A 72,089-nucleotide genomic window follows, 5' to 3' on the forward strand; every position below is an offset into this window, starting at 1 on the left:
TTTTTTCTAAAATGTAATATGCCTTTGTGGGTTAACAGGTTTCTTTAACTATTTAAATAAGCTGAATTTCATGTCAAGCCAAGATCATGATAATTTATTGTAAAACGGATTTCACACGTTGGTAAAATTCAAGGTACGATTTGGTAAAGCATATTAGTGTAAAATGGAAATGAGCTAAAGTGGATTTGCAAGGTTTGTCCTTAACTAATTCAGAGAAGCACAATTATGCGTGTACCTACCTACAATATATACTGTAAGGGTGGTAAATTGGGCGGAATAGAAATATACCCGGATACGGAATAATCTACCACCTTACAAAGATTAGAGGAAAAAAAAATAATTTTAATTTACTTTACTTGATCTATCTACCTAGTAAAGAATAGAAGCTAGCCGTCGACTCCCTTGTAATGCATATGAGGTGTTATAAATGAAATTTGCTAGATGTTAGGCAAAATTGTTTTTAATGTAACTTTTACCGGGGTCGCTTAATACAGAATGATGGCTAATAATGCTTAGTTATTCTAGCTTAATGCCAAGACTTAATTTAGATACATTAGAATGACTTAGGTAGATAGTACATAAGATCTATGTTTTAAATTTAAGATGCCATTGGCATGGAATAGACAATGACACAGTAAAATTCATAAAATTGTTTCAAAATAAAAGCTCAGTAGTAAAGACAGGGTTCTTACTGTACACATACACTAAGAAGGTTCACTAAACTGTTCCAGGATACAAACATTTGCTTACTTGTAGGTGCGAAGACTGCAAGGTAGCTGGACGGCATCGGCCAAGCTCCCAAAACTCGATTTAACTTGATTCTTCACAACCGAAATGTTTCATTACAAAGATTTTCACCAAGTCTTATCCATAGAAATTAAGTTGCCAACGTGAATGTGCAAAAGAAATAAATACGAAAACCGAAAACTAAAAACGGAAACGCAAACGGAAAACGGAACCCCTGTAACAAAGAAAAACAAGATTATAATTTGTGCTGTGTGAAAATTTCGACACGTGGAATTTTCCCGATCAAACACAACTCACCTATTGAACTCCTGGCCACCAATGGTTTTCAGGAGTCCCCCACAACCCATTATCCTCATTTATTTGGGAAGGTAAAATAACTGGAACTGAAAGGGAAAATCATGAAATTAGGATTTTCTCTAACCAAACCGCCATTTTGTCGAATCCACATTACTTGATTTTTCACTCACCATAATTGATGAAACATTGAAATACGTTAGGATGATTAAATTTATAACTATTGTATTTTCCCAGGCGAAGCCATGGGCGAAAAAGAGTGAGATTTTCCTGGAACGAAAAAAATTCGTCTTCACATGTTGACTCCAGAAAAATTCTAAATCTCACCAATCGGTGTTGCCTGACGCAACCCGAGTGTGGCCGCTCTCATTTAGTTTGATCATGAAGCCAATTCATTTTTGAATATTTGCGGAACCTAAGGATATATTATAAGAACCGTTTTGTTAATGACTTAACAATAAACAAATGATATTATGGTTTTATTTAATTATTTTGTTTTATTTTTACGACAATTGACAACGAAGCAAACGCCATCTATTGTGGCTCGAATGAACTCTGAACATCGACCCACGCGTAGTTCTGCACCTTGATGCTAGGTGGCACCAACATACTTTGAACAAAATAGATTTTAATTAAAAGCGAAACGCTAATTAGTAGTTCAAAATTTACAACGTCACAATACCTGCTAATGTTGTAGAGGTTCTGAAACATTTAGATCTCAGCACATTATTCGTTTCTTTTTAAATGAAAATATAACAATAAAACTTAAAGCTAGCTTTATCTAATTACTATACAAATCATGCTCGCGAGGAATGGTGCCAAGAATACTGGCTGCATTTCCTCGCTGGACCGCCAGGCAGATCCGTTGCGCAAAATGAGCTAGCCCTTCTAACACCAGATGAGAAAATTAACCTATTCGCTTAAATTGTACTAGGAACAAAATAAAAATAATACAATAATAAATAAATAATTTATTTAATTTCCTACTAATGATACCCCCTTAAATATAATAAGTGTAGTGAAACCCATGACCCGCGCCGTGACCCCCAAAGGACCAGCCGACCCCATACCCACCCAAGGGGTTCCTATACCTCTCCACATCTTCATTCACACCGTACCCACTTTTCGTTTCTCGCACCCTATGCAACGGTATTACCGTTAAATCCTGTACCGGTACGTAATTATGGAACGGTATTAAAACCGGTATCAATTGTTGGGTGTGCTGGGTGTGTTGGGTGTGCTGGGTGTGCTGGGTAATGTTATGTTGTCCTTGCATATGATTAATATTTTCGGTATGAACTTGATGTGATATCGGTATGACATGGAGATTCTGTACGTAGTAGGTCTGGTACGGTATGTTCGGTCCCTTCTTCTTTCTTGTCACTTGCTGTATAGAATTATGGGTTGATGACATCTCGTGGTGAATGACAACTGGGGATATAGAATTATGGGTTGATGACATCCCGTGGTGAATGACAACTGGGGATGTGTCCTTCGGCTTGAGGAAATGGCTAGGCAAAGTTGCGACTTCATAGATTTTTATGATTATGAACAGTAGCAATAGGTATTTCGGCATCTGTAACAATGGAAAGATAGTAATTAAGGCATTATTAATTAATTATTTTATGAGAAGGGTTTAATGCTATAGTTAAAGTTTCTGAATAAAATAACCGTGGCAGACACAGGGGTGATCCCAAATTATTTTATTTCTTGCTAAAAACCATGCCAATTCGGCTGAACCAAATTGGTAAGACTGACAAGGCTAAATGCAGGTGTTGCGAATTTTGCAACAAATTAAACTTAATTAAATCCATAAACAAAGTCTTTACTGTTAATGCGACGATTGCCTTAAAGTTCTTAACACCATCTTGTCTGTAGTTTGTATTTAGTGGATAATTCCTACATTATCTAACATCTAAATATGCATGCAATCATACACTCCCATTTACACACACACACACATGCACACACGCTCACACATACTCATAAGCACACACTCACACACGCATACACACACACATACAATCATACACACACTGTTGTAATTTTATTTTATTATTGTATATACCTACATTTATTCTAACTCTATTCTGTTAAAATAGTTTAATTATAATTTTAAGTAATCTCTTTTGGCCTTCTGTTATACCTAGATTTAAATTTAAATAATAATTATGTATTTACGCTGTTGATTACTTTCAAATAAACAAAAAAAAAAAAAAAATTATCTAAATGAGTTGCAGACACATCGATTTTTGCCGTACGGGCTGTCAAGGAAATAAATTCGTCTATCTCTTCTAATGAAGGCTCAGAGTCAGTGAGCGATGGAGAGAGCTATGCTTAGAGTTTACTCTATATAAACAAATCAGAAATGAGGAGATCCGTAGGAGGATCGAAGTAACCGACATAGCTCAGCTGGTGGAGAAGCTGAAGTGGCAATGACCGATAGACGTTGATTGGGGTCTCAAGGTGCTAGAATGGCAACCTCATACCGGAAAGCGCTACGTTGGAAGAACCCCCCCCCCCCCCCCCCCCAAGGTAGACGGACGACAGCAGGCGAGTCGCAGGGAGCCGCTGGATACAGGCGGTGCAAGACCGTTGGCATGTGGAAGTCCCTACAAGAGAAGAAGTGTGCGCTTGTGCATTCATTTATTTGTATTTTGACTGATCCGTATAAATACGAATAGTATTTTACAGATCGAATACGAATGACTGCACTGCCTCAATAGCTCAACCGGTATAGGAGTGGACTGAAAACCGAAAGGTCGACGGTTCAAACCCCGCCCGTTGCACTATTGTCGTACCTGCTCCTAGCACAAGCTTGACGCTTAATTGGAGAGGAAAGGGGAATATTAGTCTTTTAAAAAAAAATGGCTAATAATCTATTTAAAAAAAAAAAAAAACGCTCTAAACTTACTTTGGCATTACAACTTCACTTGTCACTAGGTGAGATCAAAGGCTAACTTGTTATCGAAAAAAGTCGTACGATCAAATCGATGTGTATACTCGAGTCATTAAGTACAATGAGCAAATTCCAGCATCAGCGAAGACGTGACACGTATAACGTGACGGCGACAAACGACGTGACAAGTGACAGCTGTTATTTAATTTACCCTTCTTGACTCGCTCGCTCGAGATCACGCCATTAAGCCGGGTTAGTGTTGAAAAGTGTCAATTCTTATCTTCCATAATATAATCTTATTTATTATTTTATGACTTATTTTTTTAACTATAAAATATACTTCAGTGCTTGTAACCCTCAGCCATCAACCTAACTAAAGCTTACGCTAGGTAGGCTATAAAACAACTAGCTTATGCTCGCGACTTCGTCCGCGTGGACAACAAAATTTCAAAACCCTATTTCACCCCCTTAGGAGTTGAATTTTCAAAAATCCTTTCTTAGCGGAAGCCTACGTCATAATAGCTATCTGCATGCCAAATTTCAGCCCGATCCGTCCAGTAGTTTGAGCTGTGCGTTGATAGATCAGTTAGTCAGTCAGTCAGTCAGTCAGTCAGTCAGTCAGTCAGTCAGTCAGTCAGTCAGTCAGTCAGCTTTCCCTTTTATATATATAGAGACTAGGTAAGCTATCATTCATTTCACGTCACCTCTAGCCTTATATTTAGCCTAGTCCTAGCGAGGACGTGACACGTATAACGTGACGGCGACAAACGACGTGAGAAGTGTCAGCTGTTGTTTAATTTACCCTTATCGACTCGCTCCAGATTAGTGTTGGAAGTCACTTCTTATGCTCCATATAATATGTGACTTATTCTTTTACACACAGTAACACAGTTTTTAACTAACACAGCTGTTACTATTTCCAAAAAAAACCATGGACACTTCAGGGCAGGGTTAATCACTTGCTTTAACCTCAGTTCACGACAGGGAACTTCTAACAAAACGTCGACACCTCGAGGTCACTGGCGCACGACAAATGTTAGTACATTTGGAGCCATAAAGTAGCCCTATTCTTCTTTGGTTTTACGTCACCATAGCCTAATATTTGATATAGGTACGTATCGTCGATTCAGGATCAAAACGAGAGTTCCCTCACTCTAGTTAATTCTGCTTTAACGGTGAAGGAAAACATCGTGAGGAAACCTGCATACCATATTGTGTGAAGTCTGCCTATTGGCATAAGGCCAGCGTGGCGGAATAAAGTCAAACCCCTTCTCATTCTGAGAGGCTCTCCTCCAATGAGAAGCTCCGTGCTCAGTAGTGTGGCCCAGCAGTTTGGACTGTACATTGATAATGCTCTCAGTCAGTTTCCCCATTTACGATTTTAATTACAGTAAACCAAAAATAGCACCCATCGAATAATTATGGTACAGTGTTATTTTACACGATATTTCGCTGACAAATGGCGTATGATATGACGTGATATAATTGCTATCACGTGACAGCTCATCACGCTGATACGCGCATCACATCACAGCGAGACAGATTGATGACCCATCGGGGGCGAGTTCGCAGTTTGCACACTGGGGACTTTATGTCGGGGTCGTCGAATGGGGCGCGTTTAGAACCCTAGTAGCTTTAGTTTTGTTAATCAACAATGGTAAACATATTCGCTATCATCGCCATAGAATAATCATAAAATAATCCATACTTATATTGCGAAAGTGTGTCTGTCTGTCTGTCTGTCTGCTAGCCTTTCACGGCCCATCCGTTCAACCTATTTTGACGACTAATATTATAAATGCGAAAGTGTGTCTGTCTATCTGTCTGTCTGTTTGCTAGCCTTTCACGGCCCATCCGTTCAACCTATTTTGACGAAATTGATAGCTTGCATCCCGGGGAAGGACATAGGCTTCATCCGCGTGCATTTAGGTTTTTAAAAACCCGTGGGAACTCTCTGATTTTCCGGAATAAAAAGTAGCCTATGGATGTCCTTCCCCGGGATGCAAGCTATCTCTATACCAAATTTCGACAAAATCGGTTGAACGGATGGACCGTGAAAAGCTAGCAGACAGATCGACAGACAGACACACTTTCGCGTTTATAATAATTAGTATGGATGAATGGATTATACTTAGAATGGATTTTAAAGTTCTGTCATCTCGACATTATGGTGTGGGTGTTTTCATGTTTTCCTTGATGTGGGCTGTAACGACTTTTTGTTGAGCGACATGACGCTTGTGTGTGCTCACACTTTGTGTTTTAATGATACGTATAATATTAATTACTTTTTCATATTTAATTAACTTTGGACGAGCTTTCAGGCGCAATGTTGTGATTTTCGTGAGGGTCTCTTTAGATTTTCACTGAATTGGCTCTGCTCTTTCTATCGATAGGTTTGGGATGGTGGGAGGATTCGGCCAATGACCTTAAGCCCTTTTCATTCTGAGAGGAGACCTGTGCTCAGTAGTGGTACGGCGACGGGATGATCATGATGATGATAAAACTTAATACCTTACCTAATTACTGTACAAACCAGAATATAATTTATCATTGTAGTATTCTACAATCTCTTTGAGAATTTCTTGTGAAAATCCTCTGACTAACCTAGAATACTTGATTACACTGGAGCTTTAGGTATTTAGGGTCCCATTTCGCATTCAAAATTTTAATCAAATCCGAAATCCTGTAAGAAGATTAGTACCTGTAGTGGACAGAGGGAACAAAGACAATACTGTACGTTGGAACTTGGAATTATTCTAAGCTGGGAATCGAATCCTTTGAATTTCGTCACCGAATTAGTATTACTGAGTAAGTACCTACAGTACAGTTCAAACGTCTTTTTTTTTAAATTTATAGACTAGCGCTTGGCTGCAATCAGACCTGGTGGCAAGTGATGATGCAGCCTAAGATGGAGCGCGCTTGTCTAGAAGATGTCTATTCACTCTTGACTTGAAAGTACCCATATTATAATTGCAGGGGAAAACTGATGCTGGAAGGAATTTTCACTAACAAAGGACTTTTTGAGAAATTCCAACGAGATATTTTTATTAGATGATCAACAAATCGCCGACTGGCTGGGGTATGAAATATCTCAGAATGAGAAGGGTTTGGGTCTTAACCACTAGGCTATCACGGTTCATTTTAATTAGAAAAGTTTTAACAATCAGAAGATAGCAATTATCACGTTAAAGTTTAGTAATTTAAATTTTTTTTTTTTTTTTTAATACAATAAAACTTAAAGCTAGCCTTATCTAATTACTATATAAATCATGACCGCGTGGAATGGTGCCAAGAATACTGGCTGCATTTCCGCGCTGGACAGCCAGGCTGATCCGCTGCGCAAAAAATGAGCCAGCCCTTCTGTCACCAGTTGAGGCTATTAATCGCGGTGAAATGTCTCGTAAAAAATTTTTAGCACTAAGACTCCATGGCCCCAGGGTCTCCACGGCAAACGGCACAAAAATGTAACTCTCTATAAGAGAGGCATACTTGCGCCGCTTGCCGTTTTCAGCTGTTTCTGCTGCGGCTCCCGGTCTTGATGCTGTCTTCCTGATATGACACGGGGCCAATGTGTCAACGCAAGTTGCGTCCCACATTAGCGCCCGTCCCCGTTCCCAGGGAACCAGCGTCAATCCATCAGGTCTCTTGCCATCATCCCGACTAATCCCTGCCGGCTCAATGAGCGCAGGAATATTTATGGTGGCAAGAGCTCTTTTAATTGTATACAAAACATTGATAAAACTAATGGTTCGAAATAAAAACCTTTTATAAACTTGATTAGAAAATAAAAACTAACTTTTTTTGTAACAACTAGGTATATAACAACTTAAATGATACAAAAAATTAATGAAATAGTTACCTTATAATTTTTTATATACCCCGCTTCCACATGACCCCAGCACAAAATCCATTCGCTAACTAGCTGAGACACTGAACATTCTTGCCCATTATTCTTATATATTGTACTGTATATTTGTGTAATTTATTATATGTATAAATAAACTTGTGTCACTGTCCGCCTGCGTCTGTGCACTGCAGCGGGTCACACGAGTCGGTATCGAGCTGGTGGTTTGGACAGGAAACTAGCGATTAATTTAATTTAATTTAAGGCAGGTTTGTAGAAAGGTCTGTCCTTATTGTGAAACTCGAATATACATATTTTAGTTCGCGACAGGTCGACACGACATTGAATAAATTGAATAAAAATATTATATTATATTATATTCTATTCTATTCTAATTATTTTCAGTAGATAAGGCTAAGATAAATAATGTAGAAAAAACCGGCCAAGTGCGAGTCAGGCTCGCGCAATGAGGGTTCCGTACTACAGTCGTATTTTTTCGACATTTTGCACGATAATTCAAAAACCATGATGCATAAAAATAAATAAAAATCTGTTTTAGAATGTACAGGTGAAGACCTTTCATATGATACCCCCACTTGATATAGTCACTCACTTCGAAAGTTGAAAATACTAATTATTAGTTCATGACCACAATTTAATTTTTTTTGTGTGATCTAACCCTAAATTCACGGTTTTCAGATTTTTCCCCAAATGTCAGCTATAAGATCTACCTACCTGCCAAATTTCATGATTCTAGGTCAACGGGAAGTACCCTGTAGGTTTCTTGACAGACAGACAACAAAGTGATCCTATAAGGGTTCCGTTTTTCCTTTTGAGGTACGGAACCCTAAAACTCATTATGTATGCAAAGTATTTTCCTTGCAAACCGTATTTAACAGTTGACATGTAGGTAGAGTACGTGACAGGTTGAGATGGCAATCGGGGTGAAGACGCCCCGCACATCCGCACAGCCCCCGCGCAAACCCGGGTTACTCGGGCGTGCCCGCCTCATACCCCGATTGCCATGTCTACCTGTCGCATACAATTTTACTTATTTTTATTTTATTTTATTTATTTCATATCTTATTAGAACGGCAGTGCCACTTACACTAACTAGATGATTAATAATAAATTTAAATACAAATAAAGGTACAAGAAAAAAGACACAAAATACAAAACGATAAAAGATTAAAGGATTTTGAATATGGAATACTTACTAGTTACTATAGTTATAAAAGGGGTGATAGCCTAGTGGTTAAGACGTCTACCTCCTATATGGGGGGGGGGGGGTCTGGGGCTCAACCCCTGGCACGCAACTCTAATTTTTTTTGATGGTGAAGAAAAACCTGAAAAACATCGTAGTTAAACCTACATGCCTGCGAGTTCTCCATAATGCTTTCAAAGGTGTGTGAAGTCTGCCAATCCGCACTTCGCCAGCGTGGCGGACAATGGCCTGAAGTTTGAGAAGGGTATAGGGGGCTTAGGGGCTATACCCCTCTCATTCTGAGAGGAGACTCGTACTCAGTAGTGATAAGATAAGATAAGATAAGATAAGTTTATTAATTGCAAAATTGTATGTACATAGGGTCTTAAAAATATAAAAGTCCAATTACAATCTGCCATCAATGGCGCGCAATTTTATAATAGTGTCAGTTACACATTTAGTTACTATTAACATAGGTACAAAAAAATAAAAAAAAAAATTAAAATAATATGATGTCAGAGAAAACCTAAAATAGTCTTATTTAAGTGCATATTAATATTGATGAAATTAATTACTTAATCAAATCTCGAAATTAAGCCTTAATATGTCGGTACGAAGTCATCCACTGCATAAATTTTTTTTTCTTGCAACCATTTTTTTAATTTATGACAGAATTGTTTAAATGGAAGCATTTTAATATCCATCGGCAATTTGTTAAAATTTTTTATGCACATAGAGTAACAATTTTTTTGGTATAATGATGTTTTGGAGATCCTATCAGACCTTTTCACGGCCCATCCGTTGAAACCATTTTGACAAGGTACAGGGATTGCTTGCATCTCGAGGATGCAAGCATAATGCAATATAAGTCCCGCAAATTGCTATTGCGCGGCTGGAGCCATGCCTCATTAACATCGAAATGACGTCATTTGACATATACATATATACGTAAAAATATACCATCAGCTCGAAACTTCAGTCTCGTGCGACGTCACGCGCATTAGCAATTTGCGGGACTTATAACATATTTTTGTAAATATTGTTTTCTATCAAATAGTGTAAGATCTCGCGTGTTCGCTGGCCCGTCCGAATGAATAATTTAATAAAATCTGTTAAGAAGCAATCTGTCAGCCTAATAAGTCTGGCTCATTAATATTTTATTCTAATGTCTTGTAGAGCTATGGGGTCACATGCAAATGTTGACCGTGTCAGTTTTGATTTATGTCTTTACCACCAAACGTACTACTAACATAAAAATTTTGAAAATTGCATGTCTGTCAATATAGGTTCGAAACCTTATTTTTACCTCACTGTGAAGCCCAAAGAAAATTTGGAATTTAAGTATGATTTCTAGATTATCTGCAGGTCTGGTCTGGTGGGAGGCTACGGCCATGGCTAGTTACCACCCTGCTGGCAAAGCTGTACCGCCAAACGATTTAGCGTTTCGGTAGGATGCCGTGTGGTATGGGTGTAATAAAAACTGCCACATCCCAAGTTAGAGATGATTCCTACAAGATGCTACCGGGCGTCTTAGACTGCATCATCACTTACCACCGAGTGAGATCACAGTCACGGGCTAGCTTGCAAGAAAATAAAAAAATTATGCAGTAACAGTTGCGGTCATCGGCTAGTGTATCCAATAACTATAATGGGCAATAAATGAATAACAAATGGATAAGTCATGGCGCTACATTAAAATATACAAATATGTACATTTTATGTTATTTACATTCTTTTGACATTCACATATTATTTAGTTAGAAAAACTGAGCTCAGAAATAACGGTTTTACAATTGGAGAAATTCTCGGATATCTCAACTTGTAACAGTAGCTTCTGGGTTCAATTCGCGGAACCTACTAAAAGTTTTAGTTAGGACTAAGCTTATAAATAAATAATAAATAATAAATAATTCTTTATTTAATAAGGCAACAGGACCCATATTTTGTTAGTACAGATATAATGCTTAAAAAAAACTATGTTAGTATATTTTGTTAGTATAATGCTTAAAAACTATGTTAGTATAAACATTTTATTTTTATTTTATTTTTACAACAGCTATCATAATAGGGCGCAAACAATTAGATTTTGGGATCACTTTCAAGCCCTCGTCCGGTCAACACTCTGCGTATTTACCGGACGAGAACTTGAATGAAATGCTGGAGAATTGGCGTATCCAGCTTTCCCGCCATCATATTCAGGATACTGTTGCAGCTCGAACGCAGCCTTATGCTCGCGACTTCGTCCGCGTGGACTACACAAATTTCAAACCCCTATTTCACCCCCTTAGAGGTTGAATTTTCAAAAATCTTCTCTTACCAGATGGCTACTCACTGCCTACGTCATAATAGCTATCTGCATGCCAAATTTCAGCCTGATTGGTCCAGTAGTTTGAGCTGTGCGTTTATAGATCAGTCAGTCAGTCAGTCACCTTTTCCTTTTATATATTTTATTTAAATATTAAAAGGGGGGCAACTCGGTCATTCGGGTGAAATTCATTCGGTCGAGAATCGAGATGACTATTAACTCTAGTAACAATTCTTCTCTAATTTGCTGCATTCACCGCTGAGCCAGAGAGGTCTCAAATTAGTTTGATATTGATCATCATCATCATCATCATCGACCAATAGACGTCCACTGCTGGACATAGGTCTCTTGTAGGGACTTCCACACGCCACGGTCTTGCGCCGCCTGGATCCAGCGGCTCCCTGCGACTCGTCTGATGTCGTCCGTCCACCTAGTTGATATTGATAGATTGTCAAAAATAAAAATAATATCCAACGAGAAGTGGAAAGCAGGCCCCATAACCGAAATGGTGTTTATATTCAAATGAGTTGACCTCCGCGTCGCCCTCATATTTCCTCCTGTGTCGATCAGCCTGAGTTCTGCGCGAGGCCGAAGTTTGGCCTGATAGAGCCTGTTTCACAAAGGTTAGCCTGTAAGTGCTGAGTAGGTAACTGTCGCAAGGCCCCTTTCCAAATCTGGCTTGTTATAATACCTGTATTGTTTTATAATTAACTAGATGATGGCCGCGACTTCGTCCGCGTGGATTTAGGTTTTTAAAAATCCTGTGGGAACTCTTCAATTTTCTGGGATAAAAATGGGTCCTTCCCAGGGATGCAAGCTATCTCTGTACAAAATTTCATCAAAATCGGTTGAGCCGTGAAAAGCTAGCAGACAAACAGACAGACAGACGCACTTTCGCATTTATAATATTAGGTAACATGGTTGATTCGCTGTTTACATTTTTTCACAGCCAATCAAAGGGCAGAATTTGTTGACGATTAGGATAACGATGCTTGCACAATTTTTCTTGCACAATTGGGAGGCAGATCTCTTGCTATCATCCCGACTCAATGAGCGCAGGAAAGTCTATGGTGGCAACAGTGATATGATAAGTCTATGGGTGGCAAGAACCCTTTCGATCGTATCAAGAAACTTGGCGTAGTTCAGGTCCACATAATAAATAAATAAATAAATAAAAATATTTTTTATTCGAATAAATTTTTACAAGTAATTACGAATAGTCGGATGCATCTACCACTGGTTCGGAATGCCTTTCCTACCGAGAAGAACCAGCAAGAAACTCGGCGGTAGCTCTTTTCAAATATTTGATACAGGTACAAGATTATGCCATGTATAAAATAGTATTTGCAGTCTTGTGCGTTGCTGGAACGAGCTGCAGGTCAAATCCACGCTCTTTTATCATTTAGATAATCTTCAATTGTGTAATATGCTTTTTTCATGAGCATATTTTTAATAGATTTTTTAAACTTGTAAATAAGCATGGCATAATGTTCTACACGATATGAGATACGAGACAATTTCGTACGGCATTGTTACAAGGAGGGTCGCGCAATTAGCATTCGAATATTTTGAGTTTACCCCTCTCACTGTGCTGCGTTTAGATAATTTTATTATAAGCAACTTGTACAAATTGATAAGGTATTTAAGGCGAAATGGTATCACAAAGGCGAAATGTATGGAAAAGTTTGGGCCGCCCGAGCACGTTACACGCTTTTTATAAATATTTATATTCAAAAATTTGATGTGCTCTGTTACCATAAAATAATACCGTAATCCCTTTAGTGTATTAAACATTAAACGTAAATACGAAATTTTATTGAAATTGTTTTTGTAACAATCCAATAAAACTGGGTTTTCTCCTAATGGTCGTGTAAAAAATGCATATTTTGGGGAAACTTCGCGATTTTTTGTATCGTGCCAAATTATGCCAATCGTGTTTTGGTTCTCGTAATTCACTAAAGAATATCTTTCATTTTTATATAAAAAAATAAATAGACGTAGTTTTTAAGGCCTTTTGGAACACATATCGCCATAAAAATCGGTCAAGTGCGAGTCAGACTCGCACACGAAAGGTTCCGTATGATCGTACAACAGATAACACATTTTAATTTTTTTTCAATTTTCATGGCGGCTATTTTGAAATTTTTAGTATTTGTTGTTATAACCGTAATAGTGCAGTTCACGAGATACAGCCCGCTGACAGACATACGGATGGACAGACGGACGAACAGCGGATCTTTAGTAATAGGGTCCCCTTGGCACCCTTCGGGTACGGGACCCTAAAAATGGACTTTTATAGAGAGTTAAAAGAGGTTTAGTTGTATTCCGGTGTGTCATAGCTTAATGTTTGACATATTGTCAATTTAGGATCAAACTGAGAGTTCCCTCACTCTAGTTCACTCTGCTTTTGGTTCCTTGAATATCATAGGTTTTCGCAAAGTAACGCCTGCTTCTATACCTACAATATTCAATATTAGTGGTTAGGATCAGTGGGAGGTCCCACCAGGTTCGATCCCTGGCAAGGGTTCGAATTTTATAATTTCTTACTGCCTGGTCTGGTCTGGTGGGAGGCTTCGGCCGTGGCTAGTTGCTACCAGTGTAGAAACCAAAGGGGCATGGGTTTAATGAAAACTGCCATGCACTTTCCAGGTTAGCCCGCTTCCATCTTAGACTGCATCATCACTTACCACTAGGTGAGATTGCAGTCAAGGGCTAGCTTGTATCTGAATAAACTCAACTCTAACTCAAACTCAAATTATTTATTCAGAATAGGTAAAACGCTTACTGATTGTCAAAATTGTTAATTTGTATAATGATTTAGCGGGGATAATTACTACGTACCTAAAACTAAAGCTACGAGGGTTCCAAACGCGCCCAGGTATGAGAAGAGCCCACAACAAACTCAGCCGGGTATTCTTTTTACTATCACCACTTTACAAAATCACTTAAACTTACAGAACTAACACAAAGCTGTTGAGCAACTCATTCCCAACCTTTCTTTTTATTCAAATTATGAGACTGCAGTCAAGGGCTAACTTGTATCTGAATAAAAAAAAATAAAAAAAAAATTACCCTTTACATTGTAATAGGATTTTTCAGTAAGTTACATTTTTTTAAATAAAAAAGGATATACCTAAGTGAGGCGAGTAAACTAGCCCGTTCAGTCGGAGCATGAAGAAGCAAAATGAAAAGGCGGATGGGCGAGTTATCTTGTTTTATTTCAGTTCGGGATCGAACAGTATATGTACAAGAATGTGGAAGTGTTCATTTGTACAACTATGTATCTACTTATTTACATTCGCATTCATTTGTTTGATTAAACTTGCGAAAATCCTCTTTCATTTCATTTATTTATTTGCTGGTCTCTACTTACATAATGGTATATGGACTGACATGTATTGTAATTTGATAAGGTTTTATTGTAATACGCGGGCATCAGCTAGATGCCCGCGATTTACGTTTTTAAAATCCCATGGGAACTTTTTGATTTTCCGGGATAAAAAGTAGCCTATGTCTCCGATCCGTTGCTCCGTTGCGGCGTGATTGAAAGACAAACTAATAAAATCTTGTGCTCATCTTATTTTGCCCAAAATTAAATTTCTAATAAAAAAAGAAACACTTGCTATTATTTTTAAATATTTTATAAAAGAAACAGGTAATAAGCATGTAAAGTAGGTACAACATCACAGATCGAAGTATTTGTAAGTATTCTTATTTTATAATGTTTTTATAGTTATTATGATTATAATCGCTAGATATATTTGTAGTTTCTATAACTTCTATGTTTCTTACAGTTACAGATAAGTATATTTTAAGTGCTTGCAAAAGTATACTTTTAATATTTATATTAACAAATAAGTACCATGTTAGGTACAAGTGCTAAAGTATAAAATAGGCGATCTTTTAAATAACTTTTTTGGCACTTCTTATAGTATTTACAAAAAAAATAGAAATGTTAGCATTTTAATAAATAGGTAATTATTTACGTTGTCTTATAAAAATATTTTTCTACAAATTATTAAATTAAGTAGGATTTTGGAGAAGGTACTCAGTCATTGAAGATTTTAATAAATTCTTATCAAACAGCAGAGTTAATGTTGGTAGTCACCGAAGAGCGAATGGGCGAATTTTCCAAAATATTGTATTGGTGGGAAAGTTGGCGAAGCGGCGGGCAAACCTTGGTGACCCAAACTTTGGACTTGAGGTTGGTTTGAGCTCAAGTTGGGTTGAACAATCGACGCTTGTTTGAAGTAACTTTGTCTTTCAGGGATAGATTGCTTCGACAGTATCGATTCGGATTTTTCAACGTTAAATAACTGTGGTTGTTGGTACGGTTGATGTGTTGGTTGGATTTGGTACTGAGACTGAAGTTGATCTTGACTCTGTTGAGGTAGAGACAAGCTTTGCTGTTGCAACGCCTGTTCTTGCAACTGTTGATATACGAACTGCGGTTGTTCTTGGTACTGTACTTGCGATTGTTGAGGTTGATACTGTAATTGCGGTTGTACTTGTTGATGAGCAACTTGTTGTTGACCTTGGTATTGTATTTGAGGTAACTGTTGAGTGGGGTGTTGTAGTTGATAACTAATTTGTAGAGGCTGTGATTGATACTGTTCTTGTTGAGGTTGAATTAACTGTTGAGGTTGTTGATATTGCTGTGGGCGAATCAACTGTTGAGGTTGTTGATATTGTTGGTGAATCAACTGTTGAGGTTGTTGATATTGTTGAGCTTGAAGTTGAGCCTGCGCCAGTGGTTGCTGATGAGTTTGCTGCAACTGATTGTGGTCGTAAGAAGGCGTTGCCGTTGGTTGGTTGACGCTAAATCTGGCATAGCTGAGAGCATTTTGCTGTTTATCATTGATTACCTGTAAGAAGAGGAGAATAATGTGTAAGTATTACATTTCCATCCAGCACAGTTTAAACTTAACAACATAAAATAATCCTGATTGACTGACAAACTCATAAATGCCCAATCCAAACCCAACCTAGAAATTTTGCACAGTGGTTCCCTTCATAATGTAGACAGGCAATAAGGCAAGATTCACCACAATCCCCACGAGATAGGCGATAAAGAGAATTCCTATTACTATTATTGAAACATTATTGGAACTGGCACGGATATGGCTTGCATTACGGAAAACAGGCTACTTTGTACCGCTTTTAATTGTAAAAAAATAAGAGGAAAGGCTTTAAGATATAAGGTAAGTAGCACACCTGCTGAATGACTTGTTTTTCCAAAACCTGCGAAGGTGTCGGATGATTTTTCAAATCTCTTTGCTCCGGCTGTAGGTGATTCCTGCCTTGGAGATGTTCCTGGCGGTATGTGACGGCTTGCAGCTGGTGCGGCTGCTGGACATACTGCAATTGTTGATTGCCATACAATTGAGGAACTTGGTTATATTGGACTTGCTGGAGAGGACTTGCAGTGACTTGTAAAGGAGCCAAGTTTTGTTCGTATGTTTGTTGAACGAGGACTTGAGGTTGGGCGTAGTTTGGTTTAACTAGCTTCTGGGGTTTTGTGTTGTATTGTAGGGCATTTGGTGAAGGTAGTGACAGCCTGTGCTCGGCGTAGGCCAGGTTTGAGGGCACTGGGGCTGATACTTCGTAGGTTGTTGGTTGTCCAAACTGGAAATGAAAAAAATACGATTTAAGTATAATTAAAGAAAAAGCCATGCTGCGTTTGGGCCCTGGGGCTTTAGTTAGATAGTTCTATGGTTAGAAAGGCTATAGTTAGATAATTTGTGTTTTTTTCGGATGAAGAGTTTACGAATGAAATTGTGAACTCTGCATTTTTGAGAATAAATTAACTTCAATAATAATTAAATCTAAATGTAAATCTACTTTTCAGTAAATTAATACTCTATACTATAGTCTTCAGAACCAACAGAATACAATGGAATTTATGAATAATTCCCATATGAAATTGTGTCTACGTACCTACACATGAGTTTGATATCCTAAAGGTTGGTTGGGAAGATTATAGGTTTATCAGATTCCTTACCCTGGACTGGTAGATGGAGACGGGCGAGTACAGGTGGTTGGCGATAGCGGCCTGGTACGAAGGGGCCTGTCCACTCAGCAGATCAGACACCTTCGAGAACTGAGGCTTACCCTGGACTGGTAGATAGAGACGGGCGAGTACAGGTGGTCGGCGATAGCGGCCTGGTACGAAGGGGCCTGTCCACTCAGCAGATCAGACACCTTTGAGAACTGAGGCTTACCCTGGACTGGTAGATAGAGACGGGCCCGTACAGGTGGTCGGCGATAGCGGCCTGGTACGAAGGGGCCTGTCCACTCAGCAGATCAGACACCTTTGAGAACTGAGGCTTACCCTGGACTGGTAGATAGAGACGGGCCCGTACAGGTGGTCGGCGATAGCGGCCTGGTACGAAGGGGCCTGTCCAATCAGCAGATCAGACACCTTTGAGAACTGAGGCTTACCCTGGACTGGTATATAGAGACGGGCCCGTACAGGTGGTCGGCGATAGCGGCCTGGTACGAAGGGGCCTGTCCACTCAGCAGATCAGACACCTTCGAGAACTGAGGCTTACCCTGGACTGGTAGATAGAGACGGGCCAGTACAGGTGGTCGGCGATAGCGGCCTGGTACGAAGGGGCCTGTCCACTCAGCAGATCAGACACCTTTGAGAACTGAGGCTTACCCTGGACTGGTAGATAGAGACGGGCCCGTACAGGTGGTCGGCGATAGCGGCCTGGCACGAAGGGGCCTGTCCACTCAGCAGATCAGACACCTTTGAGAACTGAGGCTTACCCTGGACTGGTAGATAGAGACGGGCCCGTACAGGTGGTCGGCGATAGCGGCCTGGTACGAAGGGGCCTGTCCACTCAGCAGATCAGACACCTTCGAGAACTGAGGCTTACCCTGGACTGGTAGATAGAGACGGGCCAGTACAGGTGGTCGGCGATAGCGGCCTGGTACGAAGGGGCCTGTCCACTCAGCAGATCAGACACCTTCGAGAACTGAGGCTTACCCTGGACTGGTAGATGGAGACGGGCGAGTACAGGTGGTTGGCGATAGCGGCCTGGTACGAAGGGGCCTGTCCACTCAGCAGATCAGACACCTTCGAGAACTGAGGCTTACCCTGGACTGGTAGATGGGGACGGGCGAGTACAGGTGGTTGGCGATAGCGGCCTGGTACGAAGGGGCCTGTCCACTCAGCAGATCAGACACCTTCGAGAACTGAGGCTTACCCTGGACTGGTAGATGGAGACGGGCGAGTACAGGTGGTTGGCGATAGCGGCCTGGTACGAAGAGGCCTGTCCACTCAGCAGATCAGACACCTTCGAGAACTGAGGCTTACCCTGGACTGGTAGATGGAGACGGGCGAGTACAGGTGGTTGGCGATAGCGGCCTGGTACGAAGGGGCCTGTCCACTCAGCAGATCAGACACCTTCGAGAACTGAGGCTTACCCTGGACTGGTAGATGGAGACGGGCGAGTACAGGTGGTTGGCGATAGCGGCCTGGTACGAAGGGGCCTGTCCACTCAGCAGATCAGACACCTTCGAGAACTGAGGCTTACCCTGGACTGGTAGATGGAGACGGGCGAGTACAGGTGGTTGGCGATAGCGGCCTGGTACGAAGGGGCCTGTCCACTCAGCAGATCAGACACCTTCGAGAACTGAGGCTTACCCTGGACTGGTAGATGGAGACGGGCGAGTACAGGTGGTTGGCGATAGCGGCCTGGTACGAAGGGGCCTGTCCACTCAGCAGATCAGACACCTTCGAGAACTGAGGCTTACCCTGGACTGGTAGATGGAGACGGGCGAGTACAGGTGGTTGGCGATAGCGGCCTGGTACGAAGGGGCCTGTCCACTCAGCAGATCAGACACCTTCGAGAACTGAGGCACCGGTGACGCGTAGATTTGCTGAAACGAAAAGATATAACTTTAGAATCTTTTAAATTGCGGAGTAAGTTTTTGACAATTAAATATCACTTGCTTTAACGGTGAAGAACAACATCACGAGGAAACCTGCATGCCTGAGATTTCGCCATAATGTTCTCAAAGGTGTCTTAAGTATTATACACTGGGCCACTGTAGTTAACTATTGCCTAAACCCTTCTCATCCTGAGAGGAGACCCATGCCCAGTAGTGGGATGTTCACGATGATGATAGTCAACTATCACCACCCTAATCACCACCCATATCATAAATGCGAAAGTGTGTTCGTTTGTTAGTTTGTCCTTCAATCGCGTCGCAACGGAGAAACGGATTGACTTGATCTTTTGTATGGGTATAGTTTGAGACCTTGAGAGTGACATAGGCTACTTTTTATCCCGGAAAATCAAAGAGTTCCCACGGGATTTTTAAAAACCTAAATCCACGTGTACGAAGTCGTGGGCATCAGCTTATATAATGAAAAAATAATATTTTCTAATGATACCCCACTCATCCAAGTCTGCTAAGGTATTCAGAAGTTACGTTGGAATAAATAAATGTATATACGTATACCCTAAAAATATTACGCTCCTTTTTTGGGGGTTTTTGGGCCAAGCCTTCCCGCCCGCTCCGTGATTTGTGTGCCAATTGCCTAAAACTGACTTTCTATTTAAGGAAAGTTAAGACAAAAAAGCTTTTTTCTTTCTTTCCAGGATATCAGGCAATGCGAACTGCGCCCCGGATCACGTCTCCCGGCTAACGACATTTTGAAAAACCGGTCAAGTGCGAGTGGACTCGCATTAGAAGGGTTCCGTACCATCATACAAGAAATAATACTTTTTAATAATTTTTTTGTAATTTGCATGGCGGCAATTTTGAGATTTTTATTATTTTTTGTTATAGTGGCAATAGAAATACATTCTCTACCTATACGGTATAAGAGATAGCCCGTCGACAGACAGACAGACGGACAGACGGACGGACAGTAGAGGCTTACACTGGAATTCATTGACAAGATAGGGGCTTCTTTAGAGGATGATACAAACGACATGTGTCATATTCAACATTGTGTGGTTGTTTTAGAGTTTAAACTATTGTGAGTGATTTCCATTATTTCAACGGCTATACTCACGTATCCAGTCGACGTTAGCCCGACTAGTTTCGAACCCATCCGGGGTCCTTTATAAAGGGAGTCAGTTAGCGCACGCGTCGCGTTTAATTTGTGTGGCTGTGTATGTCTTCCAAATCGACCTCTAAAGCCCCTATCTTGACTATGAATTTCGGTGTTAAATAGGGTCCCGTTACCCTTCCCTTTGGGTATGGAACCCTAAAAACCGGCGCTTCTTTCAATGCAAAACTTTGTAAACCTTTTTGCGACGGAACCCGACGCTTAAGTGGAAATATAAACTAAAGTTAGCCAAAGCTATTTAGAGCGTACTGTCAAAGTTTTTACACGAAATAAAATGTAAACAAAGTGCTACTGAGTTAGTTAAGGGTGTTGGTTTTTCTTGAAAATTATAGTTTTGTTTGTACACTGAAGTTGCAAGGAGCAAGCTTACTTAGCTAAAAAATTCTAATGGTAGGGGAGCCCAGGAGGGGATTTAGGGATTAACTCGAAACGTCAGATTAAGACAAGGCAATTTAATTAGATGCAGAAAAGTGCGCATTTCATTGATGTGACAATTTGAGCGTAACATAAGGAAATGGGAGAGTCCATTGATGTTGGAATCCCAGTATTTATTATTCTAGGGGAGAGTCCATCACAAAGTTTCAAAAATCAGCCATGACTTTTGGTTGCGTCCTAATCGTCAGTTTTTTGAATAGGAGCTAGTTGAGTGTTCAATTATAAATATTTCACTTCTTTCGGTTCTATTTTCACTTTTTTTTAAATTTATAGACTCACGCTTGGACCTGGTGGGAAGTTATAATGCAGCCTAAGATGGAGCGCCCCCTTTTAACCCTTCCAGCACCACCAGATACCACACCAGGATATTGTAGAAGATGTAATTAGTTCGAAATGATCGTATAGTAATTATCGCCGGGTAGCTAATCTATCTTCGCACTTATCTTCTATCTTATATTGTAGGATTAGCGATTGTGGTCAGCTCTGAACACCTGTGGGTACCTTCTGGGTATATACAGGGTGTAACCAGAACGCTGGAAAACGAAGGCAGGTGATACTACTGATGATTACTGATATGATAACACCAAAAAAAAACGCGAAAAAATCCGAAAAAAAACCTATATTTTGTAAAAGTTCACGACATTATATTGCAAATAGAACATCTGACTGATGCTAGAGATCAACGAATGTTGCATAAGTAGGCCATTTGGAGTCAATGCCATGTCATAGGCGGGGCATTAACCCGAGTTTTGCACGCTATACATTGCGGGGTTGAAAAATGCGATATCACTAAAACTACGAAATGAGGCAAATGGTTATTGGTATTGGATCGTTTAAGATTTTGCTATCGTTCTGGTTACACCCTGTATCTAGCGATTACACGATTGCAAATTAACCAGGTACAGAGCTATGCTGTGGTTTAAATCTGTGGTTCTGATGTTTGGAAGATTACTAGCTTATTACCGCGACTTCATCATCATGGTAATCAACCTATCGTTGCGCCCCGGTTCACTACTCTCTCTCCTCGCAGAGTGACACATACACACATACATACACCCATCACACACACACACACACACACACACACAGGCACACACACACACACATACACACACACACACCCTAGAGAACATGGGGAACATGCAGCTTTTCTCCCTTCACCGTTTAATTTATTAAAACGCCCATAGCTTAGAAAAATGCGTCGCGAGGAGAGGCCCTTTGAAAAAGGTCTCCGAATGGGTTACAAACTAGTCGTTCTTACTTCAATCACAGTTTTACAAAAAACTGTGCTTCGACCATCGATGGCTTCGACTAATCACGTGAGTCCAGCCAGTTATTATTTGTTAATACAGGGTGTAACCAGAACGCTATCAAAAACTTAGCGTTATTGTTGTACTACCTAAACACAATCCAATACCAATAACCATTTGCCCCATTTTGTAGTTTTAGTGATTTTGTATTTTTCAAATCCGAAATGTATAAAACCGAGTGCGTGCAAAACCGAGTGGCCTACTTAAGCAAAGTTCGTTGACCTCTAGCGTCAGTCAGATGGTTTATTTGCAATATATCGGATTTGTTGTTTTTTTCGCGTTTTATTTGTGGTATCATAATATCTGTAATCAACAATGGCCCTACCGCGGTTGTTTGACAGCTACAATGTCACGATCGCAATCATCTCTGATTGGTTAATGCTCGCTCACTATTGGCCACAATGCATTGTTGCAACAAGAATCGCACAAATTCAGCCAATCAGAACAATTGAGATTGTAATAATGATTGATGCAGGTTTTAGACAATCGCCCTACTGTACTATTTTGTCTTCGTTTTTGCCTACATTCTGGTTACACCCTGTATTTATAATTCAGAAAAGTAAGAGGTCTTCTTAACCACTAGGCCGGCGCGGGGCGATGTGTTGATCATGAAGATGATGATGATTACTAGTTATAATAAGTTCGCAATAATTTTCGATAGTTCAATGCAGGCAATCGGGGTTGAGATTAGGAGCAACAATAGTTATCAGTGCACTAATAAAGCCTCAGCTCCGAGCTCCGAGCGATTTAGTATTTAGCTAGGCTTTGCTCGATTGTATTGGATTGTTTGATTGGATTGTATAGCTAACGGGTATGTTGATCCTATGATGCTATTGGCGTACTGTTATTCCGGAACTATGTTGCCTTTTCAATCACATCCGTTCATTTAAATTCCAGTACCCGTCGTACAAGATTTTACGTCTCACCAAACGAAACCAAATTCGAGAGTCGAAATACTTCCGCGTTACAGTAAAATGGACCTAAACAGCCTTGAATTGAAGTCAAATATTCAATGCCACTGATTTTAATTTCGCAATGTTTTCGCTTGTTGGAGTTGGAGCGCTGGCTGTAGAAGTGTAGACAAACTTGAGCTTTAAAACAAGGCATTTAAGATCCAGTTTACTGTAACGCGGAAGTATTTCGACTCTCGAATTTGGTTTCGTTTGGTGAAACGTAAAATCTTGTACTACGGGTACAGTACGTTTTTAGACGTTCGAACCTGTACGCTTAGTATAAGATTTTACGTCTCACGAACGTTTCTAGAATTCGAGAGTCGAAACACAATAACGTCAATTTTAAAGGAAAACTATCGTGGCTAAGTAGGGTTCACAGGTTAAGGAGTTACATCTGTTATTGTACGTAGATATTATGAGTTGCATATTAATGTATATTATAGTTTTATTGTATCTATTGTATTTGTGATTGATCGTAATCCTATTCGTTTCATTTAGTTAAGAATTTAGATTGATTTATTGTTATACTAGCTGACCCAGCAAACTTTTGAGTACGGAACCCTACACTGCGCGTGGCCCGCCACGCACTTGGCCGGTTTTTTATAGTCAGTTAATAAAATCGTGAGGAATTTCTTTTTTGTGTTTAAAATGTATATCGTTTAACGTAAATCAGATTACGTCTGTGGAAAGCCAAACAACCGAAACGAAAAACCAAAGATAAATCGCGATCTTGGCAACGATATATCACTGTCACATGTGCCACAGGAACTCTTTAATTCTCTTTGATTACAATTACATACGGATTAAAGTATTTTTAATTTTTTGTTAAGTATTTATTTTGGTTTAGTATTTTTTTATTATGTATTTTTCCGGGTTTGTGCCACAGTTTATTCCGGCGCTTCTACTTGAGGTCTTTTGACTTTGACGCTCAAGTATAAGAGGAGCCGGCACAACCTACGTATCTCGCGACAGGCTTGCGACAACAAGGCGTAAATCTTGCGATCATTGCTGTCAAATGTCCGGCTAGAGAGAGACAGCAATAGACACAAAATAAGAAGAAGAAGAGAGACAGCAAATGAACTGGCGGATTGCTACTGCTGTCGCGTTGCTGTTGCTACTGCAAAGTTTTACGTAATCACTCGCCGTACGTATAAATGGTAATGTGTGGCATAGCTTTTAGAAACAAAAGTTTTTTCTTTTTTTCTTTTTTCTTTATTCTATTATATTCTTTCTTTATCTAAACATATAAAAGGATTGACTGTCTGACTGACTGATCTATCAACGCACAGCTCAAACTACTGGACGGATTGGGCTGAAAGGCACGCATATAGCTATTATTACCGTAGGCATCCGCTAAGAAAGGATTTTTGAAAATTCAACCCCTAAGGGGGTGAAATAGGGGTTTGTTATGGGGGGAATAAGCTAGTCTGTTATAATATAATGAGAAGATGTAGTTACTAGTTACTGCCCACTCCTGAAGAAGTCAAATGATATAATTATTTCATGAAAGAAGCACCTCAAATCAACAAAATGTTCTATTGCCAGGATTGAATTTCACAACCTGCTTAGTAAGTTTAAAATACGAACACGAATAATCAGACCCCGATTCCTGGCAGGAACTAGATTCACAGAAAGTTCCCGGGGAGTAGGTACACCATGGTTCCAAAACGATAACCTACTTACTAGGCTTCTAGCAGTGATTTCCAGCGTTTAAGCGAAGACCATAGTTTCGTGTTTGATGAACAAACATAAAGTTCGCTTTGAACCCGATTAAATCCATTGTAGTAACGGTAAATACCTATAGGTAGTTCGTTTACTTAGATAACTCGACCTTTCTACCGACTGCGCCAAATATAAAAAACAAAGATCCCGACGAATTGAAAACCTCCTCCTTTTTTAAGCCGGTTAATAAAAAGAAGATGACTGTTGTGGCCATGTTGCGGCTATGCATAATAAAAACTGACTGAACACTATTGGAATTTGGAACCACTTCAGTCAGTCAGCCAGTCGCGAGACCTATTTAGAATTTACAAAGACCCGTTTAATTTCGCGAGACCCGTCGTTTAGCGCGGCTCGCGTCATTCATCGCGGAGCAACTTGCGAGGCGCGAATGAAAATTACGTCGCAATAAATACGATAATTTTAAGGTAAATTATCCTCCGGGAATTAATTTAAACTAGTTGGGTGAAAAGTTAAAGATGAAGTTATATAAAGTTGAAGATAAAATAAGTAGAGAATAACATACCTATATTAAGTATACTTATTAAAACTCAGTTGAGTATTGTACCTACTAACTATTGAGTTAGTGAATAAGTATGAGAAATATCATGTCGTATCACTCTTAATAAGTAGTAGAAGGTTGCCAACGGGACCCTGTTACTGCCTTCGCTGTCCGTCAGTCCGTCCGTCTGTCTGTCTGTCAGAGGGCACACAGAGTGTATAACTGTATACCTACTCATAAAAACAAATGATAAAAATTTCAAAATAGCTGCCATGTAAATTTAAAAAATATTAAAAAGTACGTAATCTGTGTAGTACGACGGTACGGAACCCTACGCGTGCGTGTCCAACTCTCATTTTTGATCGGCTTTTTTTAGTTTTTGATCGGGAATATATTTTTTTATTTCAGAATATAGCCGGAATTTATTACGGAATCCTAAAAAGGATAGATTTTAGACATTCCCTCTGAACGAAGCCTGGCAATCAGCTAGTCATCAAATAAAAAAACTATGTTCCAAACCAAACCAGACTGAAATTCTCAAACCTATTAGCTTCCCCTTTTATTTAGTCACTTTTATTTCTGCAGTCATTTGTTATTTAAATTCGTGCCTCCAGTCCACTCCACTCCAGTCTAGCTCTAATTGTTCCTTGTTAATTATCTTTTTGTCTGAGTGTGGTGTTTTATTGCGCGCTATGTTTTACAGCTGGCTTCGTCTGCATAATACGGTCATTACGCTCGCGCTTTTTGTGATGGCCTCCAAGTTTTCTTGACAAGTTCTTATGGGTTGGTTTAAATTTTCCAGAGCATTATTATTAGGCGTGAATTTATAAATTACCTACTTGAGAATTGAAATGAGTTTTGATGAAAAAAAATTGGCCAAGTGCGAGTGAGGGCGCACTGAGGGTTCCGTACTACAATCGTATTTTATCGACATTTTGCGCGATAAATCAAAAATTATTATGCCTAAAAATAAATAAAAATCTGTTTTGGAATGTAGTACAAGTAAAGGTCTTTTATATGGTACCCCACTTGGTATAGTAATCTTACTTTGAAAGTAGCAATATTTGTTCATGAACACTTTTTTCTTGTGATGTAATCACAAATTCGCAGTTTTCAATTTTTTTCCCTCATATGTGCTATAAGACCTACCTTTCTGAAAAATTTCATGATTCTGTCTCCGGGATGTACCTATAAGCTAACTCTGTACCAAATTTCATTAAAATCGGTTGAATGGTTGGGCCGTGAAAAGCTGGCGGACAGACAGACAGACATACAGACAAACAGACAGACACACTTTCGCATTTATAATATTAGTATGGAGTATGGATTTAATCAGAGAACCTACTAAGTACCGAGTTAATTGAGCTTTAGTTCGACCGCAATTCACTAATTATAAAATACGGATGTGGTCTAAATTGATAGCTCGCTAGATCTCCCACGTCACCGAGTCATGAGAGACAAGCTATCTGAATGTAATCATCTACCTTATAATAACTACCTATTAGCCAGATACCATCTCATCTATAGACACTTCACTTTCATTTGATGAGCACCTCCACGCTCGAACACTAGCCGTCCAACCCACAGCCAACGGTCAAAACTAACTCCACAGTTCTACGTTCCACGTTCACTTATGCGAAAGTCAAATTCAAATAATTTATTCAAAGTAGGTTTTATTTACATTTTTTGATAGTCAATTGTTGGATTTGTAAGAGGTGATAATTAATTACGTAAACTTAAAACTTTTTAAAGCTATGAGGGTTAAACGCACCCAGATCTGGGAAGAGCTTACAACAAAGTCAGAAAGCTAAGATGTTCTTGTATGTGTGATTTTAGTAACAAAGCAGCCAAGTGCGAGTTGGACTCGCAGACGAAGAGTTACGTACCATACTGCCACTGTCATTTTTTTTAAATTTTCATAGCGGCCATTTTGATTTTTACTTTTTATTTTTAAGAATATTAGCCAATGATGACTAATATTCCCCTTTCTCCTCCTAACTAAGTGTTAAGCTGGTGCGACAGGAGTACGACAATAGTGCAACGGGTGGGGTTTGAACCGTCAACGTTTCGGTTTGAAAGTGAGCATAAGGGACAAGGAGGAGACATGAAATAATTTGTAGGGAGTCAAGAAGGCGCCCCGGGAAAACGTCACGAGCAAGTACCGAACGGGCGCTCTCCCGCGATTGGGCCCATAGATTGGTGGCGGTGCCGAAAAAACCCAGGAAGAACTCTGAGTGAACTCACAAGGACTGCGATGTGGTCTATATGTTATGATAGTAATAAATAATTATATTAGGTTCGTAAGTAATTCTTTTGAATGTTAGTTTAGGTTTATATGTATTAATTTTAAATGTTAGGTCAGTCTTCAGGCTGTGGTAGTAATTAATAATAAGTAGGTATATAGGTATTTTTCAAAATGTTACATTAGATATAATTTTTTTTTTATGAAGTACATATTATGTTACACTAGCGTATTAGGAATAAGCCTGTAAAGCTAGATGTAAGTGTTGCAAAAAAAATAAAAAAAATAAAAAAGAAGAAGAAAGCTACGGAACTCTACCTTATGCATGTTTTGCCACACTTGACCAGTTTTTGGTTGAGCTGTCTGAGCTAGCTCGGCGGCAGTGTGGGTCGCGCCTTACCCAGTTGCATCATGATCACTTACGTAAAGTGCAGCTCGGTTGTCATTAGATCGAACTTGTTTCCCGCCGGAAAAGGGTACATGTTATATATTACATTATCGCCTTTTTAGCCTTCGTGTTAATAACTAATGGGTGATTCAGATTTAATAGTAAGTACAAGAGCTGGCGAACCAATAATATAAAGTATTTGTACAGTTATATTATATTATAGAGTTATCTACTTTTTTTTTTAAATTTTATTTGTCACAGAACCGCCTACAGAATTACACACCTAACTTACATAATATAATGTTTTTGAGTTCTATAGGTCTAGTGTAACTCAATTTGCTGTGTTGTACAGTGTTTCATTTAATCAGATGTTTCAATAGAATTTTTTTTTTTTTTTTTTTTTTTTTTTTTAATACAATAAAACTTAAAGCTAGCCTTATCTAATTACTATATAAATCATGACCGCGTGGAATGGTGCCAAGAATACTGGCTGCATTTCCGCGCTGGACAGCTAGGCTGATCCGCTGCGCAAAAAATGAGCCAGCCCTTCTGTCACCAGTTGAGGCTATTAATCGCGGTGAAATGTCTCGTAAAAAATTTTTAGCACTAAGACTCCATGGCCCCAGGGTCTCCACGGCAAACGGCACAAAAATGTAACTCTCTATAAGAGAGGCATACTTGCGCCGCTTGCCGTTTTCAGCTGTTTCTGCTGCGGCTCCCGGTCTTGATGCTGTCTTCCTGATATGACACGGGGCCAATGTGTCAACGCAAGTTGCGTCCCACATTAGCGCCCGTCCCCGTTCCCAGGGAACCAGCGTCAATCCATCAGGTCTCTTGCCATCATCCCGACTAATCCCTGCCGGCTCAATGAGCGCAGGAATATTTATGGTGGCAAGAGCTCTTTTAATTGTATCGTTAAGAGAGCCATGCCTAAACAGCCTACCGGAGCTCCTTTGGCAAGAGAGTCCGTGGATTCCAAATTTATCAACCTCTTTTCCACACGGACATCTGTGCTGATGGCACAGTGGTGTTCCCAATCTGAGACCTAGAGCCACACGAAAACTTTCGTTATCTAAAAGTGTGCCGAGATTTTTTGATGGCAAGGCATGCAGCCAATACCCAGATTCCTTTTCGGATAATGCTAGAAGCCTGGCACGATCTCTGTCACTTGTAAGATTTTGAACCAAATTCGTATGTGTCAGTTGAACCAATGGCAAATCCCAAAGTTTTTGTGTAGTACGTTCCTTCGGGATGTCGACATTGGGACATCTGACCTTCCAACTCTCTAGGGCCTCTGTGGCATAGGTCAATGATGAATTGGATTTGAGAATTTGAGAGCTAAGCTCTTTTATACTATGCACAGAGGACAGAAAAGCCGGAAGAGCTACACTGGAAATTTTCCTCACGCCGATGCCACCGTACTTGACCGGTAAAGTTGCTTGGTTCCAGGAGTGCTCATCAAAAGTTAAATTTAGAATTTGTTCTAGTGTACTTTTAAGGGTGGCATCCATGTTATCGAGTAGTCCATGAAATTTCCAAAAGAATTATGTTAGCATTAGAAAATTTATGTTTTAAAGGATAGATACTCTTAAGAGTTTTTCAAAGCTTGTAGATACCTAAGGAATTGAAATAAATATACTTTCTCTCTTTGATTTTCCGGCCTATTTCCTTCCCCGGGATGTAAGCTAACTCTGTACCGAATTTCATCAAAATCGGTTAAACTGCTTGGCCGTGAAAAGCTAGCACCCAGACAGACACACTTTCGCATTTATAATATTAGTATGGATTATTAATTCATGTTTATACGTATTTAGTAAAGATGGGCGTTATTGGCTATTTCTGGCAACGGTTAATCAATAGGTATTTAGTTTCAATACCAATATTGATAACCGTTGCCGAATATCGGTATCAGAGTTGTGTTTCAACTAATTTAATATGCGCAAAGCGCAGCGGTTTCCGTAGTAGTAACTAAGCTAGCTGCCGTATCAATACCGTCTGTATAGCTAGCGCGCGCATATTTCACTAAAATAAAACCAATTTTACTTTCATGAATATCGTGAAGTACCTAATCACAACCTTAAGTTCATAGCAGCAAAGTTTAATTATAATGATCATTGACATAGGTCAAACTATGTGGACGCCTGCACGGATAGTTTGCCACAGTCCAGTTAATCAAAAACATTTCACGACGATTGAAAAACCAAAGAGGACCTTATCTCTATTACTCTAAGGCTAACTGTAATAAAATTGATAGATCAAAGTGTAATGGACAAGTACTTGTACAGTTAAGCCTTAGCGTAATAGAGATAAGGTCGGCTTTGGTTTATCAAGTTCTTAGTTACTAAGCCGGTAGCCAATAACCGCTCCTTCTCAGCTTTCAGTGAAAGAAAGAAAGAGAAGGCATAATTATTGCGTTTTTAGTTACCAAAAAACCAAACAATGCATTATCAGTTGCCAGTTGGCAGTGTTGCGTTGTCAGGTGGTTCGTCATAGATGTTAGCTGAAAACCGTTGCTAGCCACGACAATAACGCTACGGTACGCTATAGGCACGGCAGCGGTTTTCAGTTAAGTTAAGCTATAGCGGACACGTCATGTCTAGTATTTAGTATTCTTCACAAAAATCTCTTTGACTATAAAAGCATTAAAAAATCAAACGTCACGACAAAAGCCTGTAAAGCCAAAAAGGTAACATTTCACTGAATAGCCACTGACAATATCAGCGGGTCACAAAACAACCAAGCCAAAAAGTCCACTGACAGACCGACAGCATTTTCATGCAGTTATTTCAATCTATATCCCACACCGGGTCATAAAATTTCGCAGATTATTTCACGCTGGCCGAGCGGGTGCCCGGGGCGGTAGGTTAACCACGTTTTTCCAAAAATTTTAGGGGATTGACTTTTCGGACCCGTAGCCACCATAAATTATATTGATCATAGATCTGTATTGTAACTCTATTTTAAAGTATAAGTATAAGCTCAAACTCAAACTCAAATTATTTATTTAGAATAGGTAAAATTTTACGCTTACTGATGGTTAAAATTTTAATTTAAAACTAAAGCTACGAGGAAGCTAAGAAAAAAGGTAAGCTATAAATACAAAAAAATACTGGCTTTTTGTGATCGACTTCTGGAACCTAGGCAAGTTGTGCAGCTCAATGTTTCTTTTGTTTTAACTAGATATATTGTTAAACTAAGGATTTTTGTAAGTCAACCTCATTCATGTTGGAGTCATTAATACCACACCGGGTCATAAAAAAGCGAGAAGAGAGACGCCAGGACAGTAAGTAAAAGTTTAAGAAAAAGTTTTAGAACAGCTTGCGGAGCTTGGCTATGAGTTGTGCAGTTTAACACTTTTTTATTTTAATTACAAGTTTTAAACTAAGGGCTTTTGCAAGTCGATTCGAGCGAGAGCTTGGGGCGGTAGGCTTACGACATTTTCCGGAAAATTTTAGACGATAGTCCGACTTTCGGGATCTGTGCGTGATTTATGTCATGGATTTTTATGATAACTCTACTCTAAGGTATAAAAAACATTAGCTACAAAAAATTGGGACTTTTAGACTGGTTCCTGGAACGCTTAGACCTGCTTTCGGAACTTAGTCATGAGTTGTGCAATTCAATACTTTTTAATTTTAATAAGAAGATATTAAACTGAGTTTTTTGCAAGTCGATTCGTAATCGACCGCATTTTCACGTAGTTATTTTAATTTATATCCCGCATTATCTCATATTCATACCTGAATTTTTCTTGGGAGGTGAGAATCGAGATATTCCAAATTTTTTTATAAGATGGCGACCCTAAACGGAGGGAGCGAGTGAGCGAGTAATTTATCGAATTTACTCGCATTCACTCCATTCCGATAAACTTAATAAACTATGCTGTCGGTGGAAAATAAACGAAATGACATAACGACGCGACGCGACGGCGGGACAGCGTTATTTTTATTAAAGTTGAAAATTCAATAATCGATAATCCGATACATCGAGCGCTTGTCATTATCAATGTTATTTGTAATCAACATAAAAACTTTCGTCAAAGAAGCTACATAATGATCGCTTCTGTGACTTACTTTTTTCGGTACCAAAGGTGACATGTTGAAAGCCTGAAGCACCTGTTTTTTCTTGAATTCATTCATTTATTGTTTCCTCCCAAATGAGAGAAAAGCCCTATACCTACTATTATGTACAAGTTTTGACCGAAGTTTAGTTTAAAAGGACTTAATACCGCTTTATACTCTGCTTCGCCACGTTCTTCCAATGCTCGGTCGTAAATAACTTTATTTACAGCCTGGATGGAAATGTACCAATTATACTTGGCATAATATTACTATAAATCTGATCTTTGAAAAGAGCAACCGCCGCGTTTCTTGCTAGTTTTTCTTATTAGGAAAGGCTTTCGAAACCAGCAGTGATAGTGCATTTGACGATTCAAAAGTTTATTTAAATGAAAAACATTTCTATTCTATTTCTATTTAAAACTTTTTGTTTTTGATTTCTAGCCCGTTTAGCGTAATTGACATTTACCTATGTAACACAACAAGACATGTTATATAAAGTTTCGGATAATTTTACATATTCATACGACACATATATTATAAACATAGTAGGTGAGTTATTTAAACCTGGTCAACTTGTTCTTTATATCGAAAACTTGTCGTTTGAGTGGAAAAGCGGACGCGATGTAACGCGTGGTCCATATACGTGCGTTACATCAGAGTATGTAACATTTTCCTGTTCTATGTAGGTTCTATGTCACATGTCCAACCGGCTTTAATTATATCTGTACACATCCAAACGGTCAAAGCGGGTTGCGAAGCTGAAGTGATTGCCACTTCAGCTTCGCAACCAGGCAGGGCACATAGTTCGTACAACTGATAGACGTAATGGGGTTCCAAGGTGCTAGAATGGCGACCTCGCACCGGAAGACGCAGCGTTGGAAGACCCCCCACTTGGTGGACGGACGACATCACAAGAGTCGCAGGGAGCCGCTGGATCCAGTACCTACTCAGAGTCGCTTAATCGTTACTTAAGTTTAGTTTAAACGAGACTGAGCTATGTAAATCTCACATAAATCTGTCTCGTTTTAACTCAATCTTAAGTAACGATTAGCGACTCTTAGTACGGCAGTTAAACTTATTGGAACTATCGAATCTGTCAAGCAACTCATTACCAAATTATTAAACGGACCTATGGTATGTCTCAATTAAAAAACTAAGAAAAACTTTCAAAAATAAATGAGAAGTTTTGATTCTAATTAGGATTAGACCGGAATTAATTAAAGTGGTTTTAAATGAATCGCCTTGACCTAAGCTAACAAAGTAACATAAAAATAAATATACCTAGTAGGTACAACAATAGAAGTTGAAGGCCCAGTTTGGGAGAGTTACTTCATTATTTAACTAAGTATAATGTTTATTATTAACTAGCTTATGCTCGTGGCTTCCTCCGCCTGAACTACAAAATTTGAAACCCCTATTTCACCTCTTTAGGGGTTGAATTTTCAAAAATCCTTTCTTAGCGGAGGCTTACGTCACAATAACTATCTGCATGCCCAGCCTGATCCGTTCAGTAGTTTGAGCTGTGCGTTCATAGATCAGGCAGTCAGTCAGTCAGTCACCTTTTCGTTTTATATATTTAAATATATGTTAAACTTAGTTTTGAAGGTGGTATGTTATTGTCAATAGAATGAGAATATTTTTTATTCAATTAAACTTTTACAAGTACTTTTGAATCAACAAATGCATCTACCACTGGTTCGGAATGCCTTTCCTACCGCTACCGAGAAGAAACATCAAGAAACTCGGCTTTTCAAAGATTTGATATGCAATATCATGGCGTGTATAAAAGTAATTGCAGGCCCCGCGCATTGCTGGAGCGAGCTGCAGGCTGGCTGCAGGTCAAATCCACGCTCTTTTGTCATTTACATAATCTTAGATTGTGTAATACAATTAAATAAAAGTTAATACAAAAACAACCTTTTAATGAACGCTGAAATATTATATTAAAATTGTTTTTCTGTCGCTTGGTATATTTTAATGTTGTAGCATATCTATATTTATATTTATGAACTTTCTCCTCTTAAATTTGAAACTCCACTCGATACGATAGCGATCTCACCCGGACTATAATAACGAATCGATTGACACCACCATTCACCAAAATCGGCCCAGTAGTTTAGGCGCTACGGTGGAACCGTGGAACACACAAGTACAAGTTACAAACATACACATATACCTATTGACTGCTAAACTCAACCCTGCCTTTTGGCTTTGCCGTATTTTAATAAGTACTTTTATTAACTCACTTGTGTCGGAGATTTGTCAGGTAATGCATTGTTGGAGTCGGCGTATTCTATTCCGCCGCCGAGACTTGACGACGCTGAAAATAAAATTATTAATTGTAGTAAAAATCAAGGAAAAAATGATAAGATGCATAGAACGAGAAAGAAATTAAGGAATATGAAAATGCCTTATTTTGGATCAATGAATCGAATAAGCATGTAAAAACGAAAAAAAAAACTGTGATAGCCTAGCGGGCAAGACGTCGCGTCGGCCTTTTCGAGAGGCTCGATACAGGCATGCACCTCTAACTTTTCGGAGTTAAGTAATGTGCATTTTAAGCAATTAAGTATTAGCACTTGTTTTAACGGTCAAGGAAAACATTTTTTAATTTTTACTGTGGGCCCTTGTGGGCCCAAAAAAGTACAAATCAAATTGAGAACTTTTCGCCTTTTTTAGGGTTCCATACGGAGGGGAGTGCCAACGTGATTCTATTACTATGCCTTCAATGTCGGTCCGTCTGTCCGTCCGTCTGTCTGTCAATGGGCTGTATCGCATGAACCATAATAGATAGAATTAAAAATTTCACAAGGAGTGTATTTCTTTTGCCGCTATCAAAAATAATGAAAAACCAAGATGGTGAATTTCAAAATGACATTACAAATTTTAAAGTTATATCTTGTACGATGATACGGAACCCTTCGTGTGCTAGTCCGACTCGCACTTGACCAGTTTTGTTTTAATTAGGTTAAAAAGAAAATGGATTGAGACAGTAAATATGATAGATACCTGTTGGTATGATGGGTGCCCTCTTTTGAAAGCCGGCGTTTCCTTCCGTCAATTCTCTCTTGTCGGTTTTCTCTTCTTTTTTATTTTTCGTTTCCGCTTTGGTGGCATGGCTGACCGCCGCCACAAGAAGGAGCCCCACCTAATACAACGTATTAACTTGATTAGTCCATACTAAGAGTACACAATAATTATTATTATAAATGAGAAAGTTTGTCTGTCTGCTAGGTTTTCACAGTCTATCCACTTAACCAATTTTGACAAAATACTACATACTATAATAGATAGCTTGTATCCCGAGTACGGACTCAGGCTACTTTTTATCCCAAAAAATTCAAGAGTTCCCAGGGGTTTTTAAAGCTCGTTTAAGGGTTTGACACACACAACGGACAGAGGCTACTTTTTGTAACGGAAAGTTCCCAAGGGATTTTTTAAAATTGAAATTCACGCGTATAAACTTGTAAAGCCACGGGCAACATCTAGTAATTTACAATTTTTATCCTAGGAAAACAAAGAGTTTGCTTGTGATTATTAAAAGAAAGCTAATTCAAATCAGTACCCTGGTTATAAATGCAAAAGTGAGTTTGTTTGTTGGTTTGTTAGTTTGTCCTTCAATCACGTCGCAAAGGTGCAACGGATTGACGTGATTTTTGCATGGGTATACATAAAGACTTGGAGACACTGGACCTGGACATAGGCTACTTTTATCCCGGAAATTCTAAGAGTTCCCACGGGCACGAGAGGTACGGACTCCTACAACCCATCATGGTGGGAAAAGTTGCCGGAAGGTGACGCCCTTAGTAGAATAATTAAATGTACTAAAGAGTAAAGGCGCTAGTTATCACAAACATGTTATCCTAAAAGTTAAAATACCCTAGTAGAGTCATTTGCAGAACGATCTGGGTTATACTCATATAACGTGCTCCATGAGGAAACTAACTAACATAAATTAGAAATTCCAAAGTTCAGTCAGTCATCAAAAGTTCAAACAATTAAATTGAAGTCGGAACCACCCCTAAGTTGTAATAACAAAGTCACACGTCTGGAAACACGTTCCAGATAATATATTCTGAGCCTCGATAGCTCAGCGGTCAAAGGAGCGGACTGCAATCCGAAAAGTTGGCGGTTCAAATCCCCGCCCGTTGCACTATTGTCGTACCTACTCCTAGCACAAGCTTTACGTTTCGTTGGAGGGGAACAATTAGTCAGCATGATGAACTTGGCTAATATTCTTTAAAAAAAATAGCTTATGCCCGCGACTCTATCCTCGTGGATTTAGTTTTTTAGGGTTCCGTACCTCAAAAGGAACCATAATAGGATCAGTTTGTTGTCTGTCAGTCAGTCTGTCAAGAAACCTACAGGGTACTTCCCGTTGACCTAGACTCATGAAATTTGGCAGGTAGGTAGATCTTATAGCTGACATTTGGGGAAAAATCTGAAAACCGTGAATTTAGGGTTAAATCACAAAAAAAATAATTGTGGTCATGAACTAATAATTAGTATTTTCAACTTTCGAAGTGAGTGACTATATCAAGTGGGGTATCATATGAAAGGTCTTGACCTGTACATTCTAAAACAGATTTTTCTTTATTTTTATGCATCATAGTTTTTGAATTATCGTGCATAATGTCGAAAAAATACGACTGTAGTACGGAACCCTCAGTGTGCGAGCCTGACTCGCACTTGGCCGGTTTTTCGGGATTGCTCCGTTCGGTATGATTGTTGGACAAACCAACAAACACACACATTTTCGCATTTGTAATATTAAAGTAGGATAAACACTTTCAATTTCATTTCAATTTTCAATTTCAATTTCAATTTCAATTTCAATAAAAACTAACCGCGAACTTCATGATCACCCACAATCACTGCACAATTATATTAATATATAATTTATTAATATATACTGCTTAATATATTATGATTTGTTTATATGAGCAGTCACTCGCGCAGCTTTTACTCGGGGCTTGCGTATGCGCAGGCCGGCTGCGATCCGTCGCTTATATGGCTTTCGGTGCCGACTTCACACTGGGTAATGAGGACTCATATAACATTATATGTAACAGTATCAATTATTATATATTATTAGATTACAGTTAAATATGATTTACTTTTTTAAGGAGGTTCGATCCCGGGCACGCACCTCTAACTTTTCGGATTTATGTGCGTTTTAAATGAAAATGAAATGAAAATCTTTTGAAATGAAATGAAATGAAAATGAAATGAAATGAAATGAAATGAAATGAAAATCTTTTTTTATTCGTATAAACTTTTACAAGTGCTTACGAATAGTCGGATGCATCTACCACTGGTTCGGAATGCCTTTCCTGCCGAGAAGAACCAGCAAGAAACTCGGCGGTTGCTCTTTTCAAATATTTGATATAGGTACAAAATTATGCCATGTATAAAATAGTATTTGCAGTCTTGTGCGTTGCTGGAACGAGCTGCAGGTCAAATCCACGCTCTTTTATCATTTAGATAATCTTCAATTGTGTAATATGCTTTTTTCAGGAGCATATTTTTAATAGATTTTTTAAACTTGTGCAAAGGTAAGTCCAAAATAGTTTGCGGGATTTTATTATAAAAGGTAATACCCATACCCACAAATGACTTTTGGACTTTCCTGAGGCGGAAGGCAGGAGCTGCAAGTTTGTCTCTGTTTCTAGTTAGCCTATTGTGTAGATCACCAATTTTCTTGTAACTAAGAATATTTTGTCTTACAAAAATTATGTTATCATAAATATATTGAGAGGCTACAGTAAGGATATCTATTTCCTTAAATTTCTCTCGAAGGGAATCGCGTGGTCTTAAGTTATAAATTGCGCGTATTGCCCTTTTTAGTAATACAAAAATTCTCCCAATATCTGCCGCTTTACCCCATATTAAGATTCCATAATACATAATACTATGGAAGTAAGCAAAATATACTATCTTTGCGGTTTCCACGTCAGTTAACTGCCGAATCTTTCTAACAGCGTAAGCGGCAGAGCTTAATTTGCTAGCAAGAGTTGATATATTTAATTAATTAAATATCACTTGCTTTAACGGTGAAGGAAAACATCGTGAGGAAACCTGCATGCCTAAGAGTTCTCCATAATGTTCTCAAAGGTGTGTGGTGAAGTCTACCAATCCGCACATGGCCAGCGTGGTAGACTATGGCCAAAACCCTTCTCACTCTGAGAGGAGACCAGCGCTCTGTAGCGATCCGGTGATGGGTTGATCATGATGATGATGAGACCATAGTCCGCCACTCTGGACAAGTGCGGATTGGCAGTCAACACACACCTTTGACTCTAAAGACCTAAAGCCTCAATAGCTCAACCGGTATAGGAGTGGACTGAAAACCGAAAGGTCGACGGTTCAAACCCCGCCCGTTGCACTATTGTCGTACCTACTCCTAGCACAAGCCTGACGCTTAATTGGAGAGGAAAGGGGAATATTTGTCATTTAACATGGCTAATATTCTTTATAAAAAAAAAGAGCCAAGTAATTTCTTTCTACATTAGTAATAGTCTTACTACTTTGGTGTATTTCGCAATGCTATTAACAGTCAGTCTCGAACAAAGATTAGCCGCCGATCGTTTAGCGTTTTTTGTTACATAAGATTAATAATGTACCACATTCACCTCCTCGCGTATTGCAACAATTCTATTACCGAAAAACTACTTATTGTATGCAAACCAAATAATAAATAAAATAGGAAGTAGGTGTGCAATTATAGTGCTTACCTAATGTGCAATTTTGGCTTCCACTTTCAATAATTTACTATAACGCTCCCAGCAGAAGATGCGCCGAAATAACCAGTTATATAAGTAATTGTGTGGAATAACCTAAAATTACATTTATTTTGTTAACAGTCGTGATTTAAAATAAAATACAAAACCCGGCTGTCCGGCCAAAAATGAACTAAAAAGTACAAAAAACTACATTTGTCAATGACGCTATACTGTGGCGACAAAATAATGTGGAATTGTACCCCCATATTGGATTAAAAAAAAATACTCAGTATCACTCGGGATGATGTAAGGATCCTAATGATACCCAATCCTGTTCAATCCAAATCTGTTTATAAGGCATTTAGAAACTGTGGTCGAAAAAAGAGACTCGCATATATCCATATCCATACTAATATTATAAATGCGAAAGTGTGTGTCTGTCTGTCTGTCTGCTAGTTTTTCACGGCCCAACCATCCAACCTATTTTGATGAAATTTTGTACAGAGTTAGCTTATATCCCGGGGAAGGACATAGGCTATTTTTATCCCGGAAAATCAAAGAGTTCCCATGGGAATTTTAAAAAACTAAATCCACGCGAACTAAGTCGCAGGCATCAGCTAGTATTACATAAACCCTAAAAACTTTACAATCCTTTTTTATGACAGTCGTGTAAAAAGGTCTCAGTTCAGCATAATGCTTTATGCCTTTGCACAAACACAGGATCTAGAGATCATACATTTTCAGCTACGGCCCTCAGATGGCGCCACGGAGTTCTACGAATGCTGCTACGTCCCTTTAGTGATACTATCAGCTGTATTAAAACGATAAGCTGACTGACTGACAGATCTATCAATGCGCAGCTCACATTACTGGACTGATCAGGTTGAAAGGCATGCAGATAGCTATAATGACGTGGACATCCGCTAAGAAAGGATTTTTGAAAATTCAATCCCTAAAGGGGTAAAACAGGGGGTTGAAATTTGTGTAGTCCACGCAGACCAAGTCGCGGCCGCAAGCTAGTCTACGATAAAACAGGAATTGATTCCTGTATATAGGAATAAGGAATTCCAGGAATAAGGATTCTTGGATTGGCAGAACTAAAATGAACTTAGCTACGAAAAGTTAGGGGCATGTGCCCCTGTGTGGTCGAATTCCCAACCCCCGGTAGGAGGCCGCTATCACCGCTATATTTAGGGTTCCGTACCCGAAGTGTGCCAACTGGACCCTATTAAAAACCACCTAATGAATCTTTAAATATTCTATAGTAATCCTACTGTGGAATATTTAAAGATTCATTTTGAAATTGTAGGGTACTATTGTTAGTCTTAATTGTAGTTTTTATTGTTAGTTGTAAGAACTATTGTATGTTTAACTTATTGAGTAGGTAATTAGTTTAATTGTTATAGATTTTAGGTACACAAAGAATGTCTTACTTTAAGCTATTCTATTGAGAAGTTCTAGTTAAGCATGTTGAGTTAGCCTGTAAGTGAGTATACATTGATAGTCCTAAGTTTATATAAGTCGTCATAATTAGTTTTCTTTGTATACCGTTGGCTTCCTATTAAATAAAATAAAATATTATAATCCTCCGCTGCCCGTCCGCCCGTCCGTCTGTCTGTCAGCGGGCTGTATTTCGTGAACCGTACCTAATAGGTAAAGAGTTAAAATTTTCACACAACGTGTGACCTATTATAATAAAAAATTCGAAATAGCCTAATTGGAAAAAATTCAAAAAAGTTATTTCCTATACCTACGTTGCTTGGTACGGAATCCTTCGTGCCCAAATCCTGCTTGCACTTGACCGATTTTCGTAGGTATTATAGCCAAATTCAAAATGTATTACGAAACGAAGTTATCAAGTTAACTTGAAACTAATACGTTAAGATGTTTCCCTTCAAAGTTGACAGCGGCGCAAGTCAGTGATCGAGCAGTGATATCGAGTTGCGACATTTGCCACTCGACCGGCGCGTTCTAGCCACTTGCTCCAGTTACTAGACTTGACTGACGTGTGTAGTTTGAACTTTGATGGATTTCGTCATCGCACGTGTTAGCGAATTTAATCTACGTAGGTAATTACCTACTTATTGCCAGCTTATTGGTATTCGATGACCTCCCTGGCGCAGTGCTGAGTTTCAAATTTCGTCCAAATCGGTTGAATGGATGGGCCGTGAAAGGCTAGCAGACAGACAGACACACTTTCGCATTTATAATATTAAGTATGGATTTTAATTTAGAAAATCGACATAAATCAACATTAATTACTATTTCCACATAATATGATGTTTATGATATAGGTAGGCAATGCAATGGTGCCCTAATTTTTACATTAAAAGTAAACAAAATTTTGCAATAATTATGGCTACACATCCAAAGTAATCGTCTTACCATACAGGCTTGCCGCTTTAATATGTTTAACTAGTTGTGTTGAAATACTTCACAAACTGGGACGAGCAGATTCCATTGTAATCATCATCATCATAATCAACCGAAAGGCGTCCACTGCTGGACATAGGTCTCTTGTAGGGACATCCACATAGTCACGGTCTTGCGCCGCCGCCATCCAGCGGCTCCTTGCGACTCGTTTGATGTCGGCTGTCCACCTAGCCTTCTTCTTCTTTCATCAGCGGGAGAATAGTTTCTTCTTTATCATTGCGACAGGGAAACGTATTCTCCCCGAGGCTTTCTACCGACGCTTTGGAAGACGTCTTCAAGCTACTGGATTGGAACGGACTTGGCATTGACTTCAACCCTGGCACAGTGGTGAGCGTTGTGGTCTTATTAGTGGAAAGTCCAGGGTTTGATTCCCGGCAGGGGAAGTTTGGAATTTTTTAATTTCTAAATTTTCTCTGGTCTGGACTGGTGGGAGGCTTCTCACGCCTTGGTGTGAACACCAATAAAAATGCAAGACATAGTGACTCGCGATAGAGCGACTCGGTCGCGACTCGCGATAGAGCGACTCGGTCGCGACTCGCGATAGAGCGACTCGGTCGCGACTCGCGATAGAGCGACTCGGTCGCGACTCGCGATAGAGCGACTCGGTCGCGACTCGCGACTCTTGCTCAACTCCGCGCAACGAGAGTGCCAGTGGCCCAAAGGTCATGCACTGGATTACTTTTTAAATTATTGAACATATTACACTAGCGGTTTTTGCCGTTGGAGATTCTTAACAATTTATAAGAATTTAACTCAAATCGCTGAATGGTAAATCATGTACCTACTCACTAGAAATTACCGCTGCGCCAGATCCTTCTTTCCACGCACATGCAAACTGAGGAACCAACTCCCATCGGCGGTGTTCCCACTAGATTACAACATGGGGTTATTCAAGGGGCGGACCACCAAAGTCCTGAAAGGCCGGCAATGCATCGGCAGTTCCTCTGGTGCCGCAAATGTTCATGGGCGGCGGTAATCACTTAACATCAGGTGACCCACCTGCTCGTTTGCTCACTATCTCTATTTTAAAAAAATGAAGCTGTATGCAATGCTGTATGTCATAAATAGATTCTTCCTCCTCATTTCGTGATAATAAGCCCCATATCGTCGGTCGTATGGGCAGCGTTTAATATGTACTTGTTTACCTTTTCTTCAAGATAAGGAAAAACGGACATCAATAGATAGCCCGACGATGGGTTGACGTGATGATGACGCTATAAGACCCATTACGCACGGTCGACTAGTCGCCTGTTACAAGTACTTAACGGTGACTGCTAGGCGGCTTGTATGCGTTCGTTGTTGCCACCCGACAACGGACCGTAAATAAACGAAGATTTCGTCAAAATTGGTTAAACTGTTGGGCCGTGAAAAGCTAGCAGACAGACAGACATACACACTTTCACATTTTCAATATTAAATTACGGATTATCCGGTGCATGTGCATACGTTATTAAGATACGTTATTAAGATTTCTTTTTGTAACCTGTCATTTGTGTTTCTGTGGTGCAATAAAGTATATACATACATACATACATACATACGTTCATTATAGCGTATACAACACTGCGAGTCCGGCAAATAACGGTCTGTTGTCCGGTGAACAACGGGCGTATACAAGCAGCCCTAGAATTTGTAATTTATATGGGACTAGCTTATGCTCGCGACTTCGTCCGCGTGAACTACACAAATTGCAAACCCCTATTTCACCCCCTTAGGGGTTGAATTATCAAAAACCCTTTCTTAGCGGATGCCTACGTCATAATAGCTATCTGCATGCTAAATTTCAGCCCGATCCGTCCAGTAGTTTGAGCTGTGCGTTGATAGATCAGTCAGTCAGTCAGTCAGTCAATCAGTCAGTCAGTCAGTCAGTCACCTTTTCCTTTTATATATTTAGATTCTCCGAAGTTGCGGCGACTGCGTGCGTATACTTACAGCGACTTCCATATTATTATAGTTTACAGATTCTAACGGTCGCCGTCGACCTAGTTGTCGGGCGACTAGTCGTCCGTGCGGAATGTTTCTAAACGCTTGCTAAAACCAGCGCTAGTGTACAAGCCGATGCTCGTCTGAATCGGATTAACTTTCACTCGCAAGTGAGCAGTGCAAGTCAAGTGTGGGTGCCGCCATTACGTCACTCGACAGGTTAGCGCCAAATCGTCAGATAAGAATGCCCGGTTTCCGGCACGGATTTGATTGCTAGCTCATTTGATATTTATTATGTGCTGTAAGATGGCTGTAAGTATCCAAATTCCAAACAAACGTAACAAAATAATCTATACTATATTTTATAATTTTTATATTGTTTTACCTACACTTCAAGGAAATTTCTAAAATAATTTAAAATACATATCAAAAATTGCGAACCGGCAGGAATCGAACCCGCGTCTAGAGCTGCATTTTAATATTGGCCTTTCAAAGTAGTTTTGATTACTGCAAAAAGGTGTCGCTACTAGATGGTAGATTCATCTGACGGTTCAAAAGCACTTTGTAAAAGTTCATTTAAATAAAAAAGTTTCAATTTTAATTTAGCTTCAGAATGTCTTTTAATTGTTTAAGAATTATTTCTGATCCAGGCGGTATATCGGGACACCCTCGCGAAGACGTTGGGCCAGCGCCCGTTCGCGCACTCGGTGCCCGAGAAGCTGCAGACGCCCACCACCACGCCGCGGAAGACGAGGCCTGTGCCCGAGTCGCCGAAGCACGCGGCACGCCCGCCGGCTTCCCAGTTGGCACACAGCATATTCGCAGTAATGGGAAATCCTGTTAGAAACAAATGAAATTATTTTATTTGGTAAAACTAGCGGACCCGCCCCGGTTTCGCTCGGGTGGAATTTGGAAAATCGAGATGAGGGTTAAATTTACAAAAATCCTGGAACACGTATTTCTTTATGTGTGACCGAAAATCCAAATAATAATTATTATCATGCAAATACCTTGAAAAATGGCGAAATTTTATACAAACTTTCATCCCCTATTTAACCCACTTAGGGTTGGAATTTCGAAAAATCCTTTCTTAGTGGATACCTACTCTTTACAAAACCAAGACCAGCGGTAGGCTGTGCGTTGGTATATACATGTCAGTAAGTCAGTTAGGACTTTGAATTTTATATATATTGATAACAATGACCTGTACGACCTCCCTGGTGCAGTGGTGAGCGCTGTGGTCTTATGGTGCTGACGGTCCAAAGGTGGGAACCGTGTACCAAGACATGCAACCAAGCGATTCGGGTTCGATGCCGCGTAGAAACTATAAACCGATCGGTTATCGGGTACGGGTTGAATGAAACTGCCATACCCAAGTGCCCCTTCCCACCATCATTTACCACCAGGTGAGATCGCAATCAAGGGATAACTTGTATTGGAATACCATGGGCAAAGCCTAAACCATCAGTATGCTAAAATGGTAGTGGGTGAGCCATTTTTTTTTTTTTTTTTTTTATTCAGATACAAGTTAGCCCTTGACTGCAATCTCACCTGATGGTAAGTGATGATGCAGTCTAAGATGATAGCGGGCTAACCTGGAAGGGATATGGCAGTTTTTATTAAACCCGTACCCCTTTGGTTTCTACACGGCATCGTACCGGAACGCTAAATCGCTTGGCGGCACGGCCTTGCCGGTAGGGTGGTAACTAGCCACGGCCGAAGCCTCCCACCAGACCAGACCAGAAATTTAGAAATTATAAAATTCCAAACCCCTGCCAGGAATCGAACGCGGGACCTCCCACTAATAAGACCACAGCGCTCACGACTGCGCCAGGGAGGTCGTCAAGAGGTCGTCATTCTTGTCGTATTAGCCAAAAAGTACCAATTAGGAAACCGAGTACTAGGAGTAGCACGTAAATACTAATCTGGTCTTATTTACAAGCAAAACGGTGCTAAACACTGCTAAACTCGAACGTAAAGTGTGTTCGATTACTGAATACAAGCCCAAATTCATTACCAAACAAAACGGCCTAAAACTGTAATAAAATTGAGTCCAAAGTTCCCGATTTCGATCAAAACGGTATAATTACAGCATAGTTTTGAAAGCTTTCTTTAAGTTTTGCTCCTTCTCTTTTCGTGCAATTACACCGTTTTGTTCGCCAGCTCCTCAAAGGGTAATACCTCCGAAGGCGCTTTGGCATCTGGCTTGATTGGTCGTCCTCAGGCCGACGTGGCGAAGTTGTTCTGAACTCACTTGAGCATGTTGCTAAAATTAAATAAAAAATATTATACACGTTGAAATTTTAATGGTTTTAAAGTCTACTATCTTAAGCAGTACTATAGACTACACTTGTGTGTTTTGGAGAACTAGGTACTTTTTTTGATAAAAAAAATCTTGACACAAACTCGAACCTGTGAGAAACATTAGTAGTTGTCTAGCATCACGTGACAATCGCGCTGTTCAAAGACAGAGCGATGCGGCGGGCTACTACTACTGGTTCGCGAATTTTTCCAAACAATAATTTCTCGATTCTATTTTTTTTATTTTAAGACTAGGGTCAATAGGCGAAATGGATAATATACTTAAGGTGATCCACTTATAACAAGATAAATCCAATGCATTCCTGTGGAGTGGGTGAAGCTAACATGTGAAGCTAACAGCAATTATATGTACAAATATGCACTAATTAACAGCTTTTAATTTTTACAACAGTTTTTTACCTAGATTTTGTTAAATTTGTATAACGCGAACTCGCCATCCTCACATAAACTTTAACAGTTTCCAGAGGATGGCGAACTGTTTATTTTAAAATGTATTAGTGAAATTTACGTGATCAATAAAAAAAAAAAAACACACACAGAGTGAAATGTTAAACAGAGATCAATGTAATATTAGCTCAGTTTCTTATTTATCTGTTTGCTAATTAGTTTGTACGCGACAGGTCGAGATGACAATCGGGGTATGAGGCGGGGGACGCTCCGCACACCCGCACGTCACGTCACGTTAGCACGGGGCTGCGTGGATGTGCAGGGCGTTCCCTCCCCGTTTGCCTTCTCGATCTGTCACATACTATACCTACGGTTGAGTAAAAACACGGAGAAGACTCAAAGGCTATGTAACAAAGCCAAAGTAATAAAGCTTAGCTTTATTGTATGTAATTAATTAGTTTAGCCTGTGGTCGTTCATACACGTACAGTCCTACCTTCAGTTTCACCTGACTAGATACAATTAGTATCATGTAGGAATATAGTAGGTATTTCGGCCTGAAAAGCGACGCTCTGAAGCTAGACGGAGGGAAGAGATTCAATTAAGTAGAGCCGCAAATCAAAATGAATTGATGAGATTGTTTCGTGAGTGCACGTATCTGATACGGCCATACTGACGCAGGTTTGTTCAATTTGGCCTCTCCATGTATTAGTGGAGGACAGTGGGACGTCGACTCTCGGTTTGACCCTGAATAGACGAAATGTCAAATGATATGGCGACGTAAGAACAAAGAAAAATAGGGATACCTTAGGGCTACCTGTGTCAAATGTACATTTGATGCCTGCCAGTGACATCGAAGCTTTGACGTTTTGTTAGCAGTTCCCTAACTGTCCTGAACTGTGACGTCATTGTAACTCCTCCTGTCCTCAACTTACACTGGTGACTCCCCATCCGATAGCAATGACGTCCGAGTTGTCCGGTATATTGATGTTAGCTTGAGCGATAGACCCGGCGCGCACTGACGCACTGCCGAGCTGGATGGCCGTGGACACTCGGATGATGCCGATGTCGTTGTCGTGAGTCCTCATGTTGTGCTGAGGATGGCCGATGAGGCGCGCCACGTTGTGCAGCCAGCCCCCGCTGCTGGAATTGGCTGAACCAACGCGAACCCGATATCTATTCGCGGTAGGATTGCGGCTGAAAAAAGGGAAAGTGCATGCAGAACCAATTTTTAGAGGGTCCCGTTCCAAATCTCATAATGGAAAAACGGGAAAAGTGCGAGTTAAACTTGGTGTCCGCACAGCCCAAGAGACAGGCAAGATTAACATTATGGTCATAATGTGAACGTGCCCTATGTCCGTTATCTGCGACCAAGGACGTGCGGTTTCTTTTCATATTAGCTCGTCTCCATCTACGTGGTATAAGTTATCACCGCTTTCACGGAAATCATCTATAGTTGAGCCATTAAAAACGTGCGAACTGAGTCATAAATCATTTTTATCATACCTCTGTTTCACACTGACAGGCTTTATGGAATTAGAACCTGATACTCTGGTGTTGTGTGTAACAGTAAAAAAGGATTTGTCGCTAGTCGATAACGACTTCTTTAGCATTCTCACCACCTTTATGGCTCAGTTCGCACGTTTGTAATGGCTCAACTATAGTAATGTAAAAAAATAGTCTTACAACCAACAGTGAGCCGCGGAGAGGATAGATCTGTTGTTGAGGATGGTGCCGCCGCATGCGTGCTGGAACCTGACGCCGTTGGACGTGATCTGGAGCCCCGTGGCGAACGGGTACGAGTTGATGCTGGCCAGCGAGCCCCCAATGATCCTCTCCTGCTGCCGAGGGAGCGCTGGAATGGTGCACAAAGGAGTTGGCGAACAAAACGCTTTGATTACACGAAATTTTTACAGGTGGAACAAAAAACTGAATTCTTTTTTACGGTTCCGTCCCCAAAGGGTAAAAATGGCGCCCTATTAATGTCACTCTGTTGCCTGTCTGTCTGTCTATTTTAACTATATAGCCATGCATTTGACTAAAAACACTCCAAATAATAAGTGATGGTGCAGCCTAAGGTGGACCGCGCTTGCCTAAAAATTGCTTATTCACTCCGTGTTGGTGGAGTGTGTTACTTGCTTTTCCTGCTTCTTTAGTAGTGGTAGGATTAAAGCAAACTAGTTTACGCCTGCGACATTGGCCGCGTGGACTACACAAATTTAAAACCCCTATTTCATCCCTTAGGGGTGGAATTTTCCAAAATCCTTGCGGATGTTTACGTCATAGTAGCTATTGCATGCCAAATTTCAACCCGATCTGCCAAGCTTGTAGTTCCTTATAGATACCTGTTTAGTTCTTTGTGATAAAGACATTGAGATATATATTACTTCATATGGACAGGACTATTGAACAAACAAAATGGCACCGACTCAGTGGTGCTTTACCACCAATGCAACCTCAGTGACGTCTGGATTTCAAACGGCTCGTTCAATAGTATCTAAGAGGTGGCGCTGATTTATTTGGTTCCAAAACCGTGAAAAATTTTGTTCGCTTGGGCATATCTTGTCATTTATATCGATGGATAAAGATGAATAAAAATGATATAAGTACAACTTACACGCAACAGTAGCAAGGCATATTGCCACCAAAATTATAATCGTCTTCATCGCGACGGTCGGTGTCAGTAATTAACTAAGCACTAAGTTGTTTTATGATTTCTCTTCTATTAATACCATAATTATCTAGTGATTCGATATTACCTCAGTCGATAAATTAGTAGGTATCTTGATGAATGAATTGATTGATTTGATGTGGTAATCATCAAATCAAAGTATTTGTATTAATGTATGTATTTTTGAAGTAAAACCTACTTTAGGCACGTTGGCGCGTCAGTGACTTGCTAATTTTTACACAAACAAAATTATATTCTAACTAACAGTTGCCCGCGACTTCGTCCGCGTAAAATTTCTGGTATCTCATGAGATCTGAAATTTTCCCGCTGCAAAAAGCCTCGCTTACCTACTCACTCAGTCTCACCTTAAGGCACGGAACCCAGAATTCCTAAATGCCAATTTTCATATCTCTAACTTCAAAAACATAGGATTTTCATATAACTTTTAAACCCCCATTTCATCCCTTAAGGGGGAGATTTAGTTAGATCCTTTCTGATTATCTGATACCTACCCCCTAGAAAGAACCTACGTTTTAAATTTCAAGTAAAAATAACAATAGTTAAAAGTAAAACTTTTCTATAAAAATGTTCCCCCCTATTTTACCACCCTTAAGGGGGGAATTTCCCAAATTGAATTATACAGATTTTTATTATTTAAAGCTAATAACCTAAATCTCGATTTTCACGTCCCTAACTTCTAAAACATACGACTTTCATACACCCTTCAACCTTTCAACCCCCATTTCACTCCCTTAGTCAGATCCTTTCTTATCTGATACCTACCCCCTAGAAAGAACCTATGTCACAGCCTATGTTTCAAATTTCAGGTAAAAATAACAATAGTTAAGTAGTAGTAATAGTATTAAATTTCAGAGCCATCTTTGAAAATTATATCGAACGTTGCCTGGAAACTTCCTTATTGGGAGACGCAGGGGCATACAATACCTACAAGATGAGTCCAGCTCGGCTCGTTTTATCTCTTACTTTTGAGTAATTAAAAATCATTCTCTTTTTTATGCCATAAGGTTAAATTTTGACTGTTATGATTTTGGGAGTGTTTCATCCAGCCCCAGTTATAATAAGAATTATTATTTCCTACATCCCATGCTCTTACAAAACATGGCGCTTCTGACATAAATGTAACTTTTGACGTGCACTAAATTAGGTGATAAAGGATGCTTAAAAGTAACGTAGTTAATAAACTCCAATTTATAATCCCAGAGTGTAAAGTCGGGAAATGTCTCGTCTCTACAAAACCAGGAGCGTTGACAACATAAGTTTTGACGTACCTACATTAAATAAGGCACATATACAGCGTGTTCAAAAAATTATAGCCTGTAAACTCAAAATTACACATAATCGTGACATAAAAAATTGCGGAATGTGTCTTTTACAAAACATGGTGCGTTGACAACACAAGTATAACATTTGACGTACTTTAAATTATGTGAAGGGTAAGAGAGTTCAAAACAATGTAGTACATAAACTGCCATTTATGATCTCAGTGTATAAAGTCGAAATGTCTCATCTCTTCTGCAAAATGAGGTGCGTTGACAAAATAAATCCATACTAATATTTTATCGATATCTATATATATATAAAAGGAAAAGGTAACTGACTGACTGATCTATCAACGCACAGCTCAAACTACTGGACGGATCGGGCTGAAATTTGACATGCAGATAGCTATTGTGACGTAGGCATCCGTTAAGAAAGGATTTTTGAAAATTCAACCCCCAAGGGGGTGAATTAAGGGTTTGAAATTTGTGTAGTCCACGTGGACGAAGTCGTGAGTAATTAAAAATTATAAACTAGATGATGTCAGCAATTTTATCCTCGTGGATGAAACTTAAAAATCTCGTGGGAACTCTTTAATTTTCCGGGATAAAAAGTAGCCTACGGGTGTAAGATAATTCTGTATCACATTTCAAAGGTATTAGTAAGTTAGGTATACTTAAAGAATTGTTCATGGGTTTACACATGCAATTTTTTTTATTCTTATCCAAAAACTTTCTAAAAGAATTTTAAAAGCGTTTAATCTACTTTAACGAAATTTGGTACAGAGCATAAGCTACTTTTTACTCAGCAGTAGCAAAAAAAAGGATGCTATGTTTTCAGGGTTCATCTTTAATGTGAGTTTCTTGATTTTATTGTAATTAATGGGGTAGAGTGATTATGGCCATATTTTTTTTTAATTTCGATATGGCGGCTCACAAAGAATTTGGATGTACTACTACGTATAGCTCATTTACAAATGCATTTTTTTTTTACTTTTTAGTTCGTTTTTGGCAGGGCAGACGTGTTTTTTTGCTTTTTTTAAATTACCATAGAGTTTAAAAAAAATAAAACCTCAATCCACGCGGATGAAGTTGTGGGCATAGGCTAGTAAGGCATATGATATATAGGGTGTTTAAAAAATTGTAGTCAATAAAATATGTCACTAAACTCCAATTTATAATCCCGGTGTATATAAAGTCGCGAAATGTGCCATACGTGTCATGAGTGTCACGTCATAAAGTCTTCGCAAGAGTGACGCTCCAGTTCGAACAGCGCAGACTTGCGACATGTAATAACTAATAAGATTATATTTGATTTTATCTATGTACTTTCATATGATTATGTGTAAAACACTGAATGGACTTAGTAGTATATACGCTGGGCACAGTTTGACATACAAAATTACAGTTATTTTTCTTGCCGATTCGATGCAACCTTTTTGTCAAATGGTCTTCATATTGACTTGTTGACACTATGTTGACAGATGTCTCAACTCTCATCACCACAGCTCATCACTAACTAGTTTAGTTCCGAGTTCCCTTGCATGATGCTCACTGCTGCTGTCAGCACCAAAATAGCGAAGATCTCGTGGGAACTCTCTGATTTTCCGGGACTAAAAGTAGCCTGTGCCCGTCTCCAGGATGCAAACTATCTCTGTATTGAAAAGATTCATTCGTTGATTTAGGTTTTAAAGAATCCCGTAGGAACTCTCTGATTTTCCGAGACCAAAAGTAGCCTAAGTCCTACCCCTGGATGCAAGCTATCTTCGTACCAAACGTCAAAATCGTTGGCTGTGAAAAGCTAGCAGATAGACAGACAGATGGATATTTTGCATTATTGTTGATATAATAAATAGATAGATTTATCGACACAATCAACGACTTAAATCAAACGGTAATAGGATCAACGATTAATTATTATTGATTAATATTTTACTTTTACAGATAGCGATGGCACACGAGTAGATAATAGTATGCAAAATAATATAATCTTACTAATTTAATAAAATATTATGTAAGTAGATTATGTGAAACTTTGTGAATATTATGGATGGAAAATATTCACAATACTGTTGTCCCTGTGTCACAATGGTTTATTGTTCGTTATGTAATTATTTTGTTTCTGTATTTTCTCATTAGTTGACCTAGTAGTAGTTGATGTTGTTTTAACAGTAGCACATAAAGAACGGTCAAATGCGAGTCAGTCTTGCACATGAAGGGTTCCGTACTATCGTACACTATGTACTTTTGATTCTTTTTTATTTGCATGGCAGCCATTTTGAGATTTTATTTTTATTAGATTATGCCTGCGACTTCGTCCGCGTGGATTGAGGTTTTTTAAAAATCCCGTGGGAACTCTTGCATTTTCCGGGATAAAAAGTAGGGTATGCCCTTCTCCGGGATGTAAGCTAACTCTTTTCGAAATTTCACCAAAATCGGTTAAACTTTGAACCAGGAAAACCTAGCAGACAGACACACAGACTTACTTTCGCAATTATAATATTAGTATGGATTTGTTGTTATAGTAGGAATAGAAAATAAACCTAAATAAAGTTTTAACTTTTTACATTTTACAGGCGGATGGATGGACAGACGGACGGACAGCAGAGGCTTAGTAATCTCTATTACTAAGGTGACGTTAATTAACTAATTATTTTAAAAGATAAATAAAAATCATGATTTTTTAAAATTATTCTCTTTAATAATGAATTCTTGTCCCATAAACTACCGCTATACAAAAAATCACGTCATTTTATTATTACAGTCCAAGACCTTATACCTAGTCGTTTTATAGCCTCATGATCAACCCATCGCCGGCTCACTACAGAGCGCGGGTCTCCTCTTAGAGTGAGAAAGGTTTTGGCCATAGTCTACCTCGCTGGCATAGTGCGGATTGGCAGACTTCACACACTTTTGAGTACATTATGGAGAATGTTTTCCTTCAAAGTTAAAGCAAGTGATAACTCCGAAAAGATGGAGGTGCATCTACGAAATCGAACCCCGACCCCTGATTAGGAGACGGAGATGGATGGATTATCACAGCTTATTGTTTCATAGCCTACTAGCGCCAAATGTAGGTAACATTTGACGCCTGCCAATGTGAAGGCTCGACGTATACGTTTCTTTAAAACCTAGCGCGCACCGCGTGCTGTGAATTGCGGTGCGTTTTAAAATCCGTCAGATTTTAAATCTATGAAAATCCGGTGCGGAATTAATTCCGCAGTGCGCGTGCTTCTATATAGTTCTATAGTTTACAGATTTTGTGGAAAAAATGCACGGAAATTTACCGTGGTGCGCGATATAGATCGCACTCTGACTTTGCTTAGACAGAGTTAAAACGAGACAGAGCTGTATCACTCACATAAATCTGTCTCGTTTTAACTCAATCTTTTGTCCAATAGCTCAACCGGTATAGGAGTGGACTGAAAACCGAAAGGTCGACGGTTCAAACCCCGCCCGTTGCACTATTGTCGTACCTACTCCTAGCACAAGCCTGACGCTTAATTGGAGAGGAAAGGGGAATATGAGTCATTTAACATGGCTAATATTCTTAATAAACAAGAAAAAAAAAAAAAAGTCTAAGCAAAGTCAAATTGCGCTCTATACATCTCAGCGTTACTGTAGTGAAGTGTGCCAAAAGTCAAAAGCAGTCAAGTGACAAGTCGCACGTCTGCATGCGGCATGCCGCGACTCCCTTCGTTATAAGTTCACGAACGATAAAGCCTATTTGTCTGCTTTACGGCCGCACGCGCACTGCGCACTGCCAAATTACCGGCGCAATTATACCTATGGAATTAGCCGGCGGCACCTAAACACTGCCAAGTTGTACAAGAGCTTTACAGCTGTTACAGCGTTTGACGCAGGGAATTTTATCTTTATTGGCCAGGTGTGTTACTCTCGCAGTTACGCTTCATTTACGCCAGAGCAACATAGTGCCAAATTGCGATTTGCGATGTATGAAGTATGCCAGCTTGCTGTGGCACAAGCTGCCATACCTCATATGCGCTATCATATGCCTAGCCCGATACGTCCAGTAGTTTGAGCTGTGCGTTGATAGATCAGTCAGTCAGTCAATCCTTTTGTATACCTAATTAGATAGATTACTAAACTCATAAGTCATAGCTGCGTAGTTGGGTAGTCTGAAGGGAAAGGCAGAAGGGGCCTAGAGTAGGGGAGTGTTTTGGGAATGATAACATTTAATCCTTAAGACGGTATGGTTCGTTGTCTTCCGTGAAATTTGCGTTACTATTGTTTTAATTAATCATTTGCTTTATACCTAACTACGCTAACTAGGCGATACCCACGAGTTTAGCCATGTTTTTTTTAAGAATATTAGCCATGCTAATCAGGACTAATATTCCCCTTTCCCCTCCAAGTAATCGTAAAGCTTGTGCTAGGAGTAGGTACGACAATAGTGCAACGGATGGTGTTTGAAGTTTGAACCGCCGACCTTTCGGAATTCAGTCCGCTCCACAACCGTTGAGCTATTGAGTCGGCAATGTAGATACAAGTTAGGCTTTGACTGCAATCGCTTTGCCGATAGGGTGATGGTTTAAATTTGTTTTGTGTTGTATTGTAACCACAAATTCTCTGTTTTCAGGATTTTCTCCTTTAGATGCTATAAGATTAATACTTACCTGTCAATTTTCATGATTATAGATCAACGGGAAGTACCCTATAGGTTTCTTGACAGACAGACAGACAACGAAGTGATCCTCTAAAGGTTCCTTTTTTCCTTTTTAGGTACGTAATCCCAAAAATGAAGTCTTCGTTCAAAAAAAGAAGATAAATGGCACTCAGCAAAACGGAATGTAGCAGCGTGGGAAAGAGCCTATCTGTGAAATACCAATTACTTAAAAAGGATAATTTATACAAACATTTTCCCCTGGTCACATTTTATATCGTCAGACCTCAAGCCAGGGGAGGGGCAGTTTAAAAATATAGCATTTTATCTCGCTCTTAATTGCCCGCCTCCAAATTAATTGTTTCGTTTTATTTTAAGCGCGAAAGCCTTTATTTTCGCGGCAACTTTTATTACTTTTATTATTTCTCTCCTCTGAATTAGTTGAGTGCTTTGGTCAATTTATTTTGGCGACGATACACTTCATAAAATGAATGGGACGGGCTTGCAACGTGGAACTGGTTCCTCGTTTCTACTTCGAACTGCTTGGATATGGAACGCCATTCAAGTCAAGAGTGAATAGCATATACTAGGTATCGTATGTCTGAGGCTGCATCATCACTTGCTTAGGTCTGATTGCAGCCAAGCACTAGTCTGTAAATTAAAAAATAAGATTTAAATTTAAAAAGAAAAATCTTGACTCACTCGATGACTGACTCATCAACAGAACCTAGAAAACTGAAAATTTGTACAGTGGTTCCCTATTATAATGTAGACATGAAAGAGTAAGGCCAGCTTTTTCGAAACTACCTCGAGAGCGAAGGAGTGGGTATAGACTCTATTTATAAAAATATGAAAAGGCGATTAACTGACTGATCTATCAACGCACAGCTCAAACTACGGAACGGACTGAAATTTAGCATACACTATACAGATAGCTAACATGACAGTAAACAAATGATTTTTGAAAATGCAACTGCTAAGGGGGTAAAAGGGGGTTCGTTTGTATAAAATATTGTCAGTTTTGAATCCATGAAAACTTGGTAAAACTTTCGATTGCTAATGAGGGAATACGTGTTTCACGATTTTCGAAAATCCTAGAGGAAAGAGAAGGGAAAATTTAAAAGGACTTTTACAAGTAGGTAGAGGACAAGAATTGATTTAGGCTACATAGGATTTATAAGAAACTAATTCCACACAGACAAAGTTGCCGGCAAAAGCTAGTGATGTTGTAATATAATATGTAGGTTGCAAACGCATCAAATTAGAAGAAAGGTGATGCAAGATTATGTAGGTTAGATTAAAAAATATTATTAAAACAATAGCATGTAAGATTTCGTTATAATTTATTGAATAAACAGTATTGCAGCGTGGATGCAGAGCGCCCGCTAAATTAGTTCTGTGTCACCTACTCATCCGCAGAGATTTGTCTGGCTTTGTTGAGTGTTTCGGTGCTAACTAGGTAACTAACAAAGAAGTAGTTCTGCTTTGTGGACGTTCGCCGCTTGTTTGTTCATTTGCTTTGTTTTCGCGCAAAACACTGAGTTTTATTCGGTGACCTATTTCTGAGAAAAATCAGATGGTTGTAACTACTATTTATTTATGCTTTTAGACTTAAAAGGGATAGACAATTATATAAAAAAAACTTAAATCAAAATTAAAAGTAAAATAAAACAAACTAAAATAAATCAAATCAAATCTAAAACCTCATCGAGACCACCGCAGCGAGGCTTATTGTAACTTCAACATGAAAGTAACTTTCTGGTAACACATTGGCGGGACCTCTGGTGATGCAAATGCATGTGTTTATTCTTTTATGATTGCACCACAAAATACAAATGACAGGTTATAAAAAGTTTAGACCCTCGATAGCTCAACGGTTAAAGGAGCGGACTGAAATCCGAAAGGTCACCGGTTCGAACCCCACCCGTTGCACTATTGTCGTACCTACTCCTAGCACAAGCTTTACGCTTCATTGGAGGGGAAAGGGAAATATTGGTCAGCATGATATTTTCGGCTAATATTCCTTTAAAAAAAAAGAAATCTTTAAAAGTAGTAAATGTTCATGGGCGGCGGTAATCACTTAACACCAGGTCCTCCTGCTTCAAGAAGAATCCAAGAATGCATGCAAGGTATTATGGCAAGAAAGAAAAAACCAAAAGAGAGGGAAGATGAGTCAGAGTTGGGCAGGTTAACAAGGCATTACTACTTGGAGAAAGGAGAGGTTTCAGCCGGTAGGCCAAATGCCGTCTCGACCTGTCGCGTAATTATGTACGGCTACGTCGAAAGATTTCTAAATTCAAAACTGATTGCAAAGCAAGGCAAATCTCAAAGCAAAATTTTGCCTTAATATTTTTGAAAGTTGCATCATAATATTATTTTCAAGTACCTTACCTACGACTTTTCCGAGAAAGTCGTTACAAGTTTTGGAGATGTGACCACGAAGATACCAATTTGAGCTCCTCTTCCAGATGTCATCTGCATTTGTAAAGGTTGCGATATTATGTTGCAGAATTTAAATTACTGTTAGGACCTCTTTGTGAAAATCTGAGAATTTCTGCAAATCGTGAAAAACGTATAATACACGACAGGTCGAGATGCCAATCGGGGCGAGTCTCGACCTAGGTTTTCTTTGTAACGTGGAATTTTCAAAAATTTTACCTATTATTTACTGCCTTCTTGGTCTAGTGGTTGACATGTTCAACTGCAGGTGATGAGGTTCAATTCCCGAGTCGGGTCAAAAATTAGGCATCGGAATTAAATTTTCTGTACCTACTAACCCGGAATTAGGAAGTTGGCAGTAATGCAACCCCATGCCTCAGAGGGCACGGAAAGTTGTCGGTCCTGCGCCTGATCTCTCTCCTGTCGTGTCGGATTTCTGTCCCATCGGGCTATGAGAGTGAGGGAATAGATAGTGCACCTGTCTTTGTACACACATGTGCACTATTATACCTATCTTCCGCGCAGTTGGCTTCATCTCTATGGAGATGGGCCGCCGGGCGCCGCGCCGTGGGCAAGTCTCGTAAGATGTTTTTTTTTTTTTTTAAAGAATATTAGCCATGTTAAATGACTAATATTCCCCTTTCCTCTCCAACTAAGCGTCAGGCTTGTGCTAGGAGTACGTACGACAATAGTGCAACGGGCGGGGTTTGAACCGTCGACCTTTCGGTTTTCAGTCCACTCCTTTACCGGTTGAGCTATTGAGGCTTTTTTATGTTGTCTATGTCATTGGTGGATAATGTCTATGGTGCTTACTTGCTCCTGATCTTTGGTGTTAATTAGTTACGTTATGTCTTGAATGTTATTAAAGAAATTCTAAAATAAATAACTTGATAAATATTATAAATAGTTAAATTGAACAAGTGAACACAACACAAAGTGTTGGCACAAGCAACGTCTCAAAGCTTCGTAATATGTATAAAACTGAAAGCAACCTGCAATATGCTTATAGAGAGAGAATGAGAGCCAGCACGTGCCAGAACTTCGTTATTTTATACAAGCTGAAAGCTTATCTGCGTATTGTCACCAACACTGGGAAATACGTTTGTTTGGATCATGGTGATTTTGGAAGATAAAAGTGTAAACAATCTTACGTTAAAGTACAACTTCATAGTCGCTGATTGTTCCTCCCTGCGTTAGGGACAATAAAAATAAAAAAAATAAAAATAGCTTTATTTTCCTTTCATATTTACATTGATACATATTATTCTAAAAAAAATAAAAACCTAACTTTTATCTTATTTTACTAATAATTATTAATTTATATCTAAAAATAGGGTATTAGAAAGGACCGCTTTTAGCGGTGAAAGCCTCCTCCAACCTTTTCCATGGCTCTCTATCTTTTGCGGCTCTACTCCATGCCGTGCGTTAGGGACAATACGCCGAGAAACTTTCAGCTTTTATAAAAAAACGAAGGTCTGGCACGCGCTGGCTCAAAAGTCCAATAGGTATTGCATTTTCCTTTTGTCGACTTATGTGGCACACGTCGACAGGAACGCGACAAAAGTTGCGCACTGGATTGATGTAGGTAAACATATCGCTTCTGTCGTGTTCTGAAGGGAACCGCGCGACACTCCAATATTCGTGCACATTGCGCAAAACACTTTTGAGCTCACATGGGGCTCTTAAATAGGCGGCAGATAAGTAAGGATATTTTTACCATTCTATTTAACACCATCATCATCATAAAAGCAATTTTATGCGCAGCTTTCATAATTTTTTACGCAGAAATTCTTAACTTTGAGATTTGCTTTGACAAAATTGTTGATAAGTATCTCCGTACAATTTTGCCAACATTTATTTATTCATTCACGCATTCATTAAGCGGAACCGTGTTTTTTTTGGAACATTGAAGGAAACCATTTTTATTGCATTTATTACCTCCTCCATTCACTTTAATGCCTCTTCCATTCACTCACCCACTCTAGTGCATTCACTCTTGAGTGGAGTCATCGTCATCATCATCATGTTCAACCCATCGCCGGCTCACTACTAAGCACGGATCTCCTCTTAGAATTATAAGGATTTCGCCCATAGTGTACCACGTTGGCTGCAGCTGCGGATCGGCAGACTTCATCGAACCCCCGACTTCCTGAATAGCAGGCCGACGTCTTAACCATTAGGCTATTATCACTTGTCAGGACAAGATTCGCTTTCGGGAAAATCAAAATTACGTGTGAATCACGATTTATCATGTAGGTTAATCTCCATAGTAATGACAGTTAACGTTAACTCCTAGTCACAATCGCTGGTTGCCTGGCCCGCCGGCAGTGTAGTCAGTAATGCAGCTTATTCCCAGCTGTAAACACGAGGCGCTATCTCTCGATTGCAGGAAACCGTTTTTATTGCATTTATTACCTCCTCCATTCACTTTAATGGCTCTTCCATTCACTCACTCACTTCAGTATCTTCACTCTTGACTACATTCATGACTCTAACGTTTATCTGCTTTGAATGGAATGAGCTTATTGACTTTTAAAGCTTAAGTTTCTTCTTCAAAGCCTTAGTTCATCTTCTTTTGTAGCTGAAGACCACTGCGGTGCTAGTCTAAATATACTATAAAAGGAAAAGATGGCTGACTGACTGATCTATCAACGCACAGCTCAAACTACTGGACGGATCGGGCTGAAATTTGGCATGCAGCTATTATGACGTAGGCATCCGCTAAGAAAGGATTTATGAAAATTCAGCCCCTAAGGGGATGTAATAGGGGTTTCAAATTTGTGTAGTCCAAGCGGACGAAGTCGCAAGCATAAGCTAGTCTATTGATAAAACCGTGAGGCTCAAATTCCGGGGCTCGGGGTTCGTTCCCGGGCACGCATATTTGTTATGTGCGTTTGAAGCTATTAAATGTTACTTGCTTTAACGGTGAAGGAAAACATCGTGAGGAAACCTGCATACATGAAAGTTCTCCATAATGTTCTCAAAGGTGTGTGAAATCTGCCAATCCGCACTTGGTCAGCGTGGTAGACTTCGTGCTAGCGATAGGTTGGTCATGATGATGATATATTTGTTCTATTTGATACAATTTTTTGCTTTGCTTTGGGCATTTATATTTATTTTGGGGATTGGACTTTGGTACCTACCTAAAAAGACAAAAGAAACCGTTATAAGATCACTTCGTCGTCTGTCTGTCTATCGGTCCGTCCGTTCGTCCGTCTGCCCGGTGATTGCGCGTTATGCGTTGATAGATCAGTCTGTCAGTATGTCAGTCAGTCAGTCACCTTTTCCTTTTATATTTAGATATATGGCCATCTACTAACTTCCACACTAATTTATCTCAGCGTATTTTACTAAGTAATTATTGTAAGGCCATATAAGTCCTTAGCAGGACGTTTTCGCCCATTTTCACCTAATATTAAACAAAATAAGAGCAGGACCCTCATTAATCAACCCTCGCTCATACGGAACCCTCGTAACGGCTAGAATTTTAATTAAGTGACATAAAGATGTCGAGATGCAGATGTATGGTGCGCCAGGCGCCAGGCGCCAGGCTGTAGTCAATTCATTTGATCATGGTCTTTGAAGCTTGAATATGTGAAGATCGCCATTGTAGTCCCGTGGTCCCTCTCATAGTTCCTGGAAGGTACTACGAGAGGGACCACGAGGGGGAGGGGGAGGGAGGGTATATTTTTACCCGTGGTCCCTCCGAGAAATACCTACAATACTGCCAAATTAAAGTGGTAGTCTCTCCAAGAAGTACGATGCTACCGAATTAAAATTGTACCTGAACAGCACATAGTTCATACATCCGATAGACGTTGGGGTCCCAAGGTGCTAGAATGGCGACCTCGCACCGGAAGACGCAGTGTTGGAAGACCCCCCACTAGGTAGACGGAAGACATCAGACGAGTCGCAGGGAGCCGCTGGATGGCGGCGGCGCAAGACCGTGGCTTGTGGAAGTCCCTACAAGAGACCTATGTGCAGCAGATAACGTCTATCGGTTGAAGATGATGAATTTTTGAAAGCAGATTGATTAGTGAGGGTAATTGCTATCTTTTTCCCACAGGCATCTAGATTCTCATTTTCTTGATAATTTTTAGTTATTATAAAAATTAAAAATGATATATCCACGAACTTGGAATAGCCGAAAAAAATGTTTTGGGCTGTGTATGTTTGGGTATTTGGGCTAGGTATTATTGGATAGGTATATTGAAAAAAATGTTTCTTTATAAGTCTATGAATAATATCTATCTAATGTACCTACCAACAGAAATCATCCAAACACAATATTTTTATAATAATTAGTAGGTACCTATAGATGGGCCTTAAAAAATTGAGTCGTAGATATAAGTATTATTATTTTTATAAAACAAAACTAACCAGGGAAAATCTTTGTAACCAGTATTTAAAATTTTCAACTTCCATCGACAGCAATATGTGGTATTTGGTATTTGCATCACGCGCCAAGTTTCACCTCCGTCAAGTTGACTCGTCAAGTTTTAGGAAAGCTTCAAGTTGCTCAAAGTTGCGGTCACACTCCATTGGGCGCGCCTCAAAGTTAAGTTGCTCAGATTTTTCCCTCAATAATTCATTTATGTTAATGCTCGTATACTTTTCCCCCTCTTTTCTTCCCTCTTCCTTATAATACTCCCAACTTTTTTTTTATAAAAGAATTTGCCGTTAAACGACTAATATTCCCCTTTCCTCTCCAACTAAGCGTCAAGCTTGTGCTAGAAGTAGGTACGACAATAGTGCAACGGGCGGGGTTTGAACCGTCGACCTTTTCTTCGGTTTTCAGTCCACTCCTTTACCTGTTGAGCTATTGAGGCTCTAAACTATAATAAAACTATAAAAACTATAACTTGAATTTTATGGTTTGAACCAACCTTGAAGGGTTGTATCCTGACAAATTCCTAATTGTTTTCGGGATAAAAACTACCCTACCCCGGGTTATCATAAGCTATCACTGTACTAAATCCATACTAATATTAAAAATGTGAAAGTGTGTCTGTCTGTTTGTCTGTCTGCTAGCTTTTCACGGCTTAACCGTTCAACCGATTTTGACGAAATTTGGTACAGAGATAGCTTGCATAGGCTACTTTTTATCCCGGAAAATCAATCAGTTCCCACGGGACTAAAAAACCTAAATCCAGGCGGACGAAGTCGCGGGCATCATCTAGTTTCATTTAAAGCCGTTCAGTTCAGTTTTCGCGTGATGCGCGCACATACATAGAACATAATAGTAGAATACGAGGCAGGATTGTGTTATTCTCAATGCATTCTATGATTCTACACGATATTTATCGTCCCCGGAAAATTTAGAGATTGCCCAAAGGCGCAGTTAAGGGGGGGTGAAATATTAGGACTTCTTTGTGCCTATTACATTTATGATGTGCCGTTACATTTCATTAATCATCTGTTCCTGTAGAGGCGGGAACGTTCCCTCCAGGCGTTCCCGGGGGGGTCGTTACCGAGCCGTAATAAACTGTTCCCAACTTGTTCCTTATAAATATGTACAACAATGCTTCGTTACGACAGTTAAGAAATATTAATGCATACTAATATTATAAATGCGAAAGTGTGTCTGTCTGTCTGTCTGCTAGCTTTTTACGGCCCAACAGTTAAACCGATTTTGATGAAATTTGGTACAGAGTTAGCTTACATCCCGGGGAAGGACATAGGCTACTTTTTATCCCGGAAAATTAACGAGTTCCCACGGGATTTTAAGAACCTCAATCCACGCGGACGAAGTCGCGGGCATCATCTAGTATGATACACTGAAGTCACGCCGTGCAATCATCATCATCATGATCGACCTATCGAGGGCTCACTACAAACCACGGGTCACTCTCAGAGTGAGAAAGGTTTTGGCCATAGTCTACTACGCTGGCCAAGTGCGGATTGGCAGACTTCACACACCTATGAGAACATTATGGAGAACTCTCAGGCATGCGAGCTTCCTCACGCTATGTTTCCTTCACCGTTAAAGTAAGTGATATTTAATAACTTACTTAAAAACGCACGTGCCCGGGGTCGAACCCCCGACCCTACCATTAGGAGGCGGACGTCCTTACCACTAAATTATCACAACTTACGAGTAATTTGTTCAAGTTTCAAGTATACCTATAACTGTTTATAGTTAAACTGTAAATGGATGATTTCCATGTACCTTAAATATATTTTGAAAATTTTAATACGAGGAAACATTATTATCGATATAGATTATAGATGCCAAAAACTGTTTCAATTCGTAGTCAATTCGTAGTGCTAATTTGTAATGGAATTTTAAAAAACCGGCCAAGTGCGAGTCAGGCTCGCGCACCGAAGGTTCCGTAGTACAGTCGCAATTTTTCGACATTTTGCACGATAAATCAAAAACATAATTCATAAAAATAAATAAAAATCTGTTTTAGAATTCACAGGTGAGGCCCTTTCATATGACATCCCATTTAATATAGTTATTTTGCTTTGATAATTGAAAATACTAATAAATGACCACAATTTTTTTTTGTGTGATGAACCACAAATTCACAGTTTTTAGATTTTTCCTCTAATGTATGCTATAAGACCCACCTACCTGCCAGATTTCATGATTCTAGGTCAACGAGAAGTACCCTGTAAGTTTCTTGACAGACAGACAGACAGACAGACGGACAGGCAGACAGGCAGACATACAGACAGACAGACAGACAACAAAGTAATCCTATAAGGGTTTCGTATTTCCTTTTGAGGTACGGATCCCTAAAAATAATTTAAAAGCATTCAATAGTTTATTATCGCAACACCGTTCAACCACCAATCAACACCGTTTACGTTAAATGGCTTTTAACGCTCTTATCTCTAAAAGAAGAAGAGATAACGTAACGTAGATCGGTAATGACGCCAGGGGGCTCCACGGAGCGCCGGGGATTCCGGAAAACAACTTTATTTTTATTTTTTTACTAGCTTATGCTCGCGACTTCGTCCGCGTGGACTACACAAATTTCAAACCCCTATTTCACCCCCTTAGGGATTGAATTTTCAAAGATCCTTTCTTAGCGGATGCTTACGTCATAATGCTATCTGCATGCCAAATTTCAGTGCGAGCCGTCCAGTAGTTTGAGCTGTGCGTTGATAGATCAGTCAGTCAGTCGGTCACCTTTTCCTTTTATATATTTTGATTATCAAAATAGGCAATGTTTAGCTCGTCTGTTTAACCGACTTCCAAAAAGGAGGTGGTTCTCAATAGTCCACGCGGATGAAGTCGCGAGCATACGCTAGTAGTATTATAAATCACGTCATGCATTGCCAGACACATGGCAACCCCATGCCCTTAAAACTTAAAAGTTCGGGTGTCAGGCAGGGGGTTGCAACGACAACTACTAAGTTAATTTTGAATTTGAAGATTAGTTTTGCCTATCTGGAGTTTTATGATAGTCTTGTTATTTGTGTGGACATAAGGAAAGTAAAGAACATAACAAAAATATATTTATCAAATCATTTATTACATATTTACAAAGGGTTTCAAGGAAATTCGTTGTAAAATTATCACATACAAATGAAGGTAACTTCAAGGCGACATATTCAAGATGTTATAAAAACAAATGTCATGGCAAGCTCTCGTTTAAATCTAGGGATTTTAATTAAAATCCATAGCCTTATTTGTCGAGTATTAAATCGATTTGGATGATGAACACATTATTGCCCATCCACGACTTTGAGCGGAGCGGCGAGCGGGAAAAAAAATTAGGGCTAGTTGGGGCAAGTCGCCTTAGTGCTCTTTTCTGGAGACGCGGCGCGTTGCACGTCGCGTGGTGCGTTGCGTCGCGCTGTTAACTCAAACACATCATGGCCAAGTATGAGAGCGTTTATGCAGAAGCGTTTGCTTTTTATATGGCGTAAGTACGACGCGCAACGCATCGCACCCCGCGACGCGTAACGCGCTGCGTCTCCAGAAAAGAAACCTTAGGACTAAAACGACAGCGGTGATGCGTATTTTACATTTTATACAGTTTGAAGGCGAAAACAAATTATCGGACGCGGCTGACCACTGCGACTTATATGTATCTGGATAGTAAAAATGTACACTGAAGTGTGCAAACGGACGTAAGTGGCGGACACATAAGCATAGGCCATCCTTAAGCGGTCGGACGTCCGAGATAATTCTGGCCCGTTGTTTTTGTCAGTCAAAAATGGATTCTAATGAGTCTGCAAGCCACGTCTCAAATAACTGTGCACGCGGCTTAGGGACATATTTACGATGGTTAGTTTTCGCCTTCAGCCGCACGCCGCGCCGTGCTGATTACCGCTCATAGCGAAAAAGTCGTGGGCAGGCCATTAGAAGAATGATGCAGAGGTAGTTTAGTGGTATCCGCCGTATCCTCCCAGACCGTGTCCGTATCCGCCGTAGCCTCCGTAGCCTCCGTAGCCTCCAATGGGGGAGCCGTAGTAGCCGCTACCGTGTCCTCCACCGTAGCCTCCTGCAAAGAATAAGGTTTTTAATAGTATGGTGTTTGATGACTAAGTCCCCGTATTCTTATTGTATTTTTAAGTCAGAATTTAAGACAAAACAAGACTTTAAAACAAGCGTGAATAGGCATATTCTAGGTAAACGCGTCCCATCTTAGGCTGCATCATCACTTTCCATCAGGTGTGATTGTGGTCAAGCGTTTGCCTATCAGTGCCCTTATTATAAATGCGAAAGTGTGTTTGTTTGTTGGTTTATTGGTTTGTCCTTCAATCACGTCGCAACAGTGCAACAGATTGACGTGATTTTTTGCATGGGTATAGATAAAGACCTGGAGAGTGACATACTGTTTATCCCGGAAAATCAAAGAGTTCCCACGGGAATTTGAAAAATGTAAATCCACGCGGACGAAGTTGCGGGCATCAGCTAGTAATGAATAAATAAATAAAAAACATTATTTACCCAGGCCAGAGTATCCACCAAGACCGCCGTATCCACCGACGCCGCTGTATCCGCCATATCCGCCGTAGCCTCCATAGCCTCCGTAGCCTCCGCCGTAGCCTCCGTATCCTCCGTGGGTGGTGGTGTAAGCTACTTTGCTGACGGCCACAGGGGCAGCTGAAACAAAAATGATATTTTCAAATAATTTTGCCATCCAAGATGATTGATAAAATATAAGGACTTAACGATTCATCTATACTAATATTATAAAGAGGTAAAGTTTGTAAGTTTGTTCGTAGGAAGTAATCTCTTGAACTACCTACTGAACCGGTTTTGAATATTCTTTTACAAGTAGAAAGCTATATTATTCTTAAGTGATGACTACCTATTGTATTTTATAAAAAAAAAAAATTGGGCCGAATTAAGAACCTCCTCCTTTTAAGTCGGTAAAAAGTACAATTAAATTATTGAGTTCGAATAAAGAAAAATATTGTGCACTAGCTGATGCACGCGGCTTCGTCCGCGTGGGTTTAGGTTTAGGCATGCAGGTATCCTCTCGATGTTTTGAAACTAAAATGCACTCTTAAAAGTTAGAAGGGTCATGAATGGGATCGAGCCCCCAACCTCCTGAATAGGAGGCTGACGTCTTAACCACTGGGCTATTACCGCTTTTTTGCACCGAATGATTGATTGTGAGTCACAATAATTCATAGCTCATTGAGTCACAATGATTGAGTTCGTAATAATCATATAATAGTAATCGCGCGAGCGTGCCCTACCTATTGAAAACCAATGACCATTTATAAAGGTCACATAATAATAAATATTTTGCACAAAAAACTAAGTCAGGCATGCACCGTGACTATCAGTTTTTGTTGTGGCCTTTACAAAAACTAACTACCATTCACTAATATTAATCAGTTCCTTGGGAAATAGTTTATTTGCGAGCGAGTGGCAGTAAAAATAGGCTATTTGAATATTTTTTAAGGTTCCGTACCGTGCCAACGGTTTCCGGTTACTAGACAGAGACCCTTGCCGACGATGATGTTTTGAGATGATGATGATGATGAGTCTTCTAATAAATCTACATGAGCAACCGCCGAGTTTCTTGATAGTTCTTTTTGGTAGGAATAACAATCCGAACCAGGTCCTAGTGGTAGATTTTGAGCCCGATCCGTCCAGAACAGTCCCGTTGTTTGTTCGTTTATAGATCAGTCAGTCAGTCAGTCAGATTTTCTTTTTATATAGAATATGGAAAACATAGGATTGGACACCTATTTATCTAGCTTGAACTGTACGATCCAATAAAGGGGTGTTTCTTCTTCGATCTCTCAAAAATGCTCTAATTTCTAGCTTTTCAAAGCAATATTACAAGCTTACAAAGTGAAGAGGAATTTGGTAACAGCAATATTCGAGCTATCTATCAGCTTCAAAATGCTAAACCCAAAGCTGTTCCCCTTATTGGCAAACTTTGATACGATCCTACAATCGCATTCAAATCCATCCAGTTGGTCAAAACTTTTCCACTATTGGTTTTGATAGAAGCTGTGATAGCCTAGTGGTTAGGACGTCCGCCTTCTAATCGGGGGTCGGGGGTTCGATCCCGGGCACGCACCTCTTACTTTTCGGAGTTATGTGCGTTTTGATAAATTAAATATTACTACTTGCTTTATCGGTGAAGGAAAATATCGTGAGGAAACCTGCATGCTTGAGAGTTCTCCATAATGTTCTCAAAGGTGTGTGAAGTCTGCCAATCCGCACTTAGCCAGCGTGCTACACCATGGCCAAACGCCTTTCTCACCCTGAGAGAAGACCCGTGCTCTGTAGTGAGCCGGCGATGAGTTGATCATGATGATGATGATTGGTACCGGGCACAGTAGGTAGTGAGCGCTGTGACCTTATAAGTGGGAAGTCCTGGGTTCGATTCCCGGTAGCAGTAAACTGGGAAATTCATCATCATTGTCAACCGATAGACACTGTTGTCCGCTGTACTGAGGTCTATTGTAGGGATATCCACTCGCCACCTTGCGCCGCCTGAATCCAGCGGCTCCCCGATTCGTTTGACACATCCTGATAGTTAATCTGCCATTTCTGCATTTTCCGGTGCGAGGTCGCCATAAGTTCTTAAGTTTAAGTTCTTTCTGGTAACTCATTGTGATTTGACCAAACACGCTGTTGAAGAAACTTTTCAATTGCTATGACACCTTAGCAAAATTCAAGGTAACAGGTGTATAAGAATAAGGAAATCAAAACAATACTTTATCATTTAGTGTGCCAAGGTCTTGGAAGGTTCCCACGTTAGTACCTACTGTACATGCTGCCCTGTGACACTGGGACAAGAAATCGACAAGATAAGCACCTTAACATTGTACCTACACAGCTAGGGTTGCCAACCGTACTCTAAAATAGAGTATTGTACTCTATATCATGTAGGTGTACTCTATAATCTATAACACTAATAGAGTGTGCTAAAATACTCTTTTTTACACAAACCATACTATCCATACTAATATTATAAATGCGAAAGTGTGTCTGTCTGTCTGTCTGCTAGCTTTTCACGGCTCAACCGTTCAACCGATTTTTACGAAATTTGGTACAGAGACAGCTTGCATCCCGGGGAAGGACATAGGCTACTTTTAATCCCGGAAAATTGAAGAGTTCCCACAGGATTTTTAAAAACCTAAATCCACGCGGACGAAGTCGCGGGCATCACCTAGTATAAAATAAATGATACTCTTTTTTTTTTTTTTTTTTTTAATTTTTTTTTAATCAGATACAAGTTAGCCCTTGACTGTATTCTCACCTGGTGGTAAGTGATGATGCAGTCTAAGATGATAGCGGGCTAACCTGGAAGGGGTATGGCAGTTTTTATTAAACCCATACCCCTTTGGTTTCTACACGGCATCGTACCGGAACGCTAAATCGCTCGGCAGCACGGCTTTGCTGGTAGGGTGATAACTAGCCACGGCCGAAGCCTCCCACCAGACTAGACCAGAAATTTAGAAATTATAAAATTCCAAACCCCTGCCAGGAATCGAACCCGGGACCTCCCACTATTAAGACCACAGCGCTCACCACTGCGCCAGGGAGGTCGTCAAACTCTTTTTTGGAAACCCATTCTCTTTATTTCTTTTGAAATCAGATATACTCTATTTCTTCTGATAAAAGTTGGCAACCCTAGCTACAGCGGCTAATTATAAGTGATTACCTACTCATATCAACGTGTGAATTCAGTGTTGTTTTAATTACATCTATCTGGTACGCAAACAATGTGTTGTTAGGTATTTGTTTTTATCCCGAATTATTTTGAAATGTAAGCTATTTTAAACGTTTGCTTGTATTTGGCATTGCAATTATTTGTCTTTATTTTAAACCAGACGTTGAAAAGTGTATTTTAATAGTATCTTTTAAACTAGCTTATTCCCATGACTTCACTCGCGAGGACTTAGTTATTTTTAAAGATTAATTATTTAAAAAAAAAAAACAAAATCCTTTTGTATATGCAAATTCTCAAGTTTATTGACCCAATTTCATATGGATCAAATATCCATACTAATATGTATTATAAATGCGAAATGTATCTGTCTGTTTGTTTATCTGCTAGCTTTTTACAGCCCTTTCGTTAAACTGATATTGACGGGTAGGTACAGAGACAGCTTTCATCTCGGGGAAGAATATATTTTAGTCCCAGAAAATCTAAGAATTCCCACAGAAATTGCGCATCTAGTCATTAATACAATGATCGATGGATACATTTTAAACAAAGGGTCCGAAAGCACTTCCCTGTGCAACACCAAACATAAAGATGTTATTCACAAACTTCCTACGGTAATTAGAGCAAAACAATCGTCTAATCTAGACGCCGCGCGCCGTACAGACGGATAGGTACATAGTTACGAGTAGGGCTGGGCATTATTGCTACTTTGAAATCGTTTTCATTCAGTGAAATTATAATAATTTTACTTACAGTGATTTTACATGCTATAGTTTGTAAATTTTATCAAGGTGTATAGAGCTGCTGCTCAATTGCGGTAGAATGACAGCTGGAATGTCAAAATCGCAATCACCTCTGATTGGTTGACGCTTGCTCACTATTGGCTACAATGCATTGTTGCAACAAGAATCCCACAAATTCAGCCAATCACAACAATTAAGATTGTAATAATGATTGATGCAGGTTTTACGAAATCAACCTACAGATATTTGATAGGTGGCTTTTCACGGAAAGTGCATTTTCGCACTTGCAAAAATTTGCTTTCCTTACAAATATTTTTACTACTCAGATGCTTTCTAACACGCAGCGATACGAGTGTTCTCTTTGCAAGCTCTATCTATGAACGTGCGCGTGCGAAATCTGTATTATATGAAATTCAAAGTCCTGATTGACTGACTGACTGACCGACTTATATATCAACGCACAGCCTGAACCGCTGGTCGAAGAGACATGAAATTCGGAGAGTATGTTCTTTGTAAAGAGTAGGTACCCACTAAGAAAGACTTTTTCGAAATTCCACCCCTGTGTGGTGAGTTAAACGGAGGTTTGAAATTTATGTAGTCCACGCGGACTAAGTCACGAGCATAAGCTAGTCTATATAAATAAAAGGAAAATGTGACTGACTAAATGACTGATCTATCAACGCACAGCTCAAACTACTGGATGGATCGGACTGAGACATGCAGATAGCTATTATGACGTAGAATCCGCTAAGATATTATTTTTATTTAAGATAATATTTTTGAAACTTCCACCCCTAAAGGGGTAAAATAATTTCCGAATTTTATGAGATTTGGCATCGTGATTTTTCACAGGCTACTTTAAGTAAGGTAGCAAGTGTTGTCATATGAAAATGCTTTTCACATGATTTTTCACATGCTACCAGTGAAATGGTCCACCTTAAGTTACGAGTCCAGTACCGTCGGGTTTAGTGCCTGCAGATAAGGGCTATTGTAGCACGAGCGGGTATTTGCTAACTGAAACTTACTCAAATGCATTAAGGGGTGGGATACATCTCAGACTGGTTATTTCAGCGACATGAAATGGTTTAGTAAGAAACTTAAAACATTTTTGCTACAATTTGCTTTTTAGGTAACGGAGATCAGATAATATACCTACGTACAGTAACTTCGAAAAAAACTATCTATCACAGTATATCACTACCCATATTATTATAAATGCGAATGTGTGTTTGTTGGTTGGTTAATTGGTTTGTTGATTTGTCCTTCAATCACGTCGCAACGGAACAACGGATTGACGTGATTTTTTGCATGGGTATACCTACTTAAAGAAGAGTGACAAAGGCTACTTTTTATCCTGGAAAATCAAAGAGTTTCCACTGGATTTTTAAAAACCTGAAACCACGCGTACGAAGTCCAGGCATCAGTACCCGTAGTACAAGATTTTACGTCTCACCAAACGAAACCAAATTCGAGAGTCGAAATACTTCCGCGTTACAGTAAAATGGACCTAAACAGCCTTGAATTGAAGTCAAATATTCAATGCCACTGATTTTAATTTTGCAATGTTTCCGCTTGGAGCGCTGGCTGTAGAAGTGTAGACAAACTTGAGCTTTAAAACAAGGCATTTAAGATCCAGTTTACTGTAACGCAGAAGTATTTCGACCCTCGAATTTGGTTTGGTTTGGTGAGACGTAAAATCTTGTACTACGGGTACAGCTAGTAGAATACATTTTTATTTAAATAAACTTATACTTTTATACTTAATATTATACAAGTGCTATTGAATCGTCAAAATACCATTTGCATTGATTCGTATCAAACATTTTGAACCTAACAAGAAAACAAAATTATTGTAAGTATACTTAAACTAAGCATGCTTAAACTAAGTATACTTAAATCGACGATGTACACTTTCTTTAGTCAGCTCAGTACAATGGGCATCCGAAACAAACGTTCTCATCTCTGGGAACAATGCTACGGTTTATTGCCGCTGTATTGCAGCGCTAATGTCGCTTTTATGTAGATTGTACACAGCTTCATTAACATCGATCTCCCAGTCTTTATTGTAGAACCAGTGGCAGATGTATTTGACGATTCAAAAGTACTTAATTATGAAAGTATAATCGAATAAAAAATCTTTCTTTTTCCATAGTGTACTAGCACGCACGCGCTGTAGCGTGCATGTCATAGAGGCGTAAAAGCATTGCTGCCCTGATTAAAATAGCTTAATACTTATTGCTCAACTAGCTTATCGACGCGACTTCTCCACGTGTACTACACAAATTTCAGACCCCTACTTTTCACCCCTAGGTCCCTTAGAGGAATTTTTGAAAAATCTGTTCTTAGCGGATGTCTACGTCACAATAGCTATATGCATGCCAAATTTCAGCACGGTCCATTAATTTAGTAGTTTGAGCTGCGCGTTGATAGATCAGTCAGTCAGTTTTTCCTTTTAGCT

The 72,089-nt window shown here is 39.5% G+C and overlaps 3 protein-coding genes across 3 annotated transcripts in view; all 3 read right to left on the bottom strand.

Moving 5' to 3' along the window:
- Positions 1 to 15,282: 15,282 nt before the first annotated feature.
- Positions 15,283 to 36,952, bottom strand: LOC117989720 (putative uncharacterized protein DDB_G0271606). The gene is made up of 6 exons (XM_069504043.1): positions 36,839 to 36,952; positions 35,001 to 35,139; positions 34,238 to 34,311; positions 19,055 to 19,180; positions 16,508 to 16,918; positions 15,283 to 16,158 (listed from the first exon to the last, which is right to left on the bottom strand). Exons 1-6 carry the CDS (start codon positions 36,848 to 36,850, stop codon positions 15,385 to 15,387), a joined length of 1,536 nt encoding a protein of 511 aa, XP_069360144.1. The 5' UTR covers positions 36,851 to 36,952; the 3' UTR covers positions 15,283 to 15,384.
- Positions 36,953 to 43,697: 6,745 nt separating this feature from the next.
- On the bottom strand, positions 43,698 to 48,442 carry LOC117989722 (trypsin CFT-1-like). Its single transcript, XM_034977133.1, has 5 exons — positions 48,394 to 48,442; positions 47,463 to 47,631; positions 46,712 to 46,973; positions 45,251 to 45,335; positions 43,698 to 43,906 (listed from the first exon to the last, which is right to left on the bottom strand). Exons 1-5 carry the CDS (start codon positions 48,440 to 48,442, stop codon positions 43,698 to 43,700), a joined length of 774 nt encoding a protein of 257 aa, XP_034833024.1.
- Positions 48,443 to 64,250: 15,808 nt separating this feature from the next.
- LOC117989350 (keratin-associated protein 19-2-like) overlaps positions 64,251 to 72,089 on the bottom strand; it is a 14,579-nt gene continuing 6,740 nt past the window's right edge. Inside the window, exons 3-4 of the mRNA XM_034976701.2 lie at positions 65,696 to 65,851; positions 64,251 to 65,246 (exon numbers count right to left, since the gene is read on the bottom strand). Coding sequence (XP_034832592.1) covers positions 65,128 to 65,246; positions 65,696 to 65,851 — 275 coding nt within the window. The 3' untranslated portion in view covers positions 64,251 to 65,127. The remainder of the gene's footprint in view (positions 65,247 to 65,695; positions 65,852 to 72,089) is intronic.

This window comes from Maniola hyperantus, chromosome 16 (assembly GCF_902806685.2).
Source record: "Maniola hyperantus chromosome 16, iAphHyp1.2, whole genome shotgun sequence".
Taxonomy (NCBI): domain Eukaryota; kingdom Metazoa; phylum Arthropoda; class Insecta; order Lepidoptera; family Nymphalidae; genus Maniola; species Maniola hyperantus.

Coding starts and splice junctions, on each gene's coding strand:
- LOC117989720 (XM_069504043.1), bottom strand. Junction 34,312..35,000: donor GGCACCCATCATACCAACAG/GTATCTATCATA, acceptor TTTTATTTTCAG/CGTCGTCAAGTCTCGGCGGC. Junction 16,159..16,507: donor AAAAACAAGTCATTCAGCAG/GTGTGCTACTTA, acceptor CTCTTCTTACAG/GTAATCAATGATAAACAGCA.
- LOC117989722 (XM_034977133.1), bottom strand. CDS start 48,442: ATGAAGACGATTATAATTTTGGTGGCAATATGCCTTGCTACTGTTGCG. Junction 47,632..48,393: donor ATGCCTTGCTACTGTTGCGT/GTAAGTTGTACT, acceptor GCACCATTCCAG/CGCTCCCTCGGCAGCAGGAG. Junction 43,907..45,250: donor ATGCCAAAGCGCCTTCGGAG/GTATTACCCTTT, acceptor TGTTTCTAACAG/GATTTCCCATTACTGCGAAT.